This window comes from Juglans regia, chromosome 9 (assembly GCF_001411555.2).
Source record: "Juglans regia cultivar Chandler chromosome 9, Walnut 2.0, whole genome shotgun sequence".
Taxonomy (NCBI): domain Eukaryota; kingdom Viridiplantae; phylum Streptophyta; class Magnoliopsida; order Fagales; family Juglandaceae; genus Juglans; species Juglans regia.
In genome coordinates, this window is record NC_049909.1 from 12126677 (window position 1) to 12198765 (window position 72089).

At 35.1% G+C, this 72089-nt stretch overlaps 4 protein-coding genes across 6 annotated transcripts; 2 read left to right on the top strand and 2 right to left on the bottom strand.

The window, feature by feature from the left end:
- Nucleotides 1-24053: 24053 nt before the first annotated feature.
- LOC108991446 (carbonic anhydrase 2-like) lies at nucleotides 24054-27728 on the top strand. Of its 2 annotated transcripts, none has more exons than XM_018965688.2 (9): nucleotides 24054-24114; nucleotides 24666-24738; nucleotides 25042-25182; nucleotides 25542-25590; nucleotides 25778-25894; nucleotides 26042-26095; nucleotides 26224-26309; nucleotides 26455-26560; nucleotides 27263-27728. In XM_018965688.2, the coding sequence occupies exons 2-9, from the start codon at nucleotides 24680-24682 to the stop codon at nucleotides 27428-27430; spliced, it is 780 nt and encodes a 259-aa protein (XP_018821233.1). In that variant the 5' UTR covers nucleotides 24054-24114; nucleotides 24666-24679; the 3' UTR covers nucleotides 27431-27728. The 2 variants fall into 2 exon arrangements, with proteins under 2 accessions (XP_018821233.1, XP_018821234.1); XM_018965689.2 differs by having other exon boundaries at nucleotides 24666-24723.
- A 15316-nt stretch (nucleotides 27729-43044) lies between these two features.
- LOC108991448 (peroxisomal membrane protein PEX14-like) lies at nucleotides 43045-48545 on the top strand. 2 transcript variants are annotated; one of them, XM_018965692.2, is made up of 13 exons: nucleotides 43045-43150; nucleotides 43265-43341; nucleotides 43897-44141; nucleotides 44288-44327; nucleotides 44428-44612; nucleotides 44821-45010; nucleotides 45173-45262; nucleotides 46671-46744; nucleotides 46865-46907; nucleotides 46997-47064; nucleotides 47270-47314; nucleotides 47397-47462; nucleotides 47865-48545. In XM_018965692.2, exons 2-13 carry the CDS (start codon nucleotides 43284-43286, stop codon nucleotides 48351-48353), a joined length of 1593 nt encoding a protein of 530 aa, XP_018821237.1. In that variant the 5' UTR covers nucleotides 43045-43150; nucleotides 43265-43283; the 3' UTR covers nucleotides 48354-48545. The 2 variants fall into 2 exon arrangements, with proteins under 2 accessions (XP_018821237.1, XP_035550025.1); XM_035694132.1 differs by having other exon boundaries at nucleotides 43130-43341.
- Nucleotides 48546-59562: 11017 nt separating this feature from the next.
- LOC108991447 lies at nucleotides 59563-60471 on the bottom strand. The gene has a single exon (XM_018965690.1). It carries the CDS (start codon nucleotides 60469-60471, stop codon nucleotides 59563-59565), a length of 909 nt encoding a protein of 302 aa, XP_018821235.1.
- A 6545-nt stretch (nucleotides 60472-67016) lies between these two features.
- On the bottom strand, nucleotides 67017-70809 carry LOC108991445 (probable inactive poly [ADP-ribose] polymerase SRO5). Its single transcript, XM_018965686.2, has 6 exons — nucleotides 70764-70809; nucleotides 69653-70258; nucleotides 69274-69515; nucleotides 69020-69156; nucleotides 68815-68910; nucleotides 67017-67392 (listed from the first exon to the last, which is right to left on the bottom strand). The coding sequence occupies exons 2-6, from the start codon at nucleotides 70252-70254 to the stop codon at nucleotides 67363-67365; spliced, it is 1107 nt and encodes a 368-aa protein (XP_018821231.1). The 5' UTR covers nucleotides 70255-70258; nucleotides 70764-70809; the 3' UTR covers nucleotides 67017-67362.
- Between the last annotated feature and the right edge of the window lie 1280 nt (nucleotides 70810-72089).

Below are 72089 nucleotides of genomic sequence, written 5' to 3' on the forward strand. Positions count from 1 at the left end.
GACATGTATAGTTTATCAAATCTTGGTTTTTAGTTTGTGACACAAGTGCCTTCACTCAAAGGTTGCATGAACCTATTAGGTTGATAAAGTAGAAATTCTAGTGTGAGTGCTCTTTGAAGATTTGGCTCTTTTTAGCTCTAAGTTTTGGTTTGGTGAGTAAATCCTCTAAACCCTTTCTAATTGGAGTTAGATATAAGTGATAAGTTTTGTTTTGAACCATGAAACAAGAGTTTAAGTTGAGTTTTTTTATGAATACTTATGGATGCATGATTTTGGTGCAAGCTTTGAAATTCTTAGCTATAGTCTTGAAGCTTGGTTATGACATGGTTACAATGGTACTAAAACCTAGCTAAAACTTGACTATGATGATCATGGGTGGGTTATTTCAAGAAAATTAGCATGTTACATAAATATTTAGTCAATTATCCAAGAGTAAAGGACTTGCATATTTTGGTTTTAGGGATTATGGTATGATCCAAATTCCATTGCTTTGATATCATGACTTTGTTCCATAGAGTTGTGTAATACCAGCTAGAAATGAGTACTTAGCATGCTAGAAGTTAAGATATATGATTCATTGAAGTTCTTAGTGTTCATTTGCAAAAGAAAAGCTAAGAACACCATGTACTAAGCTTCAGGTTGTGATGTTAGCATTGTGTTTGTGTTTGTGTTTGTTAATTCACGTGATGAAAATTTGGCCATGAAGGATATGATCCTAGTGAAGCAACATGTTACTAAGCTCTAGAGTTTGATTAAGTGCATATTCCGGTTAAGTCACCATGGGTATGCAATTAGGCTTAAATTACACTTGGTGAAATTTAGTGTGCTATTTATGTTTCGGCCATAGTGGATTTCTTATAGGATATGCATGGTTCATTAATTTCTAAGTTAACAAATAGACTGAGAATAGAAAATAAATGGGGTTTGTGAAGTTTGGAGCCGGATAGCAATTATTGAACATTTAGGAGCTTATTTACAATTTTTAAAGAGTTAAGGGGTGAATTTGCAAATAGTGCTCTAATGGTGTGGATTATGAAGTTTTCCTTGTTAATGAGATTTCCTAACCTTAGTATATCTCTCGTTTTAGCCCACGTTGATTTTATTTAATACAAGGATGTTGTAATTTAGCTTTTAACTAACTTTCGATATATGCTAGTATGCTAGTTTATAAATGACATGCAAATTATGTTTTATTTAAATTCCTGTTAATACTCAAGATAATTATTTTATATCATGATTTCATTGCCATAAGCATGAATACCTATGACATATCATAAGCATCTGTAATGACGTGTGTGAGTCTCTCACAAATTTCAAGTCAAGCATGAAAATTAAGCTTTTATCATGATTCCAAATGCTAGAATGGGGGACTATCCAATTGGAACTCCCCTATCTTTTCTTAAGTGAATAAAATGAAGTAGAATCCCCTAGGTTGACAAAAAATCGTCAACGGGCTTCAAAATCGGTCAAAAAGATTTCTGGAGCAAAGTCAAAGCTCTCCTAACGCTGGTGGGTGCCCCTCGTACCAGCTTGGGCTTTGATCGTGCTTGAGCTGAGGCCAAAAATTAGGAGGCTGACAAGCTAAAGGCTTTCTTCTCTTCGGTAAAGATTTTCATTGCTCTTTCTTTTTAATTTTTCTTTTGTTCTGTTAACATTCTCTTGCTTTGCCAAGGAGTTGACCAATTGGCCGCCATGATCATGGAGGAGAGAGGGGATCTGGAGGATGGGCGCTATGGTCCCTTGCCAGGCTAGCCCGCATAATGGTCTGACAGGCCAACAAGGAACGGGATGAGGCTGAGGAGGCATTTTCCTAGAGGTATGCTAGCAAGAATAAGGAGAAGAAGAAAATTGCCAAGTTGCGTTAGGAGATGGCCGGCCGAGTCTCACGAGAAGTCTGGCGAATGCCTCCTTGAAGCCAAGCTCTTGGAGGAAGAGCATGACAATTTGCGGGAGGCGATGGAATAGCTGGAGGTGGAGTAGGAAGAACTCCTGGACATGTGCCATCGCCTCCAGGCTTAGAAGGATAGGCTAACCAAGCAACATGACTTAGACGCAAGGTCATACAAATGGCTAGAGATGAACTACACAAACCTCTCGGAAAGGTCGAAGTGCAAGTCCTCCTAGCTTGAGTCCTGAGTTAAGGAGGTACGAAATCTTGAGGCAGAGTTGGCTGTGGTCGGTGTGGGCCTGCAGGTGTCTGACCAGTGGGTCGCAACTTTAGAGTCCGAGCTAGCTGCTCGGGACACAGAGATTGAGACCTTGCTGTCCGTGTTAACTAATGCTCAGGGGGGTTGCTGCTCGCCTTTCCACTCAACTGCTTGAGGTGAAGAAGATTCGCGATTAGGCTTGGGCTTGTGGCTAAAAGGAATGCCTGGACATCCTGAGGGATCACATGTTGGTGAACCCTCAAACCGACCTAAGGACCTTGGACTTGCAATCGCTTCATCCCGACGATGTGATCATTCGCTATGCCATCACCATAGGAAGGAAGCAGATGCCCGAGGCTTTCTCGGAGCCCTGACAGTAGCCCGACTCCTTTTATATTTTTTCATTGTTGCTGTATACATATTCTTACTTGTACCCATTTTTTAGTTTTTTATATGAAGAAAAATAGACGTAAAGATATTTTTTTCACATTATGTATAAATGGAATCATTCTTACCCAGCTTATATCCTTGTCTTTTTTTGTTTTTTTTCATTATTTCCTTTGTAATCAATCTATTCTGGTACGCGTGGGTGAGGTGTTGTAGTTCAAGGGCTCATCCCGCCTGTGGACTCGTCTCTAGGGAGGTTAGGTAGTTTGATGACTTGTCCGCCCTTTCGATTCTCGGCAAGGTTTGATCAGTGTTGGGCAGTCTGAAGACTTGTTCCACCTATGGACTCGTCTTGAGGGAGGTTGAGTAGCCTGAGGCTTGTCCCGCCTTTTGTTTCTCGATGAAGTTTGAGAAAGGTCAGGCAATCTGAAGACTTGTCCCATTTGTGGACTCATCTCGATGGAGGTTGGGCACTCTGATGATTTGTCCCACCTCTCATTTCTCAGCGAGGTTTGAGTAAGGTCGGGCGGTCCAAGACCTTTTTCGCCTATGGACTAGTCTTGAGGGAGGTCGGTTAGTCTGATGACTTGTCCCACCTCTCATTTCTCAGAGAGGTTTGAGTAAGGTCGAGCTGTTTAAAGACTTATCTCACCTTTGGACTCGTCTCGAGGGAGATCATGTAGCTTGATGACTTGTCCTGCCTCTCATTTCTTGGTGAAGTTTTAGTAAGATCGGATAGTCTGAAGACTTGTCCCGCTTGTGGACTCATCTCGAGGGTGGTCGGGCAGTCTGATGACTTGTGCCCCTCTCATTTATTACCTGTGGTCTTTATTTTATGAAATACCCTACAAGGCTAAACACACACATTCCTAACATATTTAACTAAAATATTTCCGTAAGTGCTCCATGTTCCAAGGGTGTGGTAGATTGTTTCCTTGAGGGTCTTGAAGTCGATAGGAGCTTGGTCTGTTGTCAGCTATAAGGACGTATAGGCCTTTCCATTACAGTCCCAACTTTCCTTCTTTCTAGGTGGTCTTTCCGGTTTGCCTCAGCACCAAATCACCCACTTTGAAGGATCTTAGTCAGACTCGCATGTTGAAGTAGTGCTCAACCTTCCCCTTGTTAATCACTGTTCTCATCTCAGATTTTTGTCTTTTCTCTTCTAGTAGATCTAGTTGTTCTTCTAGCTTTTCAATGTTGGAGTTCTGGTCAAAAGGTTGGACCATGTAGATCAGCACTCCTACTTCCATGGGTACTACTGTGTCGCTTCCGTAGGTGAGGGGGAAAGGGGCCTCCCCGGAAGTTCCTTTGCCTAATTCCCTTTATTGTCCATGAGCTTTTTCTTCAGTATCCCAATCAGCGTCTTGCTTGTCGCTTCAACTTGTCTGTTAGCCTGGTGATGACCTGGGGAGGAGTATTTGAACTTGATCCCCACCTCTTTACACCAGTCTTGATAATGGTTTGAGTCAAACTGCCACCTATTGTCTGAGATTATGCTGCGGGGAATCCCAAACCTTCAAACTACAATCTTCCATATGAATCGAGTAATGTTGTTTATAATGATCGTTGCCAATGCTTTTGCCTCTATCCACTTGGTGAAATAATCTATGATGACCACTACGAACCTCACACCCCTTATTTGGAGGCAGAGGTTCAACCAGGTCAATCCCTCATTGAGCAAACAGCAAGGAGACACGATCGAGGTGAGCTCTTCTGGCAGGCAGTGCGGTATCGGGGCATATAGCTGGCATTTTGGGCACTTTCAAACAAATTCTTCCACGTTCTTAAGGGCATGGGGCTAGTAGTACCCTATCCTTACCACCTTCCCGACTAGCGCTCTCCCACCAAAATGGTTATCATATTTTCCTTCATGTATCTCGGCCAGTATGTACTGTGCTTCTTCCAACGAGACACATCTCAAGAGGGGCATCGAATTGTCTCGCTGGTATAATATCCCTTCCACCATCGTGTATCGAGCTGCTGGATTCTTGACCTTTTGTGCTTCCAGTTGTTTGTTGGGGAGTTCATTCACATCTAGGTATTCTATTACCTCTAATACCCATTCTAGTGCTCCCAATCTCACTTTCGAGACTTCAATTCCCATAGTAAGCATATCCACTGTTCTAACTATTGTCCATTCTGGGAGGGAGGAGTCTCCCTACCCCAAGGCTACTCGTGCTAGTCTGTTAGCTATTTGATTTTTCCTTTCTGTATCCATTGAATACAAAAGTATAAAAAATGGTTGTGCTTTTTCCATATTGACTCTAGGTATTTCTTCAGTTTCTCACTCTTTGTTGCGAAGTCTCGCTGCACTTGGTTCGCAACCACTTGGGAGTCCGCCCTTACCTTAACTTTGGTGGCTCCTAGCATCTCGACAACTTCCAGCCCGACTAGCAACGCATCATATCCTGCTTCGTTGTTGGTGGTCTTGAAGGCTAGCTTAATCGTGTAGTGGTGTTCTTCGCTAGTATCTGCAATAATATGCGCCCCTACTCCCCCACTAGCACGGCAAGATGAGCCAGCGATGAAGACCTGCTAGGGTTTTCTTGTGGGTGAAACTTGGACCTCTTCAGGGGAGCCATTGAATTCTAAGAGAAATCGGCCAGCACCTATCCTTTTATTGTTGTTCGAGGGAGGTAGTTGATGTCGAACTCGCTCAATTTGATTGCCCAATTCATCAAGTAGCCTGAGACATCTGGCCACTGCAAGACTTTCATCAAAAGTGCCTTTGTCAGAACTTTGATCGGGTGGGCTTGGAAGTATGGCCTTAGCTACCAAGTTGTTGCCACGAGCATGAAAGCTAGCATATCCATCTGGGGGTATCTCGCCTCTACTCCTTGAAGGCTCTGCTAGTGTAATAGATCAGTCTCTGGGACCCCTTCACTTCCCTTACCAATGCGGAGGATGAGACAACGCGTGGGCAGATGGATAAATACACATTCAGAGCATGTCTTGGCTTGGCTTGACTGAGGAGTGGTGGGTTGGTTAGATATTCTTTGAGTTTCTCAAATGCCCGGTCGCACTCATTCTCCTAGATCTATGCCTTCCGCAACACTCTGAAGAATGATAGGCATTTTTCGGTTGACCAAGAGACAAACCGATTGAGGGCCGCTACTCACCCGGCCTGTCTCTGTACTTCGTTCATATTTCGAGGAGGGGACATGTCCATGATGGCCTTTACTTTCTTAGGGTTTGCTTCTATTCCCCTTTTTGACACCATGAAGCCCAAGAACTTCTCGGTTCGACGCCAAAGGCTCACTTGGCTAGATTGAGTTTCATCCAATACTGTCGGAGTACTATGAAAGCTTCATGTAGGTCTACCAAATGTTGTTCAGGCGTTTTACTATTAACGAGCAAGTCATCCAGGTATACCTCCATTTGGTTCTTGAACATTCGGTTGACCAACCGTTGGTAAGTGGCCCCCGCATTCTTGAGCCCAAAGGGCATGGCCCCCGTTCCGTGATGAACGACCTTTTTTTTCTTGTCGTCTAGGTTCATGTGAATCCGATTGTACCTTGAGTAGGCATCCATGAAGCTCAGCATCTTGTGCTCAGCTGTTAAATCCACAATTAGGCCAATCCTCGGCAGGGGGAAACTGTCCTTAGGGAATGTTTTATTTAAATTGGTGAAGTCGACACATATCCTCAATTTCCCACTTGAATTCTTTACCAACATGGCATTGAACAACCACTTTGGATAATGCGCCTCTAGGTTGAACCCCTTGGTCAGCAATCGATCAACTTTGTTGGCTATAGCAGTGCATTTCTCTACGCTAAAACTTTGGTGCTTCTGCCTCACCTTCCTCGTCCTAGGATCCTCATAGAGCTGGTGCTTGATTATTGTGTTGTCTATCCAGGGCATGTCCTCATGGCTCCATGCAAACACATCCCAATGTTCAGCCAAGTGCTATTTCAGTTCCTACCTCATGTCGAGCTCCACGTTAGTCCCCATTTTACCAGTTCCTGCAAATTGTTCAACTCTGCATTGTTGATAGTCTACTCGTCTCTCACTTCTTTGTCATCGCCCAAGAACTCTGAAGGGGGGGTGGTCCCACTTTTCTGGCTGGGCTTTCAACCATACGAACCTCCCCCACCCTAGTCTTTAAATCCTGTACATAACATTCCCGCGTGAGCACTTGCTCACCACGGACTTCCTTAATGTTAGTCGTCGTTGAGAACTTCAACTTTAGATGAAGGTGACCACCTTTAGGTTGTTCAGGGTTGGTTGCCCCAATATGGCATTATAGATTGACGATGCCTTCACCACCAAGAAGTTGGCCATCGTTGTGGCCATGTTAGGGGTCTTTCTGGCCAAGGCTGATAAGGTAATGGTTCCCACATGTTGAACCATGTCTCTTAGAAAACCTTTGAGCGGCATGGGTGCTGGCCGCAGTCGGTTGGAGTCAATTCCCCTATTAGTGAAAGCATCCCAAAAGAGGATGTCTGCTGAACTGCCATTGTCAATCAGGATCCTTTTGGTTGTGAAGTTAGCGACAAGCATAGTTACCACCAATGCATCGTCATGAGGGTACTAGACTCCTTCTTTGTAGTCATCGCTAAAGGAGATGACTGCCATCGTTGGGCCTTTCCTCTGCTTGATGGCAGGTCACTCCACCGAATATACTTTTTCTTAGCGTGCCCTTCGAGCATGTGCCTTTTTGCTGGACAGGGTGGGGTCGCCCTCGGAAAATCCCCTGCTTATAGTTTGAATCTCGTTGAAGGGACTGTTTTTGTAGCTCGGGTTCATCGAGGGGGATTTTGCAGGGGTTCTCGCTCAACCCATTGTCTTCTGAGGCTCTCACTTCTTCGCGGTCTCAGGAACCTCCCCCGATCTTGCCCCATCTCCCTGCTCATGTCCATCGGGTATTAGTTGGCAAGGCGCTCTAGCTCCTCTCTCTTCCTTCTAAGGGTGACACAATCCTTGGTGTTGTGGGTCTCGTTTCCATGATAGGTGCAAAATTGGCAATTGGCACATTCACGGTTGTTGGCCCCCCTAGTTGTCTATCCTACCTTCCTCCTACACGCTCAAGTTGGATCGTGCATGTCGTGGGCCCTATCCCCTGGAGGTGCTGGCTTCATACAACCTCCTCTCTTGCTGACCTCATTTGACTTTTTTTTAGGCCTTCTTTTGTCCTAACTTATTGGAATTCTCGTCGACCTGCTCCATCTAAGTTTTTCTCGAGGCGGCGAATGCCCGAAGAATGTCCTTGGTGTTAAGGAAGCCATCTACTTTGTCCATAAATTCTTTTAATTTCATGGGAGTCTTTCTCACTAGCTCCATCATGAATGGATTTCTGGGCCACCTGCCTCTAAAAAGTGTCGGCTGATTGATCTTCTCATCCTTGTCATTTGTCGTCATGCATTCCTTGGTGAACCTGGCCGGGTAGGCCTTCAGGCTCTCATCCTCCCATTGTTAGACGGTCAAGATGTAGGCCACCAAGCGTCTCCTCCTTCTACTTGCCATGAACTGTGTCAGAAATAGCCTGGCCAAATCGCCGAAACTATAGATAGAGCCAAGTTGCAGTGACCTAAACTAGACTCTCGCAGCTCCCTTCAAGGTCAGCGGGAAAGCTCTACAAACTATCTCCCTGGGAAACTCATGCAGGGTCATGTTGGCCTTGAAGGTCTCTAAGTGTTCAAGGGGGCCTTTAGACCGTCATACATCTCCATCTATGGTACTTGGAACTTTGGAGGCAGTAGGGTGACCATCACTTCTGCATTCTAGGGCAAGTTCATGCTAGTGAGCAGCTGGTCAACCGATGACGAGGCTTCCATCCTTTTCACCATCTTCTCATACTTATTTATGAAGCCATGTAACTCGTGGTTAATCTTTTTTCTTTCTTTTTAGCTTGCGTCTACCCCGCCAACGCTTTGGGACTTTTCATGCTCGTTTCATCTTGAACCCCTCGTCTTGTACCTCAACATTCTTCCTCTTTAAGGGCTCATTTTCTCGGCGAAGATTCTCCACTTCTTCTGCCATTTTCCTCATGCGCTCTTTCATTTCTGAAAACCTTCCTTCTATGTTTGTCAATGTAGCTTGTTGTCCCTGTGTTGTTTGTGAAAGCATTGTAGCTGACGTACGAAAGACACGCTATTTTAAATCAAGGATCCCACAGATGACGACATTGCTGACGATATGTTTTGCACACCGATTACTGAGCTTAACAACCTGCAACACAAGTAAGTTGGTGGCTTGGGTTTATGAGTGACCTTTAATGCCTGACTCAGTGTTCCTCTTTCTTTTGGAATAATTTCAGTAAACAAGAGAGCACGAGAGTAGTCTTGACCTGAAGGCTGGTTTTTATACTGCTAGGGGAGGTGGTCCCCCATATCCCATGTCAGAGGTACCCATATTTCATATGGGACATTACTATGCTGCTCTTGACGAGGCATTGCCCTCTTGGGTCATGTCCTTGCGGCAAGTTGGTAGGTGCAGACACTCCCAGCAAGCTCCTATCAATGGCATGGGGTCGTGTTGCGCACACTGTCGGGGACAGGTTGCCTTATTGTGACCTTCGCCAATGTGTGCATTAGTCTTTCGATTGCTTGGTCTTATCATTATGTGCGTGTGAAAGGCAGTGTCAGGAATGTCAGCACCCTGTGACTCTAGATTTGTCTCTTCTTAAACCTAGGCCTTGTGTTGCATCTCACCTGGGCCAAGGCTTCTCATTCTTCATGCAACACACGTGTCAAGTCTGTTACTCAACGTCTTGGGCTTTGGCATAAGCTCGGCCCAGCTCAGGGGATCTTATTTCCCCCCCATGTACCATCAAGGCTTCCCCAGGCTTGTGTACCAAAAACTATACCGTAGTATTAAGATCTTAAGTTTCTTTTTTTAAAAAAGATACACACAATTTTCAGTTTATTTATGTACATTTTGAATCACAACATATAATATCTAGATATTAAGATTATTAGAATATCTAACGGCCGTCTGGTAATTATGAGACTAGTAATTAAGAAATAAAGTAATCGGTGCAAGAGAGTTGATATTTATGTACAAGCTGCCTCAATGTGTATTAAAGTTGATCCCACAATAATGAAAAAAGTGTCTGTATTCTAACTTTTTCATAGCTTAAAATCAGTTGTATCATGAGTTGGCTTCTATGTACCATGCATGCATTGCTAAGTTTGGACCGAGAAATCTAAGCCTAGTTTGGTTTGAGAAGAAAGTAAGAGTTCATGCAATATTGGTGTGCATGTCATAATTCTGAACTTTTGTGAAAAGGTGTACATGTTTCTTAACAGTGGCCTTAAACTCTGCATATATAACAATGTCGACACTAATTATGATTTTCTTAAGTATCATGATCACCTAATTTTCTGATCTGTTCAATTTCTTAGGAGTTTAGGTTTACATTAAATATTCTACTGTTTCTTAATTTACACTCTTAAAATTTATATTAGTTAGTAATACTAGGTCCTTGATCGATTGGTACTGGAAATTTCTAAAATTTTCTTGTATGTAATTGATTAATGAAGCTCGAGATGCGAATATTAATGTAGGAATTAGCATAAATGAAATCTGATGAACCTCTTGATCATCATGAGTCCTTCAACTTAGGTTTCCTGCAATGTAAGACTAGCCATGCATGTACTTTGACCTGCAAATCTACTTGCAAATTTGAAGTAGATTTGGAGCAAGGTGAACTAGAATGGGGGTTTGTGTACATATGGATGTATCGAAACCTCTAAATAGGAAGAAGAAGATTAATGTGGAATTTGATTATCCATGTTGGATTCGATTTACGTACAAGAGACTTCCAGATTTTTGTTACTACTGTGGATGCTTGGGCCATGGCACTCATCAGTGTGTGACATGGCAGAGTTCCCAATCTGTATATGAATCTGAAGGCTTCCTGTATGGTCCTTGGCTTCATAGGGGATTTTCTAGAAGTCCTGGACTAGACCAATGACCGATGAAGAAGGCCGAGCATGAAACTCCGGCTACAAACACTATGCTAGCATCCCATGAAAGGAAATATTTATTTGAGGTGGGAAATTCGGAAGTAACATAAAATATGACAGCTACGAACGTGAATCACAGAGCAACTCAACAAACAGATATGACTCAAATGAAGGGTGATAAAGATCGAATGGAAATGAAGAACATGAATCAAAGATTGAATATTTGTGATCATGATGAGCTGGGCCTGAGGAAGGCTTTTCCTATTATAGACGATAGCCCACCTGTTGATTTGAGCCCAATAAATATTTCGATTAAAAATCGAAAATGGAAGAAAACAACTCGTAGAGTTGATACCACAAGTCCAGAGAAGAAGTTTTCTTTGAAAAATATTGGAAGGAAGTGAATAGAAGTCCCAGAGGTTGAAGTTGACAATAAGAGGCATCAGAAACGGATGGTTCATGTTTCGAAATAGACTTGTGTCGTGGCAACACAAAATGAGTTATCGGTGGTGACTGTTTCATAGCCCCGTCGGCAAAAATAAAAACACTAAGTTGGAATTCCCATGGGCTTGGTAACCCACGTGGAATTTGTGCCCTTTGTGATTTAGTTACGTAGGAAGATCCCGACGTTTTATTCATTCAGGAAACTAGATTGAAAGCTTCAGTGATGACCAACTGTAAGCATCAGTTAGTATTTTTGAATTGTTTATCTATTGATTGTGATGGTCATAGTAGAGGGTTACCTCTGTCTTGGAAAAAGGAGATAAATTTGTCTGTGTTGAGCTATTATGAATACCATGTTGATTCTTTAATTGTGAGTAATGAATCCAATAGAATTGAGTGGTATCTTATAGGTGTCTATGGACATCCTGAAACTGCCTATAGAATGCAAACATGGAATTTAATTCGTTCTTTGAGTCGTTCTGATCGCAAAGCTTGGTTGTTGTTGGGTGATTTTAATGAGATCTTAGACCAATCTGAAAAATGGGGTGGTTGAGACAAACCTGAAAAATAAATGGTAGAATTTAGAGCTACGTTGAGTTAGTATGAGTTAAAAGACCTGGGGTATGTTGGTATACTATATACTTGGAGTAAGAGAAGAGAGGGATCCTCTTCCATTAGTGAAAGGTTAGACAAATTTTTGGCTAACTCTCAGTGGTGTAATCAGTTTCCTTTGGCTACTGTCACCCATGGTATTGTGGCATATTCTGATCTTATCCCTTTGTGGGTAGATGCTGCTGCAGCTTGTGAAGGGTGGAAGGGAAATAAACATTTTAGGTTTGAAGCTATGTGGGTGGGGGAGGAAGGGTGCAAACGTATTATTGAAGAGACTTGGACAGGGTCTAGTGGGAGTAAGAGGCATGATGTTATGAGAATGATTTTGGGCTGTGGAATGAAATTGGCTAGTTGGAACAAGCAGACTTTTGGAAATGTCAAAACCAACCTCAATGTAGAAAGGAGGAGACTTTCATTGCTACAGGAAAAAGATCCTACCTGTTCTGATATGAGTGCTAATATATAGTTAAGGGAGTAGGTTCACAAATGGCTAGAAAGAGAATAACTAATGTGGCACCAAAGATAAAAGGCTTTGTGGATGCAGGTAGGGGATTAGAATTCGAAATATTTTCATACAAAGGCATCACATAGAAGGAAAAAGAATCATGTAAAAAAACTACAAGATGATTATGAAAATTGGAAAGAAGGGGAGCAACTTGATAATTTGATTGTAGGGTATTTCCAACGGTTGTTTTTAGCTTCAAATCAAAGGGGTTGCTTGGATTCAATTACAAATATCGGCACCAAGGTTACTGAGTGATGAGTGTACGAAAGTGCATTGTAAATACCCTATTATTGGACTAAAATCCTAGAATGTGAATAGAAATCATAGAAATTAATTCATATTTTTGAACTTGGGTTCTATTTATTTTAGATATTTCTATGCACATTTTTATGTTCAATTTCAGAATTCATAAAAGATAGAGCTAAAGCCCAGTAAAATTTGAAGTAATTTTTGAATTGAAATAATTCCCAAGAGTTTTCAACAAAACATGACTTTTGAATTAAGTAAGACTTTCAAGTAATAATTAGGACTCTTCATTTTCAACGTGGGTTGACTTTCAATGTGGATAGATGTATAGACTTTCAGCAAAGCAAAGATGCTTCAACATGAAAAGACTTTTACGTTGGGATAAATTTCCAAAATATCAAATAAATGATAACTTCAAATAAGGCGGATTTGAGAGTAATTCAGATCAAGAAAAAAAAAGAAACCACAAAAGGAAACTGCAAGAAGTCCAAGTTCGAAACGTGCTTGGAGACAACCTGGACATACCTCAGTGTTTTTATCATAACTTTCCACATTCGATCGATGTGATTCTTGATGTGTTGGAAAGCTATCTTAAAGGGCTACAAATTCGTATTTGATAAGGTTGTCTAAATTCTGACTCTTGAAGCGCGTACGCAGCTACCAATCAGAGTCATAAAAATTAGGCGATTTTTTATGCGGAAACCAAGAAAACGTTAGTGTTTCTTTTATACCTGAGAGAAGCATATCATTAAGGAAGTTTTGAAGGGAGGACGTACAAGGCTAGAGCATAAAAAAAAAAAGGAATATATGTTTTTGGTACTCCCATGGAGAACTAAAGCTTAGGTAAAGCCTAGGGCATAAATTGATTGGTGAAAATGCTTTAACTATATTTCAACTCACAGATTAAACTTTATTGTTTAAGATTCTAGAATTGAATTCTCTATTTGTTTTGAATATTCTAAGTTTGACACAATTATATTAAATCTTGTTATGATTTGATTTTGATGAACTATCGGATTATGAATATATGATTGTGACTTAAACAGATGTGGTCTTTTGTTGCATTATTGTTTGTGAACATAATGTCGTTTCTAGATCTGATATTCCTTTTTATACATGAAAACTGTGGTTTGTAAAGGTGGAATAGATTCTAGAGTTAAATTTGTGAAATTAGATGAGCATATTGCTATGCTTCATGGTCTTCAATTCTGTCTTCAGTCAAGTATCTCTAGACTAATTCTAGAATCTGATTGTTTGGTGTTGATTAATTATGAGCTACAAAGACCAATTGCAATTTCTCTTTCAAAGGTGGGGAATCTGCTAAAAGAAATCCAAGCTTTGATGACATGTTTTATTGTGTGTAATTTGTCAACATGTAAACAAGTTGGATAATGAGACAGCACATAAGTTGCTCGATCGCTTAGCATGGAATATTGATGATATTGTTATGTGGGGGACCATGTACCCACAATTTGTTACCAAAGCTGTTTGGGTTGACAAGAATTCTTTATAATTATGTTATTTGATCATGAAACGGATGATGTTTTGATATATATTAAAAAAATAAAAAAGGATTTGACGTATTATTTTAAATCACGTAAATTTGTAATTTTCTTTTTGTATGTAAGAATATTTGAGAGTAGATAAAACATTTCTAATATATCAGGGACAAAGACTTTGAACGTCCTTGTCGGGAAAATGAAGAAACTTGTCTAAAATTTACTTAACATGCATGCAGTGTAAGAGATCATAAAAAGATATATAGGAGCTAGGTGGTTGGACCAGACATGTTTGAACTTCGTACTGTTACTAATTAGGAATCGTGTGAACAGACCATTCGTGTTACTAATTAGTAGAAGACGTACGTAGCTGCCTAAAATAATATGTCAAACTAGACTTACATCGTGCGTACATGATCAACGTGCTTCTATATTTTACAAGCCAATTAGTCTACGCTTCTAGTACTTCTAACCCGTTTTGCTTCCTCAAAAACATTTTTCATGAGAAAAGAACTACAATGATCATCTCTTAAGTGGATGTTTGAAAATGAATAGACGAGATAAGATGAGAATTTTGTAAATAGTAATAATTAAGATGACTTGTAAATAGTAGTAAGATAGTTTGAATTAAGTATTTATTAGGTTTTGGGAAGTGAGAGAAAAAATTGAATAAAAAATATTACAAAGTTAAAATATTCTTAGAATATAATTTTTATTTTTAAATTTGAAAAAATTATAATAATTAGTTTGAAAGTATTTGTATTTGAATGATATTTGGGTTAGAAATGAGATGAGATGGGATGTGATAAAATTTAATATTTCCAAACATTCCCTATTTGTTGTGTCTGCAGAAAAAATAAAAAATTTTAAAAATAAAAATACTCTTAATGTGTGTTGATTTTGAAGATAATTTTTAAAATTTAAATATTATAAATTAAATATTATTATTTAAATAATATAAATTATATATTTTACATAACGATTTGATAATAGAGAAACGTTTAAAACATTTACATGATTTATTACAATTGTCCGATTATTACCTAACTTTGTTTGTGCATGGGGGCGGCCATGATCTCTACACGTTGTCTGGTCGACGTCAATAGATCAGAATAGAGATAGAAAAAGAAAAAATAACAAAAATCATCATCAAAGGCGTGGAAATATTCCTATTTCCTGCCAAATTATTGCCTGTCATGATAAGGATAATTTTCTTAATTTCAACCTAATCCAGACTAACATATTATTTGCGTTAATGAATGTGATCTCTTGTCGTACTACTCATGTATGAAGTTTTGTTAGTATTAGCTATGAGTGGGGTCCAGCTTATATGAATTATTCTATTCGTATGTAAAACACGTCATCTATATCACTTAAATGATAATATTTAATTTATAAAATTTAAATTTTAAATTTTATCTTTTAAATTAAATTATATCATACAATAAATTCTTTATTCAATATATATAATGTTCTACATACCAACTTGAAAATAAAAATCACAAAAAGAAATCAAGTCACCACGTCATCATCGTGGCCATACGGAATAACTTGGCCCCTCTTTTACTGCTTGTTAATTTTTACTTTTCTCAATTTTTTTATTTTTTTATTTCTTTAATTTTAATTTTTCTTATTAGGCATTAATATCACAGGATCCAAATAATTAAACGTACCGATCGATGTAGTTTTTAACAATTTGATAAAAACTTTAACTATAAAATCATTATATAAAAATAAATCACAAAATAACGTGACTTAGTATAATATATTAAATTAAAAATTTATTTTGAATCGAAACATAGTCGTTAAGTGGACCACATTATACGGGAATTACACAGTACCATATCATGTCGATTTCATTGAAGATCATAACTGACCACTACTATTTGCTAGTTCTTGATATTTCTGCTAATGTTTGCACCTAGCTAAATGCACAGATGATATTTATTTTCATTCATTATTTCTTTCGTTTTTTATTCATCACTATTACATTTTTTATATTTATATCCAGCACATGTGCATGAGTTAAATAAATTAAGATAAAATAATTTATATAGTCGTAAGGTATATATGCAAATCCCCTTGAAAAAAGTGGGTAATTGAGTTGATGAGACTCACGTGGAAAAACATATCATTTTTTTTAGAGTACTGCCACATCCACAAACGAATTATATAAAAGTAATTTTATAAATTGATGTGATTTCATCTGATCCATTAGATCTACTTATAATAAAAGTAATTTTATAATTTGACCAACCACATTAAACCACATCTGTTTGTGGGATTTTTTTTTTTTGTATAATCTTTTTGTAACTAAAACATTTTTTTTTAACGATAGATCCTATTTTTGTTTAAAAAAAAACAAAAAATAGTATACGTGGCTTATATACTCTACACTACAACAGAAATGGTCTTTTGGGACGAAAATTTTCGTCCCAAAAGACAGTCGTTTCGTCCCAAAAAATGTTTTGGGACGAAAAAAAATCGTCCTAAGCTCGTGCTAACAACACTGTGTCAAAAGGTATATTGGAACGAAAATCACCATTTTGTCTCAAAAAATATTTTTTGGGACAAAATTGAAGGAAACCGTTCGAACACGTTCGAACGAGAATTTCTTTTGTCACGGTTAAAATTCATCCCATAATATCGTTTGAACGTAAACAATTTTAAGTTTGAACAGTAGTAACGTGTTTGAACGATTACAAAATATATTCGAACAAACATGAATTCGTTCGAACGACATGAACGTAGCTTTGCGTTCGAACGGTAAAGGGTCAGATCGAACGGTATAAGTTATGTTTGAACACTTCAGAGATAAATGACATTCGAACATTATGTGATCGTTTGAACTCAACGGAAATAAATTGCGTTCAAACATTATGTTACCGTTCGAACGTTATTTATGTTACTGTTCGAACGTTATTTGTTCGTTCGAACGATAACTATTTTATTTAAAGTCAATAATAGAAAACCAAATAGACATTCATAATATTTTAAAAAAATACATTAAAAAATGTTTAACACTCACAAAAATTTTATAATAAGTGCAAACTAAATAAATAACCGTGAGACGGGCATTGTTCGTACATAAATAGATAATTCCAAAATCTGTACGTAAAAAACAATCAGTTGCTTGGAGGCCTGTATTGTTGCATAAGCTGTTGCATTTGGAGTTGCATCTGTCTTCTAGACTCTTCTTGTTGTTCTTCATGTTGTTTGAGGCACATCTCCATATCTGCTTATTTTGCCAGTTGAGCCTCTAACTCATGCTGCCTTGCAGTCAATTCTTCGATTCTGGAATTCGCATTCTCTAGCGATATAGAAGTCATAGATGCATTCCCAGAAGAAGAGGATGAGGGAGAAGGCTTTACACAGCGACCCAAACCCTTCAAATATCCTAAACGTTGACCCAGGACTTGTGTAAAAATATCAATATCACTTGTTGAAGAATTTTGATCTGATATAGATTCAGCATATAGGGCAACCATTTTATCCTAGACATATATAAGTTAAAGAATTAACATCGTCATAAATACTCTAATATATTTAATGAAAATAGGTTATAATACTTACATAATTTTTACGGGCATCAGGATGAGACCACTCTCCATTACAATTAGTGTGCGATGCAACATATAATTTTGTCAGATCATAATTGGTATCTGAATCCTCTACAATAAATGTGTTAAGATATAAAGTCATTATGATTCATCCAAATAATTAACTATATCCAATAAAAAAAAAAAGCAATATCAATTTCTTAGAGAGACGACGGAAAGATCTTGAGCCTGCATGATGATTAATTTTCAATTTTGATCTATTTGTTTTGTTTATAGAACTTCGCTCCTGAAAAGAAATTGAAAATATTATGAAGTGAAATGACAAATAGGACAGGAAAAATAATTAAATTTAATTATACCTGATATGATGGATCCTCAAACATGTCACAAAGTTTTTCCCACTCAGAAGGTCAGACATTCTGAAAAGGATGTTGGCGTGCATCTTCATTCTTCTCAAACTTATTATAATGCTCATGACATTTCGCCTTATATTTGCGGAATGCATTACTCATAAGCTCTTCCATAGTCTTACGCTCCTTTCTCTGACCAAAATTTAATTCGAAATCATCATTGAAAAAAATAGTCACAAACACATTATCATTTATAATATTCTAAATTTAAGTAAAATATAGAAATTTATTATACTAAATCAATGTTTTAAACATTACCAAACAACGCTTCTTGATAAGCTCCTTAACAACTTGGGGGACTTTCTTCCATGAAGTCTTTGCCAAATGTGCGTAAGTTCGTGTAAGAGCACCCACATGCGATGCAAGCCAAGCTGCTGGTTGTCCTTCGCCCCCAGTATGTTCGTCAGGAATATTAACCTTGATCTTACCCACCTTCCGATATTTTTCCAATGTCACCCCTCTAGTGGTGCCTCGACCTTGACAAGATTGTACTGTAGACTCTATAAAATATAACATTATAATCAATTTTATTTATATGTATATTATAGGACCTTAATTAATAACTTTTATGAGTATTAGATTTTTACCTTATTCTGTAGAGTCAATATCTAATGGTGAGTCTGAAGGATAGCTAGGAATAGGTGGAGATGGATTGCGAACTTCCTTCCTCTTTGGCGACATAATTTCAAACTACTGATATATTCAATAAGTAAAATATTTATTATCAAGTGTAATGTTAACACATAATTGGTCAATCATAATCTGTATTAGTTTCATTTGACGATTCGCTCTCATCATCTGTAGATATTTCAGATGATTCAACATTTTCCTCAGCTGTCGCATCAACAATTTCAGCCTCAATATCTTCTCTATTTAATGGAATCATCTCATATTGGCTCAAATCCACAAACAAATTTAAGGCTGGTTGACTCTCTTGGTATGCTTCTTGAGTAGAGGAGTCATCTTCTTCTTCATCTTGTCCTTCCGCCTGATGGATAACATCATATATATTTCTTGGAGAATATTTTTGTACTACTCACCTTTGATTTCCTAACTTCGGGTCATCTAAGTAGAATACTTGAGATGTTTGAGAAGCCAAAATAAAAATATCATCTTCATACTATTTTTTTGATGTATTAACACTCAAAAAATATTCATCATCACGGACTCCAGTATGAGGATTGTTTAAATCCCACCAATCACACTTAAACAGATACACCGCAAGCTCTCCCAAATATTTCACTCCAATTATATCGACAATAACCCCATAGAAATCAATATTTTCTTCATCATGATTTCCTTTGACTAGGACACCACTATTTTAGATTTTCCTATAACAATCTCGATCCATTGTGTAATACCTACTTCCCCTAGAAATACATGCAGAATATCGAGCAGCGCGTCTCGATGGGCCACGGGCCAATGCATACAGTTCATCTGATATATCATTTAGATTATTCATATGCATTTGTACAACCTACATATTGAGTAAAACATATATTATATCAAAATTTAAATCAATATTTTTTCATTGGTTATTGAGTAAAGCATATGTAATGTCATTACCCGTTCTTCAAACCATCTCGGGAACTCCACTTCATGTTTCTGGTTTATATCATTTACTCATAGTTTCTTGAGCACGTTAATATAATCACTGAAATTGATGATTACCACAAATCTTTTATATTCTTAGGCTTTTTTTAAAGTAAATGAACATACCATTTATAGTTATTAAATCTTAACTATTTTATTTTAATTTAAAGATTTAATAGTATTTTAATTTAAATATTAATTTTATTAATTTAGAATTAAGTATTTAGGGTTATTAAATCTTAATTATTGTATTTTAATTTAAAGATTTAGTGGTACATATAATTTACAACTATCTTTATATATTTGTATTATAATCATAAATATATTGATGTATAGTTTACGTTCGAACGGTGCTACACTATGTTTGAACATAACATACACATTCGAACGGTAATCCTAACTCGTTCGAACTTGTTCATTCCAGATTTCAGTCGTCTTCAACAACCGAAAACCCCATTAATCCGAGAATACAAATTTCTCACAACAACACAAACAACAATATCAATAGCATACAAATTTCTAACATTGCAAAATATTATATTCAAACCAAAATGAGAATATAAAAGGCATACCTGAATTTTTAGAGATGAAAATGTAAGGAGATTAGATTATATGCCGTGCGAAGGAGCAACCCAACAAGTAGTAATCCGAGAATAATTGAGTGAGATGTTAATATTTTGAGTTTGGGGGCTAGTTTGAGGAAGAATGGCTTTGGTTCGCGAAGGGGCTGATCTGTTTCGTAAGAGTGGCGCACGGGAGTAGAGCGAGATTGTGAGGTTCTGTCGTGTATTTGCAGAAGATTTCCTGTTTGAGCTGTTATTTACTAACCGTTTGAACGTGAAAATATTTAGCGGGATAAATTTCCTCCTTATTTTTCACGTTCGAACGTTATTTTTTAACAGTTCGAACGGTTTGTTAAATGTTTATTAATATTTTTTTTAACACTATACCTTCAAATAAAATAACAACATTAATATATATATAAACATATTAGATGATACTATAGTTTAGTAACATAGTAATATCATATTATAATATATAATCGATAGTGTCATGTAATTAAACTATAACACAAATATATTATGTTAATATATTAGACAATATATATAAGGTTTATTTAAGTCTCTTTCAATTTGTTTGTTGAAAAATTAATGGAATCGAAGGATTCCATGGATTTCAATAGCTGAGTCGACTCAACGAAGGTGTTGAGTTAAATTCGGATACCGTTCGAATCCTGGTTAGTGCATTCGAACGATACGATACAAACAAGTAGTAGACCGTTCGAACATTGTTTTATACGTTTGAAGGGTATACCAGCCAAACAGGTTTGCATACCGTTTGAATACTATTTTAAGCGTTCGAACGGAATAATTAATTTTAGTAATATTAGTGAATCGATGTTCTTATTCCATATTGTAATTAAATCTTTACGAGAATAGATATTATATTATAATTAAATTAATATAGAAATTTATCACATTTTATTAAATATTTAATTTCTATTAAATATTAATCTAATTAATTTTAAATAATGTGATATTATTTTTATAAAATTCTGATGTTCACAATGTCTCACTTTATTAAATTACTATTCGTATGTAATTTAGTGATTAGTTATTTATTATATTTTTATCGTTAATGTATTGATAAACTCTTTAATTGTAAATTTTAGGTTGATTAAAATGTCTTCTTCTAGGGCGAGACGTAAGCGACGCAATCTAGCTGAGACTAGTATCCGTCCAAGCAGGGAGATGACTGTTTCAGTGGAGCGACAAGTGAAGCTTTCTGACTTCTAGAGTCTTGTTTGGGAGGGTCATTCCCTACCATCAGTCTTCAGCGAACGTGGTTGGGCACCTATTTTAGAGGAGCGGGAGTCGTCATGGGGGACCGTCTCCTATATTGACATTGTTTCTGAGTTCTATAGAGAGCTCGGTGGTGCCAGCCCAGATGACGGAGGGGCATACAGGATCTCTGTTCGAGGAGTTTCAGTTGTATTTTCATGGGACAGACTCGCTGAGCATCTCGATATTCCTAAGCTGTCAGATGCATATCCAAACGTGGTGCTTAGAGAGTTTGATCCTTGAGCTGAGGCAGAGACAGTTGAGGAGGGAGCACCAGTTTATACAGATGAGGTCGATACCCTTGCTGATCATGAAATGAGGGATTTGGTTGTTGGTCCAGATGCTCCCCTGTATGACGGGACAAAAAGCATCAAGTAGGCAGATCTATCTTCTTTCTTCAAGATCCTGAATTTGATAATCGCCAGTAATATTGACCCTCGGCAGCACAAGACAGAGGTTGGCATTGACCGGACAAAATTTATGATACGGGTCGCTCGTGCTATTCCTATCGATCTGGTGGGGTATATATTCGATAGGATTCGATCAGAGTCTCGGTACATTTCGACGGATATACTGCCATTCGGGATCATGATCACCCGATTTCTGCTATTTGCTAGTGTCGTGCCTGATGTTGCCGAGCGTAAACGGGGGCCGATGGGACCGATCAACAGCACCACCCTTTCACGCAGCACAGGACACTCGAGACTACGTCTTCATGGACATGTTCCAGACCCGATTGATCCTCAAAGAGATGCACAGCCAGGAGATCACGGAGTATCGGCCGCTGGAACATCCAGACAGATCGAGGCATCAGTACATAGGGCTACTCGTGAGGACATGGCCGAAGTCGTGCATGCAGCGATCAGCGAACAGACATTAGTGTTGATCGATGCAGTGCGTATGAAGGTCCGTTCTGCTGTGTCTGAGTTTCATACAGAGATTACTGGTACCATCTCTGAGTTATGTACGAAGCTTGATGCCATGTCTGTGACTCAAGTCACCATCAGTACTCGATTGACATAGATAGAGGAACGCTTAGCTGCAGTCGAGGAAGAGTGCAAAGATTTGGTGTCTTAGTACTTTCTATAATTTATTTATTTATTTATTTATTTTGTTTCTAGAATGGACAATATTTAGTGTTTTGTAAATTTAGTATTTAATTATGAATTAGTATTAGTTTATATTTTCTTAACTAATTATTGATTGATATTATTCCTATAATTAAATTGATCAATTTTTTATAATTACTAGTTAATATAAATATAATTCTAAAAAAAAAAAAAACATATGATCACCGTTCGAACCATGAAAATAACGTTTGAACAGTATTGATTCATTATTCGAACGATGAATATTGTAAGTTCGAATGGTATATCAATTTCCCACTATATTAATGTTACTTAACGCGCCAAATTGCACGTTCGAACCATGCTGATTTCTCATTCGAACGGTAAAATTGTACGTTCGAACGTAATGCAGTTTCCCTCTATAATAATTATACTTAATACGTCAAAATGTACATTCGAACAGTGCTGATTAATCATTTGAATGGTTAAAATTGCACGTTTGAACGGTGGAATAATTTTCCGCTATCATAATATTACTTAATGCGCCAAAATGTACATTCAAACGGTTAAATTTAACCGTTCGAACATTAAAACATTACATTCAAAAGGTTTCATTATTAGGGACAAAATATTTCATCCTTAATTATACCGTTCGAACATCATTTTTTTGGGACGAAATCTAAAATTCGTCCCAAAATCTCACTTTTTGAGAAGGATTTTCATTTCTTTCCATTAGAAAATAATCCCAAAAAGTCTTTTTTATTGTAGTTCTTGTTAGAATTGTATCTATCATTATCCAAACTTTTCTTTGCGTGCACTCAGAATTTCAAATTTTGATTGAGTAAAAGAAGAAGTAAAAGAAAAAAGGGGAAAAAGGTGGGGTTTAAAAGTCAGAAGTAAAAATCAACTAATACTTGTTAAGTTGGATGTATCCATTTATACTTGTTTCCTCAATATGACTGCAATATATATATATATATATATATATAATCACCCATATTTTAACTTGTATGCATGCATGCTTGTTAATTGACATCTTCGACAAACATTAGATCCACATTGTCATAATTGAAAGGAATATCCGAGATTCCATGCAGCATCAAAACAAAATTAAAATACAGAAGATATGGAAGATATGCAGAAAAATAAGCTTAACCATCAATTTTTCATATCTTCTGCATTTGGTTTTGGTGCTAGAATATTCTTGGATATTACTTTCGATAGTTACACCTCCATCTAATCTTCTTTATTATATATATATATATATATTTCATATTGCGAATGAGAGATGAAAACGATCGAAGGAGCAAACCCTAGCTATGATCACTAATATGAAGACTTGATGAAGTTACTGATCATCATCATCATCATCGACTAGGAATATTAATAATAGGGTATCGATCTATACAAATTAAAATTAACCCATGTATCGAAGAAATTAATATTATTTTTCTAATAATTTGTTTTTGTTTTCATCTGTATATATACGACGTTGATCACGTGAAACAGCAGGAGCTAGCTAGCAGCTTGCCAGCTAGAGATTCTCTCCACAAAGAGGTTAGGTGAGAGACGTATGAGTTTGTTCATAGATATATATGGTCGATGACTCTTTCTGGCAGTACTGACATCAAGAAGATAATTAACACAAGAAATACTTGTTTATTTTATAATTTATTTTTATTTTTTTTCTATAGATCACACGAAAAGTTATTTAAACGTGTTAATAATTAAGGTACGTACTTTTTCTCTTGAAAAATATTTCTGGGGCAGGTAGGAAACTAGAAGCATGCATAGACTAATTTGCTTATATAAATAGAGGCATTCAGTCACTGCAGAAAATGCATAATATCACAGATTCACAGTAGTACTACAAGCTTTTTCTACCAAAAGTTTCAAGTAAGAATCCTTTTGGTCTTAGCTAGCTAGCTAGCTAGAGAATAGCTAGCTTCTCTGCATGTGTATATATTTTCTGTAAAATTTTATCTTTGATTGCCATATATATTTAGCTAGGCAAGTTAATTTCTTCATTTTCCTTAAGTTTGAAGTGATCCTGCATGTCTTGGATATATATATATATATGTATATATATGTATACACTACAAGAAAAATAGATTTTTGTGATCATTTAATTGTAGCGAAAAGACTATTTATAATCAAAACAAACTTATTTTAGCTATAAATAGTCATTTCGCTGGAATTAACTGGCCACAAATAAACAGTTTTCTTGTAGTGATATATAGTTCTTTTTTTTTTTTTTTAACTTCGACGAGCGGATTTTTTCTTTTGATGCTCAATCCTGGCAAGTTTTATATTTGTGGAAAGAGTAGTGCTATTTGAAGGTCTTTCTTTACATCACACATCATCTACGTGACAAAAAGTACTGATTCCTTGAAGTGATCCATTTTTTAGCGTAAAAATAGTAATGTTTGTTTCTGATCAACTTGCAGAAGAATCATCAAATATGGCTAGTCTTTCTTTGGAGGAAACAGTTGAAGGAGGGAAGAGGTTGATTAACACTAGGTTTGATTAATTATGCTAATTCCTTAAGTCTCATATATATCGGGCTTAATTAATTATAAGCAAATTTTAGAACTTCCCATACAAAACACAGAAAAATCGTGATTAATGTCATCCAAATTAAGTTCGGAACGGCCACCGTAAAGAAACACTACGTTCTCTATCCTCTCTATTTACTTGGAACGTCCTTTTCCACACACACACACACAGAGAGAGAGAGAGAGAGAGAGGAGGGAGGGGGGAAAGAGTGCCATTGTTTTTGCATGGGATGATTAACTTTTGCGTATATTACTTGGCTGCATGCAGTGAGAACGAAGATAACTCTGCAAAACTTGAGAAACCGACAGCGGAATTACCATTGGCAGATCTGATTCCTTCCAGTTCCAGCTTTGACCCAGTTCAAGCCATTATAGAAGGGTTTAAAGACTTCAAGCTGAATGAATTTGAGTATGCAGATATAACAGTAGTACCTTGCCAATACTTGTCATTAATTTATAACATGCTTTTATTTCTTTCTTCTAAAACCAAACTTGGCTTAGATTTTTCTGTTCAAAATTAGAAAAGCAGTTTGCATGCAGCTACCTCGTGTCACCAGTACTACAAGAAATGCGATTATTTCTAATAAGAAATAATCGTTTTCGTAAACAAATATAATTGCAGCAAGAAACGTTTTTCTTTGTCATGCTACCTATCTGCATTTCTTGTATATGAATTCTTTTGATCCTCAAACTCCAACTTGGAAACCTACCATTTCAAGTATATATTTTCATCTTTATGGTTTTCTTTGGCTGGATTTTAATTTGCAGCCCGAACAGACCTTGTTACGACGAACTTGCCAAAGGCCAGGAACCCAAGGTACTATATATATATATATATATATGTATGTATGTATGTATGTATATAATCTAGGCTTCTTTGATCTATGAGCTAGGTTACCTAATTCCTGCTATATATATTCTCATAAACAAGCTTAAAAATATTACAATATTTAAGATTTAAGCAGCAAACTCAAGGATCTGAATTAATTTTATTTCTGGTGTAGTTTTTGGTATTCGCATGTTCAGACTCTCGAGTGTCCCCCTCTACTATCTTGAACTTCAAGCCTGGGGAAGCCTTCACTGTCCGCAACATTGCTAACATGGTTCCTGTGTTTGATCAGGTTTCTCATTTATCTCCAATCATCATCTCTCTCTCTCTCTCTCTCTCTCTCTCTCTCTATATATATATATATATATATCCAACATATCTTAATTAATTTTATTATTCGTGTTAACATTAATTAATCTACCTTTTTTTGTTTGCACAGCTAAAACACTCTGGAACTGGCGCTGCCATTGAATATGCGATATCGGTTCTTGAGGTGAAATATATATAGTCTATTTATCCGAATTTTCTACTTGTGTTTCTGCAAATTTTCCCTTTTTCTTTTCAACTTTTTTTCTAGGAATAATATTTCAGTTTCTGACAAGAAAATAAATTCCAATACAGATACCAAATATCCTTGTCATTGGGCATAGTAGATGCGGTGGGATAGAAAGGCTTATGTCCTATCCCGAGGATCGTTCTGCTCCTTTGTAAGGCTTTCGATCGATTCCCCCCGGAGTACTTAATTTCTTGTTCGAATCTGAAGTACTTTCTCGAGAAAATCAATCTAATGAAAGTGGATAAGATTATAACCAACTTACTGAATTCATCCATCCGATCGATTAATATGTGCAGTGATTTCATCGACGACTGGGTCAAAATTGGTTTACCTGCCAAGCTGAAGGTCAAGGCAATTTGGGGCAATTGTTCTTTTGACGAACAACTTAAACAGTGTGAAAAGGTCTGCTTATCTTCATCATCCTAATTTTTTATATCTAATCATTGCTCAAAAACTCAATCAATGTATCAACAACGCCGACGTCAGAAAACAAAAACCAAAAGAAATGCTTATTTCAATTGTAATGTTAGATATAATTATAGGACGATGTGTAAGTTCCATCCACACAGAACTCCTTTTAAAAAAATAGGATTCACAAATAAAAAATAATTTTTTTATATGAATTTCAGATTTATCTATTTTTTTTAAAGGAAATACGCATGCAGAATTTGCACAATATCCTAAATGGTTGTTTGGAAACAATAACATAAACAGTTTCAAACTAATTATCACTAAAGTTTTTTTAAACTAATCATTATAACTTTTTAAATTTTTAAACAAAACATAATTCAACTTTTTCAAATTTCAAAATAAAAATTATATTAAAAAATTATATTCTAACAATATTTTAACTTTATAATATTTTTTATTCAACATTTTCTCTAGAAAATCTCCTTTCCCAAAATCTAATTAATAAATATTTAACTCAAACTATCTCAAATCACTACTATTCACTAATTATCTTGTTATTATTTACAAAATTCTCATCTCCGAGCATCCCCTAAGACTTGAAATATCTTTTTCCATTTTAATTATACAGCTAAAAAAGTCATGATATTTAATTCCTAATCTATTCATGTTTCAATTATATATGTATAAATGCAGGAGTCAGTGAAGTTGTCCCTGACTAACTTATTGACATACCCATATGTCCGAAAGGCGATTGCAAAGAATGCACTCAAGTTGATGGGTGGATACTATGATTTTGTTGATGGAAAATTTGAGGTTGTGCTGTTCGAGACTCACTTTTCACCTCCCATCCCAGCCATCTGAGTGATCTCCAAGTTCTTAGTCGACATGTTACCTCTTATTGGCGCAATATTATCCACTAAATAGTTAGTTAATTAGCAGAGGCGCAGGACCCCTTTGCAAACAATAAACTGCATGCATTTTGTTTCTGTAAGCTTTAAGATGTTGATGATGATGATGATCTGGTTGTTTCAGACATATTGCTTTTCAAATTCCATCATGTTCTCCCATTATCTTTTATGTATTCAGCAGTACTGGCGCTGCATTTGTCTTTATGTACAATTTAATCCACCAAATAAGGCAGACTAGCTAGTTCTCTTCAATGCACCTAATAACACTTCAATATATAATTATTTCTCTGCTAGAAATTACATATATAGAAAAAGGTGTACAAAGATCATTCCAAATCTTATGGCTTAGTTTAATCTAAGAGTAATGATACATGTACAACCATTTTTACAACCATGTTTTAAATTGAGATTACATTTTGATCGATAAAACGATGCTGTTTTTATAAGTTATTTTACAAAAATGTTCTTCATTTAAAATAGAGTTGTGTAAAGGGTTGTAAGAATAAATGTAACACTCCGATTCTGAGGGTTCAGAGAGTTTACTCATATAACCTGATAATCAACTCCAACAAAACTAATGTACTTCCAAATTCAAGAATATATATTTCCAAAACTTCAAATCAAACATAAATACTTCAAATTAATAAACCATATAAACTCATTTATCCAATTTTCAATCCAACAACCCAAATAAAATATCAACTCTTCTTCATGTCTCAAATAACAAACTAGAATAAGATAACATTGACATAAGTCTCCATAAACCGTCTAAATCCATTGAAGCCAACTTAAAAAAAATAAATAACATCCAACATCAATACTAATACCACGAGATACCCAACAACAATTCACTGTTAATCTTCTCTATAAACTCTAATACTGATCCTCAGTTGAACCATCAATGTCATCTGAAATATTATGAAGATTAAATGGGTGAGTTATCAACAACTCAGCAAGCAGATAGCATATACTAACATGTAAACATGAGCATTTATAACATTTGATAAGCAGAACAAAAACATTTTCTTCAGACTATAGAAACAACATATTTTACTTTCGAAATGCAATAACAAAACTTGGTACAAAAACATTAGAGCGAAATTTCCAGAAAGATAAACTTATTCTTAAAAAGAAAATTCATTGGCATATCCAAACTGAAAACATTATAACCATATCATCTCATAGCATCACATCGGGACAAATACCATGTTTAACCCCCGTGGTAGGGTTATAAACCACCATTATACCCGTGGCTGGGCCGTATACCATGTTTCACCCCGTGGTAGGGTTATAAACCACCATTATACCCGTGGCTGGGCCGTATACTATGTTTCACCCCGTGGTAGGGTTATAAACCACCATTATACCCATGGCTGGGTCTTAATAGAAAACAAAATAGATATCATCGGAACCAGATCACATTCATATACAGAATTAGAACTTCATGCCAAGGTTTTAGATGACACATCATATCAAAACAGAAATACTGAATAGCTTTAGATCACTTCACATGTTCGAAATCAACAGAATCAAAATATTTTTATTTATTCATAACAAAACTTTTAGATTTTCATATTCGCTCTTTTGCATAGTTCAGAAACAAAATGCATAAAATTAGCTCATGTCTACACCAGTCATGACAAAAAAATACTTTCTCTTATATAGAATTTATGCATATGCAGAATAAATATCTGAGGTCGTTTTCAGATTTCTTTTAAAAAATAAACGTGTTTATTTTAAAGACAACCTCATTTCATTTCTTTTATGCAAAACTAGTATATGAACCCCGCTTACCTGACTTCCTCGTATTATCAACACCTTGAGTCGGAACTCTAGTAGTAACACCACCTAAACAAAACATATACCCAACATTTAATAACTAATCTAGTAAGCTACTATTTATTGAGTAATAAATCTAAACAGTCTCTTCTTAACTCAATAACTATCAGAACAATTAAACCCGAATAACTCTCTCATCAAACCATTCGCATTTAAAATCCAAAACAACCACCTTTTATTAACACCAAACCAACCATAATTATTTCCAAAACCAATAACAGCAACTCCAATGATTAAAACATAACCCAAACCAACCTTCACCTCCAACCTTCAAATAAAATTTTCAGTGCCAACATCAATATTTTAGTCATTCAACAATTCAAGACTTGCATAAAAATATCCAATACCACTAGCTTAAAACACCCATAAATTTACACCAAATAGTCTCAATTCATCACTTAAATGGTAAGATTTAATTTATAAGGTTTAGAATTTTAAATTTATCTTTTAAATCAATTTATATCATATAAATACTTTACTAAGTGTGCTTTATAGGTCATGGTATATTGGGTATGATCAGGACTGTTCATTCAATCAAGGTGTGAGACACTTTCATTATTATTTTTAACTAAACTACTATATATTCAAAGTTTCTTTATATATTGTTTCTTGTTTGAGATCTAAATCAATTATTGAACTAACCCAAGTTATAATATTATTTATATTTTATCTAAATTAGAGTCAATATATATATATATATATATATATATCTAAATTACGGATGATCTATTTCATCCGTAATTTTCATTTATCTACAATGCTACCGCTACATCTAGCGGTAAGTATTCATAGTAGTAAATCTATTTTTAATTATTTCTCTCATATATGTACTTTTCCCTTCCCTACCGTGTTTTAGTTTATTTCATTTCAGCCACTTTTCCCACTCTATTCGTTTATTTCGCGCATTCCCTTCCTCATAGCTGCCTTCTACTCGTCTTCCATCGATCACAAGAGTTGCCTTCTGCTTGTCTTCAAATCTGCTTCCTTTCCAGTGCAAGCATCATTCCACAATTGCCTTCTGATAATCTTCCGCTGCATTTTTGCAGCGGAAGTATCCCCGTCGCAACTCCTATTCCGAGTGGGTTTTGGGTATGGTTCAACCTCTTCTCTCTCAATCTCTCTATTATCTTTCGAATAAGTTATGTGATAATTTTTAGTAGATGAAATCTTGGATTTTCAAGCATGTTTGTATTTTTAGGAGTTTTTTCTTCTTTAGATTTTGGAATGGCCGCATATTTAGGATTTTTTGTTAGATTCTGGGAGGGACGAGGATGGTCGCATATTTTTCTTCTTTAAAATATGCTCTGTTGAGGATGCATTCTTATAACTAGAAAAAGCTTCAGATTATGGTGGAAGATGATTGGAAGTAGGCCTATCAGCATTCTGCAAAGGATTTTTTTTTTTTTAATATTATATATATATATAAGTAAAACATAATAATTCCATAAAACTGCAAAGGAAATTATAATCTCTATGACTGAAAATCTTCCCATCCAAAACTTAAAACACAACCAAAAAGCCTATTATCTCAATTAAGTTGGTGATACCTCTTGTCTACTTTGTTGATTGGCGTCCTTCTTTGAAACTCTCACCTTTTTCTTCTTCACAATTATCCATCTATATTATATATATATATATATATATATATATATATATATATATATATATATGAATTGGATGGGGTTGGTGGAGGGTGTATAGATGTGAATGAAGTGGTACTGGGCTGAATGTTCAGCCTTTTCGATAGTTGAAAACCAACTCTAGTTTTCATTAATTATGTATTACTTTTGAGTCTTTTACTCGGTTGTATGCTATTTAAGAGAAATTGAAAGAATATAGATGAGGCAGCAAAATGTCTTAACAAAAATGTTGGCTTAGTGAAATTTATTGAAGTTAAATGGTTGTCTTAACAAAAATGGTTGGCTTACTAAATAGAATCTTTTATTATTTGTTGAATCAATTTATATGTTGTAAATGCTGACCATTTGTATGCTGTAAAAGCTCTAAAAGTGTCATCCATTGAAGGGTCCCTGCATTTTCTTGTTTGGGGTGAATTTCTGAAACTTGGTGTTTTTTTTTGCTTCATTTATTTTTTGAAACTTGGTGTACTGGGCTGAATGTTTAGCCTTTTCGATGGTATGGATAGCTGGGAGCAAAATGTATTAAAAAAAATGGTTGGCTTCGTGTAATCAACTTCCTTTTTTTTTTTTTTTTGTCCACCACTAACCTGCCCTGTTATCCCCATTTAATAAGATCAGTAAAAATTTTAATTGAGTTTAATCAACAAGTGGTACTTATTAAAATTTAATTTGACAAACTTTTCAATTGATAGAATTATTGAGTTCCACGATCCCATTTTTTTTCTTGTTTTATTTCATTTGAATGATGATTCACAATTTCATCGAGTTCATTCTTTCACTATCCTCTTACAGGAGGGGGAAGAAAGCTACAATGATTACCTCCTCATATCTTTGAATGAATTAGAATCTCAAGTAACTCATTCCAACCCAAAACAAGCTACTGCTAGAAAATTAAAATCTAAATAAGGAAACTTTAGTGTTGAGGAGGATAATTTATTAGTGTCAGCTTGGCTTAATACGAGTTTAGACCCGATCAATGGGGTTGATCAATCCAAAGATTCATTTTGGGCTTGAGTACATGAATATTATGAGAAAAACAAGAAACCAACATCTTGTGAACATAATTTTTTTTTGATAAGTACATCTTGTGAACATAATTCAATCTCTCTCACAAATAAATGGTCAACCATCCAACATGCTACAAATAAGTTTTGTGGGACTTTAGTTCAAATCGAAAGAAGGTCTCCAAGTGGGGTTACTGAGCAAGATAATGTGCACAAACAATATCTTTTAATTTCATTGTGTAAATGACATTGTATTATATATAATTCACATCTCATTTAATGATTTTTTAGATTGAGCAATCAAAGGAGCTCTATCGAAGTAACCAGTCTGCAACATTCAACTTCATTCATTGTTGGACTATTCTAAGGCACCATCCAAAATGAAAACAAACTGTGGCTAAGGGCACTGTGAAAACTAAGAGAAAATCAATAACCCTAGATGCTGATGTGCCAGAGTTTATATCTATAGATGAAGACACCATATTTCCATCTATAGATGTGAATCTGGAGAGATCCAATGGAAAGAAAGCGGAAAAGAAGCGAAATAGGCAAAGATAGTACCTCTTCCAGTCTTGCTGATTTGGTGATTGAAATGAAAGAGGAGAAGAAGAGAGCAAATGCTAAGAAGGGAGAAGATAGAAAAGAGCTTATCCGCCTTACAAAAGAGAGGCTTGATTTGGATCAACAGATAGAAGATAAGGAAATTATGAGGATGACCATCTCAAGTTTGCCTCCAATGCAGTAAGAGGATTTCCGTAACCTCCAATTAGAAATAGTTGAGAAGCAAAGGTCTACAAGGCTACAAATGAACATTTTTTGAAAGGTAATAATGCAGCCACTTTTGGGAATTCTCCTTTGATAGTTTTTTGTATAGAACATAGCACAAACCTGAAGCCACAAATTCAGCCATATTTGGAAGTTATTTTGATAGTTTTTTGTAGAGAACTATGCACAAACCTGAAGTCAATATAGTCAGTGGATAGTCTAGATTTTATTTTGTATAAAACACAACACAATTCACACACTAAACCAATAGTCTAATGTTTTTTTTGTTAGGGAAATTATGATGGTGGGACACTAAAGTGTAGTTGTGAATGATTTAAGAGTATTATGTGAATGAATGAGTATGAATGATTATTATATGAATGGATGAGTTAGAATCTAAACTTATTGTATTATGGAGTTTGCTTTAATCACCATGTTTAGGATATGACAATCTGAACTTATTGATGAAAATTCTTACATTCAACTTTCTTCCACGTTGGATATTATCTTCGTGAGAATCTATACATGTTTGTGAGAATGTATTTTTATGGAATATAATCTCTTGGTGTTCTTGGTCCCATTTTATTATTTCTCTTCATTTTTCTACCCTGAGCAGTATTTATCCTTAGTGTAGTGTTCTTGGTCTCATTTTATTATTTCTCTCAATTTTTCTTTACCTGGGCAGTATTTAAACTTAGTGTTCTTGGTCCCATTGTATTCAGCATTTGGATTTATTCTATCTTTAGTGCAAAGCCCCACTTACCTTTGGAGGAATGAGTAAAGGAAAAACTACCAAAAGAACTATAAGAGAGCTAGAACTAGAGGAACTGGCAAAAAGGGAAGGGAATTGAGTGCAAGCGTGTATCAAGTCTTCTATTTGATATAGACAACTCATTGTTAAGGAACAATGCCTTATTGAATTTCTATCTATATATTTACTTTAGTTACCTAGCCCCTAAAATCTGAACTTCGAAGTCTTGAGAATTCTGAACAACACATTCCCTAGCTATATCCTTAATTTGCGTATACATTTGATGGAGGCATTTTGGAATGTAGGGACCAAGCAAAGAGAAATGTTGGTGGCTAGATTTGTGACCAATTTTTTTATTTTATAAAATGAACATTATATATATATATAACTAATGATTAAGCAAATAGCTATTGAAAATAGTTTGCAAAGATTATAAACATTATTGATGATAGAACATACCTACATCTTAAATTACCCTTGGCATTAAACAAGAATATAACATTAGGCTAAACATAGTGAAATATAAAATACAAGTACTTAAGATTGACTATATATTTGTCATAAATGTTCAATAAGATTCGATTGAAGTTGAGAATGAAGTTCTCGATCTCGAATGTGATGATGGCGTTGAATGAAGTTTACAAATTCGTTGCTCATGGAACACTGGCTCTTGAGATATTTCATCGTTTTGTTAATAAACGAAGTCTTCTACCCGAAGATAAGAATGCCGCTCATCTTCTACGATCATATTATGCAAAATTATGCATGCCATCATAATCTCCTTTAGCATGTGTCTATCATTAAACCGTGCAGGTCTGCGTACAATTGCAAATCGAGCTTGAAGCACTCCAATGCCCGTTCTACATCTTTTCTTGCTGATTCTTGAGTTGCATCAAAATGTTTTTTTTTTTTTTTTATGGCCATATGGAGCATGAATTGTTTTGACAAATGTTGACCACGAAGGATATATACCATCAGCAAGATAATATTCTATTGAGTAATCATTTATATTTATTGAGTAGTTGACCTTTGGAGCATGCCAACTCTATAAAAATATAACAATGTTCTTTAACATTAATATCATTATGAGAGCCTGGTAATCCAAAAAATGAATGTTATATCCAAATGTTGTATGACGCTACGGCTTCTAAAATTATCGTTGGCTTATGAATGTGACACAATACATTCATTTCCATGCAATCAATACTCCTTAACATCCCAGGAAACCCACGACTTTCTCCAACAGCGAGCAATCTAGCAATATCGATGTCATTTGGTGATCTTAAGTACTCGTTGGAGAAGATGCTAATGACAACCTTAACAAATTTCTTCAAACACTCGGTTGCTTTTATGCAATTCTTAAGTATTCATCCACAAAATCACTAGATACTCCATAAACTAATATTCTCATCGCAACAGTTATTATTTGAAGGGAGGAATGCCCAAATCTACTAGCAGCATCTCTTCTTTGGATGAAGTATGGTTCATATGCTTCGACTACAGCTTGAATACGTAAGAAAAGATGACGTTGCATTCGAAACCTCATATGGAATAAATTCAGATGATATATGGGTGATTCAGCAAAATAATCTTGAAAATGGCATTGGTGGCCTTCAAACGAATTTCTTCAAATGAATATACGATGTGGAATAGAATTATGATGCGATGCCGAGCTTCTTTCATTACCCAAACGTTTTGCTTCTATAGCAAGAGTTAAATTTAATTCGAACTCCTCGTTATATGACGAAAAGTCAAATACCTCAAAGACGGAATCTATAAGAACTATATAGAAAGAAGAACAAGAAAATTTGTGTAAAGAAATGTAAATGAAGATGTTGATGAAACTTTATGAAGAAATTGTGTTATTTATAGTTGAAGTTTTGAGAAATTCAAAGCAATATTCTTAGTATATACTAGAGAATATACTAAGAATATTCTTTTACAATTATCGAAATGGATATTCACAGAATATATCGAAGAATATCTTAAGAATATTCTTTAACAATTATAAAAAATAAATATTCACGAAATATACTAAAGAATATCTTAGGAATATTCTTTTACAATTATCGAGAATGAATATTCTCATAATATATTTTGAGAATATTTTTATTATATAATCTCTTATTTTTATTTTTTGAATTAATTTAAATTTTGGTTTAGCTTGTAAATTTGAATTAATTTAAAATAGAACATAATTATATGACATTGTATATGGATAAATATTACAAATATCAAAAGATATGAGGATATTATTGATAGTTAGAGAAAATATTTGAAATGAATAAAAAATATTAAAAAATATAATATTTAAATGATATGAAGAAAAAATAGATAAACTGATGTATGGTATATTGTAAAAGTCAGTATGTAAAATAGAAAAAGTGAATTTTGATAATGTATTTTAAATAATAGGATGAAGAAGCCATTGAGAGTACTCTTAGGCTCCTTATGTGATAACATTGTCACGATGGTAATCTTGGGATAAATGTTTGTTTAAGTTTGCGTCAGGCACTTGAGTTGAGAATAAAATGATTAACTTGAAGTGTTGTGTTCAAAATACAACTTATGTCAAATCAAGTTCGAATTATATATAAGGTCAATTTAAATTAGATTTATTTAAATAGTGAAATATTTGGTTTTTCGTTTTCGGTTTTTTTTTTTTTTTTAACAAAGAATGCATTTTGGAATTTAAGCAAGGTTTTGGCTATCAACCAATATAAGGGATGAAATACAATGAGCAATACAATTAATATCTATAAATTTAGTGTCATCAAGTATAGCTTCTCTAGCTAGCTGATGAGCAACTCCATTGATCTCCCTCTTAACGTGCTGGATTTTTCAAATTGAATCTAAATGTCGAAAATCTGTTGGTAGACAACTAAGTTTCCCAGCGTTGTTATACAATAATGAAACAACATAAACAACTTGACTAGAATCACCTTCAAACAATAAAAAGCTTAAGCCTAGTTCCTTGCAGAAGAAGCAGCAGCAAGCATCAAACGTCAGCAAGTGAAGGACATTGGCTTCATCAAACTTGCAAGAACAACACCAGTAGAATCTCTAAGAATTACCTCAATACCAATCTTGTTAGAATTTGCCTTGATAGCCACATTCCAGTTAACTTTGATCTAATTAGGAGGTGAGATTGTCCAGTGTAAAGTTGCAGGTTGTGCAATTGGTCTAGATACACTTGAATGATGCATGAAATTCTCTTGTGCCTGAATTGCTTTTTGATAGACTAAGGATGGGGATAGAAAGCTACCCTCATGAATGAGAGAGTTCCTTCTAAACTAAAGCAACAAAGCTAAGATAGCAAAAAATACTAAGTCTTGTTGCACCAATTTGTCACACAGCTGCTCAAATACATGACCAAACTTAGTTGTTATGATTGTAGATTTCTGGAGTGATTTGAGCCTAATGACCATACATCCCTAGCTGAGGAGCATGTCCATAAAATGTGATCTAGGGTTTATTCCTCAAGCAAGCAGATTGGACATAAGGAATTCGTAACAACATGTCTTTTAAACAAATTCAACTTAGTGGGTAATGCATCAGTACATATTTGCCAAAGAAAAACCTTCACTGCATTAGTGGTGGGCAGTGACCAAAGTTTCTTCCAAAGTCCCTCCTACTAATCTTGCTTCAAAGACTCTCCAATTGACCAAGCTAAAATTTTTCTTTGTAGGTGATATGCATTTCTAATTGAAAAATGGCTAGTAGTAGTACCTCTTGATCTTCAAATTAGCTTATCTGCACAAGATATCAAGCTAACATGAGGTTTTACAATAAACTTAATGTCTGCCTCAATAAATATCGTATGAAGTAAGTCTAAACTTTAGGGAAGTAAAAAGAACTAGAAAATCGGTTGAACTGAATCGGACCGGATCGAACGGTCCGATGCGGTACTGGTTTTCATATTTTGAAAAATCGTTTCAAACCAAACCGGACTGGTATATATATTATAATTTTTTATATTATATTATATGCTAAATTCTAATTTAATATAACATAGAATTCTAATCTTATAATATAAACTTAATATAATATAAAATTTTAATCTTAAATATAAACATTAATATTAAGTTATTAATATAAATTTACTTTTGATATATATATATAATGTATTTATACTATAATATAAATAGACTAATGGCTTAGTGTATGTAAACATCATATTATTACTAATATAGATAATCCTTAAAATTGGAAAAGCCAGACCAAACTGGGCCGAAACCAAAAGTTTCGGTATACCAAAATGTACAAAACCAGACCGAACCAAACTTGACCGATTACACCCCTACTAAACTCCACCACCCTTGTTGTTTGTCAATAAGGTCATTAACAACAACATCTACATCTAACACAAATATAGGAGATTGAACTTTACAAGAGTTGTCTCTAGGCAAGTACTTATCTTTCTAAATACTAATGTGAGTCCCATTACCAACTTTCCATAAGAGGTTATCCTTTAGTAGAGAGATAGATTGGTAGATACTCATCTATATGTAAGAAGGCCTAGAGCCCAATTTAGCATGCAAGAATTGTGTATTAGGAAAATATTTAGCCTTAGTATTCTACTTGGGAGTGAAGCAAGAAATACAAGAAACCTCCATGCTTGCTTAGCCAGAAGAATAAGGTTAAAACAATGTAAATCCCTAAATCCAAGTCCTCCAACCACAACATAACAATTCTAGCTTTTCACCAAGTTTTGGTTTGGTTATCCTGATGACCCCACAAAAAATTAGCAAAAAGAGAGTTCAATTTTTTGCATAAAGATATGGGTAATAAAAACACACATATACTATAGGTTGGAATAGATTGAAGGACAACTTTGATAAGAATTTATTTTTCAGCATGTGAAAGAAATTTAATTCTTCCAAGTGTCAAGTTTCTTGCCAACCCTATCCACATTCCCTTTAAGAGTAGCCAATCTGGATCGACCAATAAGGGAGGGAAAGCCTAAGTATTTGTCAAAGTTGGCAGTAGCTTTCAAACCTGCCACTTCCATAAGTTATTCTTTAGTTGCTGGGTTTGTATTTTTGCTTAAAAATAAAGAGGTCTCATATCTATTGAGTTGCTAGCCATATGCATTATCATACACACCAAGGATCTGATTTAAGGATGCCCATTCCTGCATTGTAGCTTTGCAAAACAAAAGGCTCTCATCTGTTAAAAAAAAAATAGATGATTCATATTGATATGATCTTTGGCTATTGGCACACCAGAAATTAGATCTTAGTGTTCTGCAGCATGTAATTGAGAACTCAATACTTCAACACAGAGAATGAAGAGATAGTGTGACAAAGGGCAACCTTGTCTCAACCCTCTATGTGGTTTAAACTTCTCATGAGGGACCCCATTCACCAAAAAAAAAAACAAAAGAGGTGGTGATGCATCTTAGGATCATATATGTCCATTTGGAATCAAAATCCAATTTAAGCACCACAACTTGAATAAAGCTCTATTTCACCTTATCATAGGCTTTACTCATGTCCAATTTCAAAGTCATATACCCATTTATTGTCATGAAGCTGAGTATGTATGGTATGAAGGGTTTCATAGGCACCCAAAATATTGCTTGTAATCAATTGACCAGGGACAAAGACACCCTAGTTTGGTGAGATAAGTGAGGGTAAAATCAGTTTTAATTTGTTAGTAAGCATCTTTGTTATGATCTTATATATAATATTACAAAGATTGAATGGTCGATATTCAGTAACCTACTTTGGATTGCTAGTTTTTGGGATTAGTACCAAATAAGTGAAATTAATCTCCTCAAAATCAGCATTTGAATTTAGAAAAGAAAGCACTGCATTACAAACCTCTTGTCCAACCACAGACTAGTGATCTTGAAAGAAGCATGCACCATAGCCATCTAGCCAGGTGCTTTATAAGGTCCCATTTGGAATACAACAGTGGCCACTTCTTCCTCAGTGAAAGGTTGAAGGAAAACAACATTCATATCTGAAGAGACTTTTAGGGACAAAGCATGTAAGCATGCATCAAACCATGAAGGGTTAGTGGAAGAGAACAAAGTTTGATAGAACTGTGTAACTGATTTTCATATTCCAGTAGTGTTAGTGTAGGAAACCCTAAAAGCATCAACAACGTGCAAAATCTTATTCCTCCTTCTTGACTAGCACACAAGTGATAGAATTTGGTGTTTCTATCATCCTGTTGAAATCAATGTATTTTAGATCTTTGCTTCCACTTCAAATGTAGCTTCTCATATATACAACTGATGTCCCATTTAAGTTGTTTTGCTTCCTCAATAGTTGAAGTTGTCAGATTGATTTGAATGGCATCCAATCTATGAAGTTTGGACTGTAACAAGTGATTAAAAATTGGAGTTTTTGGCCTACTCCACCTTTTCAAAGGCTTCATATAACAACCAATTTTTTTTGCAAGAGATGAGAAGTCACCATGAGTGGAATCTGCTTAGCACTAGATATCTTGAACAATTGTTGCTAAATCCTCATAATTAGACTAACTAGCTTCTTATGCATTTAACTTATGAGGAGGAGGAGAGGACAAGTGCCTTTGCCCCACAGTGAGTAAAAGTGGACAATGGTCAGATGTTACTGAAGGAAGCACCTAGACTTCCCCCATCACCATATTCATTACACTAGGAGGTAGATGCAACTGCTCAATCAAGTCTCTCTTAAGTGAAAGTACAATCTATCCTATTATTAGACCAAGTAAATCAACTCTTGTGAAATTCCAAGTCATTATGTTGACAATCACGTAAAACATTATGGAACATGACAGTTTGTTTATCACTCATTCGAGCACCACCATACTTCTCACTATGAAATAAAACTTCATTGAAATCACCAATACAAAGCCACATATGAGGATGTAAATTATTCAGATACCTCAATATATTATAACCTTAAAGTCGTTTATCAGTTTTAGGATGTCCATAGAAATAAGTTAACATCCATAGGAGATTAGAGTCAAGATAGGTAATCCAAGAATTGATATGCTAGTGTAAAAATCTGTGTATCTCTAGTGGAATTTCGTATTTCCATAATGAAGCAAGACCTCCCCAAGACCAACACCATCAACAATAAGAAGACCTTGAAAGTTTAACAAGTGCTTCAATCTATCCAATTTAGTTTTATGTATCTTAGTTTCCATTAAGCATAAGATATTAGGTTTTTTTTATCCTTAACCAAAAGGTTACGGTCATGAACTATCCGATGGCTACCAAGCTATCGACAGTTCTAACTTAAAAGCCTTTTATCTCCCGACAGGGCCCACTTCCAACCGTTGTCTATATATTCAAATTCAAGTTAACATATTTCTGTTTTCTAGTCAATCACAGAGTGTTGGGATCAAGAGGGACACATGCTCTTTAGAGATTCCTCTTATGAGTAGAAATATGTGAGATAGAAGAGGATAAGACCTTAGGAGAAATAACACTTCTAAGTTTGCATTTCCACTTGTGAAGGGACATGGGTGAAGCATTTGCAGAATCATCAGTTATGACAGGTAAATGACTATTCTCTTTCCCAACAATATCCAAGGAGTCAACACATGGATGTGAATGTATGGGATGTTGGCCAAAGATGAAGGAGATGAATCATCAAGGACAGATATATCGTTAATGTTAGAATACAACACATGATGTGAACCAGAAGCAGTTTGAGCAGTTGAGACATTTTCAGTTGGAATGGTTACCTTATCTGGTGGACTGCCAATCATAGTGACATGAGGAGGAGTGGCTTCATGCCGCATGGTAATGTCCTTGACAGGAGCCAATGAGGTTTGAGGAAGGACAGAATTACTGTCAACACCCTCATAACTATCATGACAGTTTTCTAAAGGGCAGGAGGGCAATAACTGACCATCAAAAGGAATAGGAAAAGGTAGTTCCAATCAACCACCAATGAGTTTATCAATACCAGAAAGTGGAGAAGAAGTAGAAGCTCGCAATTAGGAACCATATTGCAAATTGGAAGTATAACCAGAAGATGAGGAGGCAACTCTATGCATACAACCAAAAGCACCATGCATAATAACTCCATGCGAGAAACAGAACCTTGGTAAACACTCATATTGGAAAGGCACAAATACATGTTGGCATTTTAGAAACAATATTGTCCCTCTTATCAGTGGTTTCAACTTATCAATCTCAACCAAAACCTGTAGAAATTTACTCCATCAATTTTCACGGGCATCCACATCAACATTGGGAAATCTTGCCAATCATAACACCAATCCTGGAACCAGTAGTGGAATTCATACATCCAAAAGGAATATTGTGTAATTGTACCCATAAATGAGTGTGATGAAATGAAAGAGCACGAGGAGGGGTAAACAAATCCTGATTGAATAACTAGGGTTGGCCCTCCCTCACACGATGAAGATCGTGATCAAAAGAGAATTCAAATATGAACAAATTGTCACCCACTTCAATAATTTCACCCACTTCGATAATTTAACTTCCAGCACAAACTTCCAAACTTTGTGCATTGTAAGTTTGAAAGCCTCCTGATTAATCATCCTTTCTGCTACAACCTTTCTTACTAGACAGAACTAGCCCTTAGACTAAGTATTTGAACATCATCATCAGCAATCACAACACCACCCTTCTCAGTTTTAGTGAGACAAAGTTTATGTCACAACTTTGTTATGTTGTCAACCATTAATCCAACAAAGAATACTGCAATATAATAAATTAACACAAAAGATAAAGAGACAAAGGGAGAGGAAAGAATATTCAAGAACAAACTTGCCTACAGCAAGAAAAATGCCTTCCACTCATAAGTGAATGAAAGAAAATTCCTCCTCAGGAAACTGTTAGGGAACTATGAGAGGAAACCAAGTATGTGAATTGTTTGGTCTACACACAAATTTTGTACAAAAAATATTTACATATCATATAATTCAATGTGATCGATCAAATTGTAAAATTTATTTTATTATGAAATAAATTTAATATATCACGTTAAGTCAAGTTAATATATAAATTTTATTGTGTAAAATTTATAAATAAACCCAACACATATCGTTTGATTAAAATGGATCAAATTTCCTGTATCCTAAAATTCTGTACTTAGGGTGCGTTTGGAACTTAAACCACTTTCAACTCATCTCAACTCATCATTACAACTTTTTCAAATCCCAATACAAAATATAATAAATAATTCAACTTTTTCAAATTCCAAAATAATAATAATATTAAAAAATAATATTCTAATAATATTTTATCATCTCAACTCAACTCACTTCAACATCCAAACACAACCTTAGTTGAATTTGGTAGAGTATATTTGTGGTCAGGTGGATAAAGTAAAAAAAATGGCCAGCGCCTGCAGTGCAATCTGTGCACCTATTTGTCGTCTTCGCGAACTGCCAGCGATTCCATAATTATTTTGCACTTCGAGATGAGCAAAGCCCACCCTGAACCTCAGCTACCTATTTTTTTGACGAGCATTTGCTGCGGGTTTTGTATTCGGGAATCAAAATTTGTGCCGAATAATATAATATTTTTTATTTTATTTTTATTTTATATATATTTTTTAATTATTATAAATATTTTTAAAAAAAATAAAACATTATTAAAAAATATGTTTTTAATCATTCGATTAAAAAAAAAAAAAAATTCCATTCGGGATAAATCTTGGGACCCGAAGCATTTCTCTTTCTTGACTGAATCTCCTTCGGTCAGTAACTCTATCATCAGTTTTTGCTCTTTGCTGTTTATTTTTGTTCGGTTCGAAACTTCAGCACTAATTCCTCTCATTTGGGTGGTGGTTTCTTTTTGTTGGTTCTGTCAGAGAAGGTCGTTAATCGGCTATGGCGACTCAATCAGGCGCTCCACCAAATTCAATGGTCGGGAATCCGCAGAACCCGGGTATTTTTTTGCCATTCGTTTCTCTAGTTTTGCATATTTTGTTGTTGATTTGGTTTGGTTTGTTCTCTTTTTCTTTTTCTTGTTGTTTGATTTATTTTTGGTTGTTGACGCTGTAGTATTTCGTAATGGTTATTAGAGGCTCTCTCTTGTTTTATTTCTGAATTTTAGTTTTGCAACCTCTACAGAAAGGGAAGCTTCAGAAATTGTTGTTACTAGGAAAATGAAATGCCGCATATGGGAATTTTTTGTTGTGTTTATGTTTATGAGTTTGTCGGCGTTTGTATCACGAGTTGACTGCAATCCTAGCTTGTCAATCCCTACTCTGTTCCCAGGCTGAAAGGAATCCTTTCAAATCGTCTTTTTGGAAGTCCTTATCGTGCTAAAAGCATCATATATTGATGTTCTCCATAAATTTTATGAACAAGAAAATATACTTCTTCAGTGCTTGTAATTACTTATACTTTCACTGTTCAGGCACATGCTTAAAATTTCATAAATTTAGAAAATCCATGCGTTCAACCTTTAAATAAGAACCGGTTTTTTTTGTAAATTCAGCTGCAGAACTTGCACAACAAACGAATCAGGATCAGCAAGAGTCCAGAGTAGAGGCTCCCAAACAAAGTTCTACACCGTCAGTGTTTGTGAACTCCGAGCCAATGCGAGAGGAACAAGTGCAAAATGCAGTCAAATTTCTTTCTCACCCAAAAGTTAGGGGCTCTCCAGTCATCTATAGAAGATCTTTTCTTGAGAAGAAGGGCCTCACAAAGGAGGAGATTGATGAAGCCTTTAGGCGTGTGCCTGTAAGTTTAGTATCGAATCTTTTTATTTTGTGTTTGTTTTTGACATATATACTGCCTTTGAATTGTATTCTAGAGGATTCATTTATATGGTACTTACCCATTGTCTGTTCCTTATTTTGTGCCTGACTTTGTTTTTAAAATTGCAGGACCCACCCCAAAGTGCGCATGCAGGCAGTGATAGACAAGGTAATAATTATTAGTGTTGAAGTGGGATTTTTATGTGATTAGTGTTTGGCTAGTCCTTTTATGGCTGATGTTATTGTGGAATTCATCATAATTCTAACAGATGAGAAGGTAAAATCATCATCAAACAATCAGCCACAAGCCCCAATACAAACTCTGCAGCCTGCAGTAGCTGCTTCCACTGGTACCCTGGGTACTTTAATGCAGTACCGATTTAAATGGTCTCATGCTGTTTTTGCTGTCGGATTACTGGCTGTTTCAGGTGCTGGAACAGCTGTACTAGTCAAGGTATCAACATTTAACTCCTCTATTATCATTCCATCCAAAAGTCAGACATGTTAATAGCTGCCCTTTATTTTCTTATGCTGTCTTTGATATTGATTTCATTTGGTTCTTACTCCAAATACTTGTGACTAACTGGTTATGTGTAACAGAATTTTACTACTTCATATCTCTCGCTTGCTCACGTTAAATGATTACATATTCCCTATTCTAGAATGCTATTATTCCCAGGTTGAAGTCTTGGATACGTAAGGTTGTATCGGATGAAGAAAATGACCTAGCGCAAAAGCCTGATCCAAAACCAAGTTTGGAAGAAGAAGCAGCTGCTGCTGCAAAAGCAGCTGCAGCTGCAGCTGCTGATGTCGCAAAAGCAAGCCAAGAAATGGCACAATCAAGAAATGAAGGTGGGTTGATAGTGGGTGTTTCTCCTGCTTTTTTCTGTAGAGATCCATTTCTTAGTTTCATTGTTCTGCTCTCTATCTCTCTCCCACCATTTGTTTGCTTTGAAATGTTCATTTCTCAGTAATATCTCTTTTGATTGCTTCACCTTGTCCTACATTGGCCAGAGAGGAGATATTTTGAAGGATTTACGAACCTTTTAGATGTGCAACTACAGGAAATGAAGTCAATGACTGATGCCATAAGGAAATTGGAAGGTACCAAGAAGTTTCTTTCTGATTAAGCAAGCAGATATATGCAACTTGTGTGCCTAGAAAACATTTTGCATCAATTTTATCATTCTGTTGAGTCAGTTCTTGACTTGCTTCCCTTAGCTATTCACATTACACTTCCTATGTCTTAAGGATGAGTCTGCACATCTCATTGGTACTTGGTAATAAACGGATTTAAGTTTTATGACACCGTGTGTGCAGAAAGGCTTCTAAGTTTCTGTGTATACGTGTCTCTACATTTGGTTTTTGATAAGTGTATATGTGTCTCTACATTAAACACCCAGAACTTTATTAGTGGATACACATAAAGTTGTGGCCCATTTTATTGGTGATTTTACTGAGTAACGTGCCCAAAAGAAAAACAAAGACGAAGGATCCTGTAGGGGATATATATCTAGGTAGGATTAAGCCAAGTAAATCTAAAACTATGTTTTTTACAACAACTTTAGGAGATCTCTAAATGTTTTAGACATTTCCCTCTTCTAAAAATAAAATATCCCTTTGATGCGTAACTGAGAGTGAGAGAGAGAGAGAGAGAGAGAGTGAGAGAGAGCGCTTACCCGATCTTGTGATTGTCTAGATATATATGTTTGATTGGCAACCATCTTGTTTAACGACTCAATAGAAGACCCAAATCACATGGCCTATACTCCAAAAGGACTAGTCAATGATACAATTGGAGTCTCATTGGAACCCTTATAAAGAGCAATAATTTTTCCTTCCTAAGCAATGTGGGATCTCATTCACTACCTACCCTTATCCTTATCATATAGGGCATCACAATCTCCCCCCCTTGTATTCCCAACTTCCTCGTCAGGCCTGTCCTTTATAGGTGGCACGACTCAAGTCTTAGATTTCTGTTTGGGATAGGCTTTGATACCATTTGTAACGTCCCAATGGAAGGTCCAAACCAAATGGTCTATACTCCAAAAGGACTAGTCAATGATGATATAATTGGAGCTCCATTGGAACCTTATAAAGAGCAAGAAATTTTCCTTCCAAAGTAATGTGGGATCCCATGTACCACCTACCCTTATCCTTATCATATAGGGTATCACATCTTGTTACAATGTCGCATATATTATGAATCCATGTGGCACTACCTAGTTAGTTCCTGAGCAATCTGTCTAGTCATTGTCAGGTGCGTATATTGTTGTCTTGGTTGTCTATTCTATTGCATAAATTTCCTTTAGTATTCTGATCTGCTGCTGAAGAGTGTCATAGTTTCATTGTTGGTGGTAACATTGTTTCCTGGAATACCTAACATCCTAATAACCAGTTTTCTTTGTCAGAAATTCAAGGGCGTATCTTCATATCATTTGTCACCAATTATTGGCATATGGTAATCTGCTAACCTTCTTTGTGCATATCCTTTCTTTCTGCCTAACATCAGGACAAACAAATGCCCAAGGGAGAGCCTCTTTTGTTGATCAAGAAGATAATCGAATCTCTAAATCAAGTTCAAAGGTGAGCTGAACAAAGGCATAAATTGAGAATGTTTAGTGCTCTAAAAGAAGATTTGGAACATACAGTTCTCTCACCCATGTTTGGCATCTATCTATTTACTAAATTCAAAATGTGCTGCAGCAACCATATCTAAATGGCAAGATGGACTACGACTCGCGATCAGGTTGTTATCTAGGGATCAAGAGCCAGTACTTTATTGTCTAACCTTTTCAATGGTTTAAATTCCAATTATAATTAGGATTTTTGGTACAGTGAGATCTTCCTCACCTTCCACAACTGTAGAACCATCAATTGCGCCTCACCCTAAGTCGTATATGGATGTAAGTAATTTACCCAATCTTTCCACTAGTAATGCTAAATGTAGTTCCTTGATAGTATTGCATATAATGGCACTCACCTTTTAATCAAGTGTTGGATCTTTATTGTTCCAACTCACAACCATTTACTGATATGCATTGTTAATGTATTGCTTACGATCTTAAATGAATTAATTATGTTTATTTGATTTCCATAACGGTGATGCAGATTGTGGCCATGATCCAAAGTGGGGAGACACCTCCAAATATCAAAGTAAACTTTGTAAATTTTATGTTGCCTTCGTCTTGTTTGTGAGGTCAATGCTAATACTTTGTCATTCTAAATTCATATGCAGGACATAAATGATTTACTCTCAAATCAATATCAGCAACCATCAAATCCTCATTTAGCACAAACTAAGGTTTGCTTTTGAGCATTTTTCCTTCTCAACTAGCTCCTTTTTTCTGTTCTTTTCAAGAATAGTTTGTGGGCACTACTTGGTCTAGGGGCCAGTTATTAACATTACCAATTTCAAATTCCAGCATTATGAGTTGATGTGCTCTTGGCATTTAACATATTTGTTGGGCTCTTTAAAAATAAAAATTTGATCTAATAGAAAATGGCTGTTGTCTTTCTTTTGGATAATCAGAAATGGACTAGACTTTCTGCAAGGTTTATGAAGTTTTAAATCATAGATACAGAGTCCTTTTTCAAATTTTTACTTTAATCCCTGTTGAAAAAATGTGGAAAAGGAATACAAATCTGAAAGTTATCGCATTCAAACCACATAAAGCTGATTATTGCTCGATGTCCTCCTGATTAGCCATGGGAAGTTGGTCAGGCCCAGAACATCTCAGGCCAAGCATTTCAGTCCCAAGTGAATGACGAAGGCTTGAAGTCCAAGGTACAATACAGTGGAATAAACTCTCAGTTAAATGGTGACAATTCAGTACCTTGGTGGCAGCAGAAAAATGTCAAGATTACAAACATTGAAAATGACAACAAACTCAAGTCGGGGTCATATGGTTTGAGAACCAGTGAGCAACCAGTTCAGCGTTCATGGGTCCCTCCTCAGCCACCCCCAGTGGCAATGCTAGAAGCAGCTGAAGCCATCCGACAGCCAAAACCATCAGTTCAGATAGCGCAGTTGGTTGATGATCCTTCAGTAGCACATCCTTCAGATCAAACTGATGAGCTGCAGAGGATCACAAAAATATCTGAATCTGGAGGTCCTGTGGAGATTAATGGTGGGAGCTCAGCGCTTAACTCAAGTGAGATACAAGAAGATGGCAACGGGTTTGAACAGAGCTAAAGCGGGATAGAATATGTTTAATCCACTTAAGCTAAGGTACCCATATAGATACCTTTAAGTTTATTGTAATGGCCCCTTGCAACGAATAGTTAATCCAACTGCTATTCTATATTTGAAGAGAATTCAGATACAAGTTATGACGACTTATTTTAATAAGAAAATAAAGAGGCAATGGTATTTCTTTGTGCATGACTTACTTTATTCTCACTACTGATGGTGTGCAAGCATTTCTAGCCCCCTCCCCCTTTTTCTTGTATGAGGTTGTTATGCTTATGGTGGTCGATTTGCAAAATGTTCATTGTTAATTGAGAGTTGCAGGTCTGTTTCTGTATCTTCCACTCTTCTCTCTAGCTGAAGTTAAGTATGGCTATTGCAGCTATTCACTCTTGTCAAGCTTGCCTCGAGTACTATCGTTTGGATACTAAAAATATCTCAAATTAGTAGTGAAATAATTTGTAAATATTAATTAATTATTTGTGAATAATAGTAAAATAGTACGAGAATATCTTAGAATAATTGTGTTCTCAAATAGATCTAAGCCTGAGATTTTGGGCCATTATTTCTGAGGAAGAGTTGCAAATAATTAATATGAAGGCTCTTTTGTAAGAAGCTGATCTGTACGTCAATAAATTATTTTGTGCGTTTCCAGGTTATTTCCACTGCTTGATCCGATAATTGTAGATTCATCTGCTGCTCCATATTAAAGGAGAGCTGGGCAGATTGAATAATGCACACCTAAATAAATAAGAAAAATTATATTCATTATCTTCACACTACATATTACATATAGTTTTTTTTTTTTTTTTTTAAACTAATTAAGTATATGTAGTATGTAGTGTGAGATAAAAGTATAAAACTAAAAAAAAAAAAATTTTAAAAATATTAGTATCGTAGGTAAATATGATGATCAACAAAACTCAATAAATAATGGGTGACAATACAACCAACCACTCCCCCCAAGACAAGACATGGGTGTCATATTTAGTACGGTTTGTTGTCTGAGGTTCACAACCTCTCCCATAAAATTGTGATGCTTTTAAGATTTTTTTCTCTTAGTTGTTTATAGTAGCACTAAACACATCATTGATGTAAGAATTTTTTTTTTTATCCATTATTATTCATTATTTCACATTCATCTTATAAAAAAATATCTATCACATTTTATGAAAAATACTTATATTTTATGAAAAAAAAACTATAAATATTTAGCGTGAAAGTAAATAGTAACTGATGCATAAAATTCATATTAATGTAAATATAGGCTATATCAGTTAACACAAAAAGTATTTTTATTTTAATTTTTTCTATAATTATAATCGATCTAATGATATGTTACACCGACTTATAAATAATAAAAATTTTAAAAATTTTATCCCTTTTTCTATAAAAACACACATTGAATTGAATGTACCATCTATCTAGGGTGTTTGAAAAAATTTCAAAACCGAATCAACTGATCGAACGAATACGGTCTCGTTCTTATTAAGAGTATTGGCAATGGCTAGAATCCAAATTTTGGCTAGAACTTCAAGTACTTTTGGCTATAGCATTAATTTTTGGCTAGGTGAATTCATATTGGACTAAACATCTTAAAATCAAAATAATAATATAATATTATATATTTTAATAATATTTTACAATTTTTTTTAATATTTTAATTTAACATACATTGTGTGGAACAATATCGTCAAAGTAACCAGTGCTGCCAGATAGGTCTCTTGCGTATAATTTACATGGATCCGCCTTCATTCTCTATTTAACATACATTGTGCAGTCTCCAACCGGTAGAAAATCAAAGTTTTGCCTGATCTTGAAATTGGTCCTGTCCAAAAACCATGAATACAAATTGGAATAAGAAGAGTGCAAGCAAAATATGTTAAAAATCAAAAACTATATGAGATGTATGTAACAACAACTAACAAGGCAGCTTTGATAGTGAACTAATAATAAGTAGGGGAAAAAAACACTATAAACTGGGGCTAATAATTCAACATACATCTTTGAACTAAATAGCGCTTTGATGGTGAAAAAATGTCAATGTATGGTGAAATTGCTATTTATTCTCAAGAGCAATTTTTTCTCAAGCGAGAAATACGATCGGAGAGCTCCAAGGTGTGGCGAGAATGGCCCAGACATCCTTCATCTCCTCCACATCAAAACGAGCCTTGCTCTTCTTGGTTGCCAGATGATCAACACCCACCATTTTGAAACAACACAAAATTCACATAGAAACAAAAACAAAAGTAAACCCAAAACCTAATCTTTAAGAGCAATTTCAGCTATGATGTTTTAAGTTGATCTGTATATATAAGGACCTGTTGCTATGATAGCTTTGTCGCTATAATAACTTTTAGGAAATCGCACAACCGATCGCACAACTGTGGGGCGACGGGAACCAACAAGGAAAGAGACTCAAGAATTTTTGGACCCAGGAACGTAAAGACAATCGATCGAGGAAGATTGAGATCCTTGCAAAGCAAAACACACAACGAAGAGAAAATGAGAAAAAATAGAAAGAGAAGAGGGAGAGGAAAGCCTACACAGAGAAGAGAGAGAAAGGAGCAAGCAAGAGAGATTACTGTTTGGGCTGGAAGACAACAGCAACATGGACGATCAACGGAGAGAAGGGAGCTTGCGGGTTGAAGAAGAGCCTGCGAGGTATCTTGAGCTGGGGAGCTTTCAGGATGAAGAAAGGAAAGAACAAGGGAAATGGGCAGAAAGAGAAAAGAATGAAGGAAAGAGAGGAGCAGGAGGTAGATGAAATAATAAAATACACTTATCCATCATGAACAGTAACTCGTCAAGTTTGGAGAGGACCCAATAATTACTGTAGCTCAAGTATTGAGCTTTGGACCATTGGCTAGTCCAATTTAAAGGATTTTTTTTCACATCTATCTAACGTTTGGACTTGCATTGGCATTTAGCTAGACTATTGCCAATACTCTAAGCTGGTCGGTTTCAATTTTGAATTTCATATTGTCCAACTTTTTGGTTCCAATTAACTTGAATTTTGTGAATTTCATCCAGACCTTAACCGAATTTTTTTTTTAATTTTTATATACTATATATATTATACATATTATAAAAGATACTAATATAACATAAATTTGTAATATATGCTTTTTAACACATTAATAATCTATAATCTTGGATTATCATAGTAAGAGTAAGGAATTTAATTTATATAATGTACAACATTTTGAAGAAAATAATAATAATAATAATAATAATACCAAACCAAACCGAAAACGTACAGTTCGGTTTCAATAATCATGATATTGATTAAATAAAGAAAAAAAGGCTTGTGGGAAAAAGAACAGGCAAAGGGAACAAAATAATAGTACGTGAACTAAAACCGGGCTGTATTATTCTTCAAAACAAAAGAAAGAGGAAACTCTTAATAGATAAATCCTATCCTCAAAGAAGAACATACAGAAAATCTTAATGGGGGTCTTCGTCAAGGTCAGGCGTTTACTGGCTGTTCGATGCATCTCCATCGTAATGTGTCCCACCTGTAGAAGAAAGATGCGAGTCTATCCCATTTTGACACTTTCTGTATTAAATCTCTCCTGTAAAATGAGGACACTAGGCTCTATATGTAGCTAGTTTCTTTTGTATCTATATTTCTATAGAAAGATGATTACGCCTTTTATCTTTTAAAGTTTCTGTCTGAACTTTAGGGTTTAGAGCGGGAGAAAAATGGACATATAAAATATCTATCTGCCAGTCTAAGTCCTATAAAAAATGCAAATTCATTATTTTATATGTTAACGGTGATGAATGAGACTGATTTAGAATGTAGAATGTTGAAGCATAAAATCGCATAACAGGCCTGAACGAAGGAAATAGTTATTCCTAACTCATAGAGGTGACTAGGGCCTCGATGCTGGGGTCTAAAGCCCACGATGGCAAATCGGAGTGTCGGTATAATGCCCGTACGTACATCCATGACAATAAATAAAAAAAAATACAGAAAATATACATAAAAAATGAGACAACAGATTTACGTGATTTGGCACAGAGCCTACGTCTACAGGTCGTTTGGAGGGAAAACCTATTATGATGAGAGTATTTTACAGTCTCTCGTGATCTCTCGTTTCGCTCAGTATAATGGAGGTCAGAGACCCCTTTAGCCTAGAGAAGATAATATCTCTCGAGCTTCTCATAGTGAGGTTAAAGATAATATACCCCCTCTTGATCAGATTGGATCCTCTTTTATTAAGGTTTTCGGAAATGGTGAGGAATGATAGCTTTATGTCACCTCACCTTTTGCATGTTTGACTTCTCTTCCTCTCTTAGCTTTCGCCTTGTCTTTTCCTTCTTGCTTGTTGATGGAGGTTTGGACTAGGTTTGGTGCATCTTGGGCCTGGTATATTTATACCTAACAATTGCCCAAGATTCTTAAGATCAATTTGCTTAACAAGAAGGCCTTGAGAATTTTCAAGTCTTTCCCGCAATCTACCCCTAGTTTTCTTATTTGTGCAAAGCAATGATGATCTCCGAGCGAGGAGCTTGAGAAGACTTGCGAAATTCATAGCAAGGGTCTTTGAGGATGGGCCTCTAGGAAATTTGTTTGTACGGATGTTTGCCTGATAATTAAATGTTCAGATGGTTATATGTGACCATTTGTCATAAGCGAAGAGTGTGTATTTCCATGATTATTTTTTATATTTGTTGGTAGTAGTGGATTTTTTGCTCCTTGAGGCAATTTTCTATTGGTATTGATGTTAGAGTTCATCTATTGTAACCTTCGCTAAATGGTCAGGAAGCCCATCGACCACCAAGGTCCATCTTAGGTAGTTGTCGAGTTCGTCGACTCGTTCCCGAAGGTAACCAGTGTGAGGTAGTTACGGAGCTCAATGGCTCGTTCTCAGAGATAACTCGTTGGCGACAGTTGTGACACGAGTGAAAGGGAACTCGTCTTTGTGGGCGAGGGTCAAAGCAGTCAAGAGACTGTCATCACTTGTAGTTCGTCGCTAATCAAGGGACTCGGCTTCGAGGGTGAGGGTTGAAGCAGTCAATGGACCATCAATGATCATTGTTTGCCATAGGTCAAGGGACTCGTTTTTGTGGCTGAGGATAGAAGCAATCAAGGGACTGTCATTGATTGTTGTTCATCGCAAGTCAAGGGACTCAACCTTGATGAAGGAGATGTTGGACGACACTGTTGTGGCTAGAGGTGGAGCATGAGCGCACTACTGCGGCGAGGGACAAAGCTCAACCACCCTGAGAGGTTTCCAGGAAAAGAAAAACAAAACAAAACCAAACGGGTCAATATAGATAATCCGAATTTGAAATTTGCAAACCTAAGTCATTTCGCTAGCTTGTGGTGAAGGCTTGAGGTGTGTAGGTGAGGCCCATTGACATCTATGCTTTAGAAATGTTGAAGGTCTGGGATGCCCATGATACCGAGTGGTCTACTCTGATGAAGACAGATTAAGATGCCTCGAACAATGCCCGAGAGGGGCTTTGAAGTCGGCATTTCGCACTACGTGGTTGATTTCCAGCAAAGTATGTTCCCTGGGCGTGTAGCTATTGGGATTCTTGTGGATCCTCGAAGAATTTTGTTGGGAGAACCTCCAACAATCAGATTTGCTAGTAAAAATAAAAATAGCGAGTTTGAGAGAGACAAACCAGAGCAATTTTGCAGTCGCTTTCAATCTTTCTCAATTGAGATTGTTTGCCACTGAACGATTTTTCCCTCTGAACATTTTTATAGCAATGGAGATTTTTCATTTTGAAATAATTCTCGTTCGTTCACTTTCTTGGAGGCTCATACAATTCCAAGTCAAGTAGCTCAATTTTTTAATTTTTGTCTCTAGTGTGCGATGCAGGGCCGCAGAGAGAAGCTTGTTGCCTATTTATCATCGTGTCCCATTTACTGTTTATTTTTCCTTGACTCTGAAGGTAACAACTTTTCAAGTAGCGATCTAATCTTCATAGGACAAAACTTGTTTGTTTGTTAACCATTTCCAGTGTTGTGTTTGGAGGCCATGGTGCTTATGTAACTATGAAGAGCAGGGGTTGTGCATGGGAAGGTTGCACGTAGATGGGCTGAACTCTCATGGTGAGAGAGGATCTATAGTGGTGGAGAAGTGCTTGCCAAGGGGCATTGGTCCGGTTGCTCGCCTTATCTTGACACCTAAGTGCAGTGTGCACATGCAAGCCATGCACAACGGGCACGTCCCATGACAACCTTGAGGCTCACATTGGAAAACGGTGTGGCAATGCCATTTCCTTCGCATGGTGATGGTGAAGTCTGATCACCATGGATGGACTTGTTGGTGATAGGATATTGTGGGTGGGCAGGGGAGCTTGCCCGTCGTGTAGGGGTGGCGGGCTTTGTGCCCATTGTGCATGGCTATTGGCTGAACGATGAAGTGCACCCTTGGGCCTTTGTGTGTGTTGCATAGGGCGAGACTGGGAAACATCACACAGTGGCATTGACAGAGATGCCACATGGGTGAAGGAAAACTATACAGGCCGAGGAATGGGCCATGATCGTGGAGCTCGTGGCTGAGCACCCTAGTGTGGCCCAAGAATTCGTGGCTGAGAAACAAAATGTGGCCGAGCCTAGGAATTTGTGGTGGAGAAACACCTCGCCAGCGATAGAAATCGCTGGCAATTCTAATGGTGGTTCCTGCCAACTCATGGACGTCACGGGAAGAGGCTCATTCGGGTGCACGTTGTTGCACACACTGTGCATGACCTCCAAGGTCGGGGACCACTATGGCAGCAACAAAAAGCATTGGCGGTCCATGTGGTGGCCGCCAACACCCTCACCGGTCTCACAGTTAGGCTGAGCTGGTCTCTATGGGCCTTAGGACGCCATATGACGTGATTTTAGGCAGAGCTACATCTACCGGCTCTACCCAACTACTCGGAGGAGTGGTTGGACAAAAGATGGAGCCATTGGTGACAACGGCGGTGAGATCCTGTCATTGCGAGCCTCCTAGGTGCATGGTTATGTGTACCCTTCATGTACTGTGCATGCCATGCACAATCAGGACGTTCTTTATGTGCACTTTACACTTTCAGTGCACAGTTCACACATGGCATGCACCGATCATGCAGGAGCTTGGGCATACTTTAAGTGCATAGAGCATGCTTGGGTACTGGGTTCTCACATCTTTTGTTTTTCTAGCAACAATATTAATAAAAATAAGAGATAGAAAGTTGAGAACACTTATTTAAGAGGAAATTTATCTGCTCATTTGAAGATGATTTCATAAGTCAAAAAATCATCATTCTCCCACTTCTAGTGTAGAGGATAAGATAATCTCACAGATAGAGCCAACTATTGAGGACAAAAATCTGCAACAGGTCTTAACGGAGAAAATAGTCATTCTCAGCCCATAGAGGTGACTAGGGCCTCGATGCTGTGGTCTGATGCCCACGATAGCAGTTTGGGGCATCGATACGGTGCCCGAACGTAGATCATGGTAGTAAATAGAAAAAAGAGTACAAAAAATGCAAATAGAGAAGGAAATAAATTTACATGGTTCGGCACAAAGTCTACATCCACGGGTAAGTTAGAGGGCAAATTCACTCTAATGAGAGTATTTTACATTCTCTCATGATCTCTTATTTCTTTCTATACCTTTAGCCTGAAGAAGATAATATCTCTGGAGCTTCTCGTAGTGAGGTTGAAGATAATAACCCCCTATTTGATCAGATCAGATCCCTTTTCATTGAGGTCTTTGGGATTGTTGAGATATGGCAGTTTATGTCACCTCAACATTTGCGTGTCTGACCTCTCTTCCTCTCTTAGCTTTTGCCTTGTCCTTTCCCTCTTGCTTCCTGATGGAGTTTTGTGGTACACAGAAAATAATGAAAGATTTGAGATCAAGAGAGAGATTGAAATGAGTTTTCTTTAAGAACATGGACAGCCAAGATACCAATTTTGCTTTTGGGAGCTATTCACTTGGGTGATGGTTACTGGCCTCGTGGAATTGAAAACATGATGGCGCACTTGCTAGGGAACGAGGCCTATAAAAGTTTGACTACGACCCACCCCAATATACTTTTTTTTTTTTTTTTCCATTGAGAACGAGTAAGAATATTTACCATTTTGTAATTAGTTTGTTTCTTACATGTAAATTGAATAGGGGATAAAATACAAGTAATAGAAGGGACAGAAAAATATATCCACCCTATTAGAGCAATTTATAACTCAATCGTCACTTAGAATGCGATACATCAGCTACAATGATAAGAGATGAAAAAAATCTAGAATAAAGAACAAAATTTCTTTGATAATACAACGTATCAAACTTATCTTCTTCTTAAACACTTTTGTGGTATAAAATCAACTGTGACATAAGCCATAACATGATCCCAGAAGTATATTCGAAAATAAGAGTAGAAAAAATAGAAAGAGTTAAGGAAGTTCAAAGTTGATGCAGATGTTGGTTGGCCTTGGATTGAACCACAAAAGGAGAAGGATCTGCCACAAAAAGAAAAAGAGCTTCTGCAAAGTGAGGTTGATGTGGTATTCATGGAGGGTCTGTGGGTCTGATCCCATATATGGGAATCGGATACACTCCAAAAGATCAAGAAAAAAAAAAAAATGGAGAAAATACCCCACATTCAGATCCAGATTCCAAGCAACATCTCACTATCATTCTTACTTTTCTTCTTTATGGGGATGCGTAGAAGAAGCTTGGATACAGTTGCTCACTTCATCATTCCAAATAATCTCTACTCTTTTTTTTTTTTTTTTCCTGGAAAAATGTGTTTTGATCACAAAGGACAATTGGGTGCATTTTCAATCAACAAAGTTTTATGTCACAAGCTTGTAAACCTTCTCCCCAACAGAACTTATTGTACTGAGATTTGGTAGTTTTAGATAAATTAAATAAAATATTATTAGAATATTATTATTTTAAATTTTATAAAAATTAAATTATTTATTATATTTTATATAAAAATTTGTAAAAATTATAATGATTAGATGAGATAAAGTGAGATAGTTTCTGTATCTCAATGAATCCTAAAGCTCAATTGTGACACTGGTTTTGAATATATCAGGCTTTCTTCTTTTTATACTTGTCTTGTTCATCACAAATACTGCTACTAGTAAAGGTCTTGTTTATTTTCACAATTCTTGTTAACTCTAATCATTATAATATTTTTAAATTTTAATAAGAAATAAAATAAACAATTCAGCTTTTTCAAATTTTAAAATAAAAATAATATTAAAAAAATATATTTTAACAATATTTTATTTAATTTTTTAATTTTTTAATTTTAAACTTAACTCATCTTATCTCAAAAAACAAATGAGACCTAATTTTAAATTTTAAATTTTAAATTCGTACTTCTCTCATTTGAATTAAATATTCCCCGAATCGTGCTCAATTTTTAAGGAATGGTTTACAAATATTTCTTCGAATCGAGTGATGAAATTAGAAGAGAAAAAGAAAACCCAATACTAACATTAAATATTGTAAAGGCCATAGGTTTGGCCAAGAAAGTAGTAGCATTAAATGTTATAGACTCCATATAATGCAACAATTTCACACTGCATATGGGTAGGACTGTCCTTCCCAATTTTAAATCTCTATGAGTAACTGTGCCTTCAACATAATGTAATTTTCAGCTGACTCTACGTTTTATAAGAGCTCATAGACTTTGTCAATAGCCCATTATTGAAATCAGGTTTATATTGACCAGAAAAAAAAAAAAAAAAAAAAATTTCCTATGTAATGAGCACATCCAACCTGCAGGGTAATTAAATTAAGCCTTAAATGCATTGAGAGATATGAGTTATTGAATTCCTTAATTTCAAAGTTAAAATTTTAAATCATAAAGTTATAAACCAATAGAATAACTAAAAAAAATAAAAAAATAAAAAAATTCCATGAGTGAAATGTAATTGTCTTATTTCTTGGGCACTTTCTAGAATCAAGAAAGATGTTTAACTAAGTCAAGATCAAAAATCATGTCATCCACATTGACCATAGCCAAATAATCCAAAATTCAATATATAGCCAAAGTTAAAGTCAATTTTCCATTTTTATGGAAAAATAAAGACATGGGTTGTAATTTGCAATATTTCATTTCCCTCGTTTCATGAAAGGGATTTACAATACATAAATTACTATTCACTCTCACACTCTATACATATATTTTTTTATAAGATATATGAGTATTTTTCATAAGATACGGAAGTATTTTTATAATTTTTTTAAATTTATACATAAAATATAATAAATAATTTAACTTTTTTAAATCTTAAAATAAAAATAAAATTATAATTTTATATTATAATAATATTTTATTTAATTTTTAACAAAATATATCATCTCATCTTAACTGCGTAATCAAATGATGTCTTAGAACTTATTTGTGTAAATAAATTTGTGAAAAGTGATCGTTGATTAAAATATCTTAAAATATTTAGTAAAGATTTAATACATACTAATAAATTTACACGAACAAAAATAAATATTATAAGATCATATAAAACCGGTAAAAGATACTAAAAAATTTTAGAGTTCTTGTTTTTTTAAAAGTTAAATTAAAATAAGGGAACACGTGGATTAACAAAATTAATCATAATTAAGAAGAAATATGGCAGAAATTTAGGGTCAACTTTTCTTTTCCCTTACTTTTATGAGAAGTGGTGTGGGTCTCATACGCTGGGCATGGAAGACAATAAGACAAGTATATGTAGAAAAAGATTTGGCTGTCCATTTTCGTGTAGAATTTTTTTTAAAGATATTTTAAGATATTTTAATCAACGATCACTTTTCACAAATTTATTGACACAAATAAGTTCTAATAGACCATTTGGTTACGCAGTTAAGATAAGATAAAATATTTTATTAAAAATTAAATAAAATATTATTATAATATAAAATTAAAATATTATTTTTATTTTAAGATTTAAAAAAATTGAATTATTTATTATATTTTATGTATAAATTTAAAAAAATTATAATAATGAGATAGGATAAAATGAAATGAGATGATTTGATTACATAAAATCAAACCAGCGTAATGATCAAAGAATATAAACTCAAACTCAACATTAGTATTTTAAGAAAGCATGTAAAAGCACAAACAAGAATCAGTAATAAAATGAAAAAAGAAAAAAAGAAAACATCTAAACATATCCTAATAATATTTTCTTCAGGATTCACAAAAACCAATTATCTCCATTTTAGTATTAAGTTTTTCTTTTTTCTGACCCGGATGATTCCTTTCATCTCTCAGTGGCTGCGAACTCATGCAACTTCCAACTCAGACCATCGACATGAGCGAAGAACCCAACCAAGAAAGACGATTTCCTCTTATCCCCAGCTTCCTTCACCGCCCTGTTCCTCGCATAATCGGCATCCCGCACCTTCCCCTTGTTCTCGTTCGCCGACACCGGCGCCGGCGACGCATCGGTGATCGTCTTCTTGCTAGGCGTCAATACGACGAACGTCTCATTCCCGTCGCTGTTACTCCGATAAAGAAAGTCCCGGAGCTTCCATCTCTTGGAAGAGACGGTCGAATTGCTCTTCTTGCAGTCACCGTGCGAAGAAGGCGCTGCCTCGGCTTTAGCTTGGCCTTTTTTTGGGGTCCACGCGCAGTAGGTTCCGGTTGGTACCCCATCCAGCTCGTCAGCTTCTGAGGAAGAGCAAGACGCTGGCTCGCGTGCTGCTTCCCGTTCTCTTTCCTCGGTCATAAGCTTTCTCAGAGGAGGACGACGAAGCCTCGACTTTTTTGAAGAATCGGTTCGCTTTGTAAGTGAATAGTTTGCGACTAGGCTTTGGTCGAATATGGAAATGGGTTGAATGGGTCTGATCCGGCCATTGCAGAAGATCTCGTCGGCGGAGATTGTGGACGAGTGCGGTTCTCTGCAAACAAAAGGGAACTCAAAATCATCCTCGCCATCGTTATTGTCTCTGCCTTCTTGTTGTTGCTTTTGCTGCTGCAGAGGTCCAGTGTTTGAGGTTTCTTGGAATTGGAGAGGAGAATTTTCTGGAGCGCAGGCAAAGATATGATTAGCATCTGAGTCGTGTTCATGGCGAAGTTCCTCAACGACTCTGGTGGCGATCCCATGGAGTTTGCCTGAAGAGTAGCTGTTGAAGGATGGAGAGGGCGACAGCACTGAATTCCCCTGCATTTGGAGCTCTCTGTTTTTGCTGCTCTGATACTTGACTTCAGAGAAGGAGACTGTGGTTTGAAATGGCTAAAAATGTTGTGGAACTGGCTACCTTTAAATAGATGGGGTCCGTGGCAGGACATTTTTCTACACTACATACTGATTTAATTTGTGTAAGCTCAATGTAATTTTTTTTTTAATTTAAATTAAAAAAAGTTCAAACTCATTATAAAAAAAATAATGCCAGGTGAATACTCTTATCCATCTGAAGTTAAAATAAAATTAAAATTTTGTGAATAATAGTGAGATATAGTTTGTGAATAATAGTAAAATGATTTTAGTTAAGATATTTTATTTAGATTTGATAAATGATAAATTATTTTTGATATTTTGTTTAAAAGTTTGTAAAAATTATACGATTAAGTAATAATTATATAAAAAAGTTAATAATTTGAAATTAAAAAATATTTATATTTAAATGATATTTAAGAAAAAAAATAAGATGAGATTGCTATTGAAATTGACCCTTAGTACAAATCATTTTCTTCAAATTAAATATTGTGGTATTCATGTAATGTATGAGTATTTCGACTTGAAATATCCAACTAAAAATTATACTTGTAACATCATTAATGTAATAAAATATCAAACTAATAATTTTTGTTATAATTAAAATAACAGGTATATTAATATCTATCATGTGAATGATATTACAAGATTTTTTTTATTGACATATTCAACATTACATTTTAATTATTAATATTTAACCTTTGTTTTAAAATTATTAGTAAATGTCATACTCAAGATGTTACAAACAGAGTCTCATCTTGCTTTGGATTGACGTGCGGTTTGGGGTGTCGTGTTATATCGTGAAATTTGGGGTTTCGTGTCCAGAGTCAGAGGTGGAAGAGTGGTTGTGTTCACACATTCGGAAATATATTGCATTCCAAAAAATATCTGATGAGTACAGATCTCAGACTCATTATAATTTTTTTAAATTTTAATATAAAATATAATAAATAATTTAATTTTTTTAAATTTTAAAATAATAATAATATTAAAAGATAATATTTTATCATCTTAATTCAACTTAATTCAACTCAGTTCAACATCCAAACGCAATATGAATATTTACGTTCGAGAATTTTTTTATTTCATTTTCTTTCTTCCTTTCTAATGTTAAATGCAGTCATAGATTGTATAAGTATCATATATTTTTTTAGAAAAAAAGTAGAATATATTATTAAAAAATTATGTTTTCATATAAGTTTCATCTTTACTCACTTTTTTTTTTTTCAAAAGAATATGCGGTGTTTGCGCATTTCATAACTATAAATATCATTTCTCTTTTTTTAATAATGTCATTTTTTTTGTTAGATATTTTTTAATAAAGAGTGTTAGATACAGTCATTGAATGTACAAGCGTAACGCATTGACTTTGAAAAAGAATGAGATCTATTGTTAAAAAATTAATTTTTTTCATATGAATATCATATTTACTCTTTTTTTTTCAATAGGAGTGTGCAACGCTTACCTACTCCATGACTGTAAATATTATTTATCTTTTTTTATTATAAAATAAACTTAATATTATATTTAATTAGGTTAATTTATAAATTTATTTTATAATTATATATTTTATTTATTTATTTTAATAAGCAAAGGCTGTAGATTTGATACTTAGACTCCTTCAACTTTTTGACTTGAGCTTTTTTATTTTGACCTAAGTTTGTTTCTTTGTAGATAATATAGTCTATGTTTTTCAAAATTTGATGAATATTGTAGAGTAAAAATAGCGACAGAGAACGATTCAAAGTTGATAATTTAACTTTGAACGTACTTTTAAGAATTAGGAAGGGATATACAGATAAATACATAAGCGTGACGCTTGTGATCATAACCAACTAGCAATCTTAGCTTTCGTTAATATATATTATAATTATATAATTTTATATATAGTTTTTAGGAGTCATTAATTGACTACAAAAATTTTTCCTTGAATTATTTAAAATATACTTCCAAAAAACTCATTTGTCGAGAACTTATATGTATACTCTCGAGATTAGTCGGGACTTTGTTATTGGATATCCTGTATTAATAAATAAACTATTTATAAAGTTGGAAGATATAAAATCCATCATTATATAGTATTAATTATATCTTAATTTGTCTGTAGTTGTAGAAGAGTATTTGAGGAGTTTGCAGCTGTGGAAGAAAAATGCTGGAGTTACCAACCAAAGTGGTGATGTTGACAGAAAACCTTAGTTTTTGAGAGATCTACAACCTGTACAAATGAGACAACCTTCTTATATAATTAACAGAAGTAGTATTATTACCAACCTAATTAATTATAATAGTACCAATAAAAAAAATATAATAATTAGAACTATGTAATTGATGATGAGTGATGCAGACTTAATACGTACGTTTAATGGAATAATCATAAAGTAGTTTAATTAATTTATTGTTTGATGGTAGGAGAACATTAAATTAATTATTGCTAATTAGATGAAATAGTGGGAATTGAAACCACTATAGAATAATATTATGAGTAATGCTACGTGCAATCGTGGAGTATGCAAGTATCGTGCAATCACTTTGAAAAAATGTGGGGTCTACTATTAAAAAATTAATTTTTTTTCTATGTGAGTCTTGTATTTATTTATTTTTTTCAAAGTGATTGCACACTCACGACTGTAACTATCATTTCTCTAATATTATATATATAGTTAGTAATTACCCATATGAATAAATAAAACATATATATGGATCTGTTGTGATTGTTGTTTTGTCAAAAAGCATATGAATGAATTAATGCAATCAATAATAAAACTTGGGAACCAAGATTCAATTAAAGAAAGAGTAGTACACTGAATTGGTGAGAGTCTTGGGGCTATAATGGGTTAGGTCTATCGATCGTATTGATACACCTAATTATGACACCTTGCTAGCTGCTGCATATATGATTATTATAATTTAGAGCAAGTTATGTGAATTTTATGATGAATTTGATGCATTCCTTCCTGGCTTGCCTTTCACCTTTCTTCACCTTTTACCGATCATTGCTGAGTATTTATTGTTCTTTTGTTTCTTGGTTACTAAGTATCTCTATCTTATGATTATTTTATTCATGAGCTATAAATTTTATAAAATGATATGAAAAATGTTATCCACTACTCATCTCTTGTTTCATTCTTATTCTATTAAAAAAAATATTAAGTATTTTTTTTTTTTAAAATTTGAATTTCAAGTGTTTTACATATCTTCCTTAAATTAAAACAAAGTTGTCAAAATGGTCAGAAAAAACTTGTAAGTATACCCATTGCTCTTGATTCTTTCATCCATATAAGCAAAAGCCATTGGGAGCAGCCCAATTTTTTTAAATGAACGGGCTAGCTTGTAGATATTAACCTCGATCTAACCCAATTGGGGGGCCTTAGATATAAGTGTCGAGCACCCAAAATTAGAGTTCATGGACTGCAACTGTTCTGCAATTGGAATTCGGTCCGGGCTCTCAGCAGTAAGCTAGGGATGCAAAACCTCAATGTGTGTATGTATATATGTATAAATATATATATAAAGAGCCTATTAAATAGAAATTTTTTATTTTAATGGAGATAAGTAATTTTCTATTAACTTTACTTTAAATCCGTCTAGGTCATCTAATTTTACTTATTTCATTGATTGCTGTAGAAGAATATTTATGAGAATAGAAAGTAATGCTTCCAGCACCAATCTCTTCGTATTTATTGCTCTCTATCAATTTTTCTCATTTTGGAAGACCTCTCGAGCAAAAGGCGATCTGGAAATGTCGTCAAGGCAAGCCCCTGATATCTCTCCAAGGGAAAACGACGCCATTAATGGACTCTTCTTCACCAATAGAGGGCGTCAGTGGCAGACTGCAGCATCGATTTAGGGGAGAAAATGAATTGTGGAGAGTGGATGAGAAAATCGCGATAGTTGGGTTGGCTATTTCTTTCTCGACATGGGAAGCAGGTGGTCGGTGACATTTTTTTTTCCAAAAGATTGCTTCTAAAAGGTTATTCTGCCTAGTATTTCTCATTCCTTTTAATTTTTTTTTTAGGTTTTCCGTAGTTTCAAAGTTATATTTTCTTATATTTGCCCAATAAGTTAGAGATGCAAAACCTCCATATGTGTGTGTATATATATATAAAATTCCAAGTTGCAAATAGCATAAACTAGTAAACTACCTCTGAACATGACAATTGGATATGGAACAATATGCTTTAACTGCAATTCAATCGAAATCAATAACAAAATGGCACCAAAATGCAGGCTTTGGGATTTATATCGAAATCATTGCAGCTCAGTACTAGAGCAGTGACTTCACTGTAGCCGTGTCTGTTCCTGCGCTTAACATTTTCCCATGAACATAATTGAATCATGCTTAATTACATTGTCAAATTCTTCGAGGCTCCGTTTGGATATTAAGAGTAATTTAAATTATTTATAAATAATATTAAAATTATTATTTATAAATAATATTAAAATAATTTATAAATAATAATAAATAGTTTACAAATAGTGATAAACTATTTAAAAATAATAGTGAAATTGTGAATAATAGTAAAGTGAGAACAATTATGTTTCCAAACATACGCTAAATCAGCTTTCGTTGAATTCTTAAGAAACTAATTTAGGAAGCATGGCTTTCGATGATGATCTCTGCATAGTTTAAGGGCATGCTTGGATTCTTAACGAATCTCATGATATTTTGAATAATAATGAAATAGTTTGAATGAAAACGTTTTATTGGATTTTAATAAATAAGAAAGAAAATTTGAATAAAAATATTTTTTAAAGTAAGTATTGTACTAAAGTTTGTGAAAATAAATAGATAAAATTAAAAAAATTATTTAAATATAATTTTTTTATAAATTATTTTAGTTTTGACGTTTCTAAAAGTTGTATCGAAATTCTTGAAAATTATATTAATTTTTTTGTTTGAGGAATGATTAAGTAATGATGAGATAAAAAGTTTAAAATTTAAAATAACAATTCTTCTACAGACAATCTATGTATGTAACCACCGTGCAGTCGGCTGATGTGGCTGACTGCCACATTACTTTTATTATAAAAAGAAGTAAAACAAAGGAAATAAGAAAATAGAAAAATTGGAATCTTCTGAACGGTGCTTCTATGACATTTTTGCTCTTGCTTTTTCTTCGATTCATCACAAACAAGGGAGACGACGGCATAGACAGATAGCTTTCGGAAGAAATTGAAGCATTTGAGATCAGTAGACGATATTACCTTCAACTCTATTCAACCAAAATCCATATATGATATCTATGGGTCTGTATTGATTCTATATTCTCTCGGTCTGACTACTAATTTTCACCGGACAAAATTGATGATGAAAAGTCTCCTTTCGGATTGGGCATTGCAAACAACAATGCAGATGCTAGAAACAAATTGGGGTAACCAGAAGCGTGGGTAGCTCAAACCAGAAGGCATTCATTCCAATATATATAGTATGCATAATAGTAATATGAGGTTGAAGCAAAGTTATCACCTTCTAGGTAAGAAGTTATGAACTATATATACAACAATTCCAAACAATCGGCCCAGAGAAATGCTGGTTAAGCAAACAATGAATAGGGAATTTTTTTGTAGGAAATAGATAATTTTGCATATAAAACCTAAATATAGAGATGAATATAAACACCAAGACCATAAAGAAAAATCAAACTCCATTTCTCCCATTTTCATTCATTAATCCATTCCTTTGTCTGATGTAGATAGCCATATTTCTATCTTCCACAAGTCAAGAATTTAAAATACAAAAAATAAATAAAGATAAATCTGGAAATGGGAAGAGGGATGGGGATTAAATATCACCTAGTCTAAAGATGACCAATGGACCTTTGTATACTTATTGAAACTATCGTGTAAAAAATTATTTTCTAAAGTCCTGGAAATGTTGAATCTTTTTTCTTTCTTTGCATGATAAAAAAAAAAAAAAAAAATCAATCATATGCTGCTAAAAGAGCTCAAAAACAACAGTTAGCCCTTCTGCAATAACAATTCCTACATCCCTTGCCTCTGTATCTCGAATCACCTTTGCTGTATTCTTTTCCTGAAAGTTTTTAATTATGATTTTCATCTACTGCAGGCGTAAAAGTTTTAATTTCTAAAGAAAGAGTAGTGGGTTTAGGAACAGGAGAAAGAAATGGGGAAAATTGAGGGGAACATAAGTCTGGGCTGCTCGAAACGGGGCGTCGTGTTTTGTCTATTTTGATTGAAACGGTTCATTTCATTTTTGTCTATGCGGGCACCGACTACGCAGCGGTTCCCCCAGCTGACTGCAATAAGAATTTCTCTTAAAATAAAGAGTATTTTGTGTTTGAGTTATATTTGGGAATGAAGTTACAAGAAATTTTGAGAATGTTTGGCATTATCCAAACATGCCCTAAAGCATGGATCAGCACAAATTTGCTCGTAAAATAGACATTGAGCATGTGCCAATGCGGTCACTGGGTGGAAAGTTGTGACCAAATCTCAGATTTGGAACCAAAAGAGATCAATTGCAGACTGAAATGCTCTTACGAAAAGCACAAATGAAGATTGAAGAGGACTCAAAACCTTACCAAAATTGATATTGAACCCCAGAAAATTATTGACCACAACTGACCAAATCAGATGATTACAACAGAAAAGGGTCACCATTATTTAAAAAACTAACAACTCAGATTGATACTACACCATCTAGCCCCTCCAGCATCTGCTGCATCCCTCCCCATCTGTTTCCTTTAGAAGTAGCTAGTACAGGCCAAAACCATCCGCGTTGTAGTTCTTGACAGAAATTGAAAACTAAACTTCTAATTCTCCAAACAAAAGCAAATTACCATTTGTAGTCCGCTCCATCCTCACATCATTCTGACATGCCTTTTATGTAAGGCTATTTGGTGCCCCACCTTTCTGGAGAAACAAAACATTCAAATCTCATTCTCATAACATCCCCTTATACAAGGCAAAATATTAAATGTAAACATCAAACTGAAAAACTGGAAAAGATACTAGTAACTAGAAATAGTTTGGGGTTGAATTAAAGAAACCCTTGCACCGGCGTGCACACTACATAGTTCATGGGATCTTATGAACTAACTGCAAGAATAAAGAGTAGGGAAATGCTGTGTCCCAAAGTCTCCCGACATAGTTTTATTTTTATTTTTTATTTCTTACTTAGTGATTAATAAAGTATTTTTTAGTGATGTTGTAATTTTTTTTTAAGATGTTTAAGATTATTAAAAAAATGTAGAAAAAAATGCATAAAAAAAACAAGATGAATTACACTAATCGGGACCCAAAATCGATGGCTGTAGTGCCACCTTGAAGAATAACCATGATCGAGTTCCTTATTCTCGACAATTTCTACTAGAAGATCGGCACAAGGGAAGATGGCCAACAAGAATAAAGGAGATTATAATGGAGAAAAGGTTACCCTCCACCTTCATTATTCCCCAATCAAACAGCTTTCATTCCACTGACACACCCCACTATATAGCCCAGAAAAACATCCCACTTCATCCGACCATAGAGAATTTGCTACCGACAGGTGCTTGATGAAATCTATTTTAGCAAAGATTCTATGTTCCCTTACGCTACCATCAACCATGTCAAATCAAGTTGAACACCTTGCAGTTTCGAGTAGATTCTTCTAGAGAGACGTATTATAATTCATGGAATTTATCTTTGCAGCTTTTGGGTCACCGTGTTAAAAACAGGTGCTTGATGAAATCTATTTCAGCAAAGATTCTATGTTCCCTTACGCTACCATCAACCATGTCAAATCAAGTTGAACACCTTGCAGTTTCGAGTAGATTCTTCTAGAGAGACGTATTATAATTCATGGAATTTATCTTTGCAGCTTTTGGGTCCCCGTGTTAAAAACAGGTGCTTGATGAAATCTATTTCAGCAAAGATTCTATGTTCCCTTACGCTACCATCAACCATGTCAAATCAAGTTGAACACCTTGCAGTTTCGAGTAGATTCTTCTAGAGAGACGTATTATAATTCATGGAATTTATCTTTGCAGCTTTTGGGTCCCCGTGTTAATAACAAACATGTATATCCCAAAAGTAGCAACTTATACTGCACAAGTCACAAAGATAAAAGGGATTCCTGCTGATGGATGGAGCTTATAAATAAAAGATTAAGATTTTTATTCGTGTGCCACTTCCCAGATCGCTGCATGCAGCAAACTGTTCAACAACAGAGAAATTTCTAAATTCAAAGAGAGGTAGTCACATTGTACATCATACAAGTTCAAACAATTAGATGCCCAATATTTTGACATTATTAGACCCTCAAAAAAACCAATGTAATGACAGAAGCGGTACCTCGGCTCTGTATGACTTGATGACCGAAGTCAGCAACTCATCTCCTGCTTTGTGTCTCAATATTTGTATGAATTCATTTCGTGATATCTTCTTTTCCTGGAGACGGCAAAAGTTCAAGAAAATGAACCATATGAAATTAATGGATTATTCTGATAGAGAGAAAAAAAAGGGTTGTTCGTGGCCTCTGAAGTGCAACTCCAAGTACCTTGAATTCTTCATGATACTTGCTGAGCAATGAGACGGTGTGCGGAGGTAAGAACTTGGGAAGCTCTGAAATTAGAATTGTAAATGGCATCCATGTTGAAGTAGGAATATTCGGTGGCTTCGGCATCCTTGCAAACCCTATACAGTTGACTTCGGATTAATCAGCAAAACACCCCCAGCACCGACTACTGTATTCATTAAAAAACGCCCTGAAACCTCAACACACGCATACACATACAAAGGCCAATTTCTCACCTGCCAAGCAAGATGGAGCTCTGAAACTTACAATAAACTCGGGCAAAATATGAGTGTTCATGCTGGTACTCCACACAATATACTTCCCAGGGGCGGAAAGATTGTCCACGCCTGAATCAAATTCTTCAGAACTCGGGTGACACTGCTCGGAACCGATCTGCACAAGCTCTGTCTTCCCCAATATAACACGACTCAGCAAAAGATATCGCAGACCGTCCTCGTCAACAACCGAGTTGCATGCACTGTAGGAAACGAATATAAGTATTTGTTGACAAAATCATACAATTCCTTTTATCAAACACAAAGCAATCTCTTTTTATCAATCACATCGAGGAAAAAATATACTATAAGAAACTGAGATAAACACAAGCTAGCTTACCTTTCCAGAGGTGAATCAACTGGTGAAAGACAAACGCCGCCCCCAAACGATCCTTTGTTCCGAGAAACGCCACAATGACAAAAACCATGTGAAACAATATGGGCTATCTCATCCTTGGAAGCGCCATACCAGGCATACTTGATATTCGCATTGCCAGGTCCCAACTTCTCTTCCATTGCCTGCGAGTAAATCCGAAACGAACTCGATATCGCTTGTCCCCTCACACCACCAAAACCGTTTCTATCAATGCCGACAACCGTTACATGCACGCCACGCGAAGAGAAACCCAACACGACTCTCCTCTTGATACCGTCGTAAACTCTCTCTCCTTCAACCAGCCTAACCAACCCGTCTTCGAACACCGGGGAATGCTTAGAAATGGCAGCAGAAACGCCGCTTTCGCAACTGGAGAGCGATCCTTCTTGATCACTAATGGTCTTTGAATCCGAATCTTCCATTCCCGTTTGCCCAACTTGCTCGTCCAGTTCTTGTTCAGACGATGTGTTATTAGGCTTTGAAGTCGCAGACCCAAGAGGCGAGGGATTCCCGTTTCCGATCTGAGAGGGCGATGACCGACATTGATCTCCATTAATGTTCTCCATATACCTTAGCAAAACAACAGCAACTTATAACCGTCGAGGGAAATGATAAGAGCAAATTTACAATGTAACCGCCAAGAAAACCAGCCTAAATCCTAAACACAGAAATTCACGGAAAGACACAAAAAATTCTAAACAAAAAAAATGGTCGAGAATGAGAGAGCATGCAAGAACAGCTTGGATATCGAACCCGAAAAATTCCAATTCTACTGAAAAAAGAAACAGCAAAGGAATTAATGATAGATGAATACAGAGCGCCAAACAGAAAACAAAAAGAAAACCAAGAACCGACTCAAAAAAAAAAAAATATATATATATATATATAATAATAATAATTAAAAAAGCTTATTATCAAATCCTAAATAAAGAACAACTTAAAGACTCTGATTTCAATAGAATTTGAAGAATCAGAGTTTGGAAATTATAATTTGGCCCAAACGGCAAACAAACCCAGAAAATGCATGTATTAAAGCTTTCTGGTCATAGAAAGATTGAATGGGAAGACAACATACTTGGTGAACAAGTATGTGCATAGAGAGGGAATGCCTATATGTATTATTGGCAGAATAATTGACTGGAGAAATGGTGTTTTTATAGGGCTATAAACGTTTGTGGCATGTGCAGTAGAGTTTGGCATGTCTAAGAAATTAAAGTAATAAATGATTCAACATTAATGGATAAAATTATTAGGTATTTTCGAAATACAGATTACCTAAATATATATTTGATGTTTCAATATTAACGTACATGACATAGTGATACGACCTATTATAAACGTAAGAAAAAATAGACACAACTTCTTACTATTTAAACAACCTCTACATATCATATTTTTTTTTTAATTTTTATTATTTTTTTCTTTTATCAAATATTTAATATATGAATAATGAATAAAAGAATTGAATTAGTTTAAAAATAATAAACTCAAAATTTTTTTTAAAAAATATTAAAAATTTTAAAAAATATGGTGTGTGAAGGTTGGGGAGATTGTGTAGCATTGCTCATTTCTGTCATGATTTAAAAATTAAAAAAATTAAGTTTTAAGAAGAGTTTTATAGTATAAATGAAGTATTTAATAGTATATAGTAATGAATTTATATACCCATTTTGTTTCCATTTTAAACCCTTAAATTGGACCCAAAACTCTGACCGCTAATCCGTGTGGCTCTAACTGTTTTGCGAGAGAGAGCCTGTCGTTTTTGTTTTCCATTCGGAGGCGGTTAAAGTGTTTTCCATTCGTCTTTTACGAAACCAACGAGAATTTGTTTGTTTCATGGGAAAATGTTTGAGGGAATGGATATGTACCCGCGATGTTATCCTGTTTAAAGAAAATTATAAGATGAATTATGGATTACAGTGTTACGCGGTAGTTCCATTTTATTACAAAATATCATGTTATTCAAAATTTTTATATAAATATTTTAAAACATGACATTTTTTTTTTGTAAAACCCCATATGTCATATGATAAGAATAATGGTAGGTAGTGTATAGAATCTCATATTACTGATAAAATAGAATTAAGTTATTACTCTTTATGAAGTTCTAATGAGATTCCAATTATATCATTGACTTGTCCTTCTAGAATATACATTATATAGTTTGAATTTTTTATTAGAGCGTTACATTTTGATTGAATAGAGTATCACGTGTTTTCATTCCTAATCTACGTGATAATTATATTAGAAGCTTACATTTTGATCCGAAAATATTAGCTATTGGATAGGGGTACTACCCGCCTTATATGAGCTGGCCGGAGCAACCCCTGTCGGGGCGAGGCCAGGTCACCATTTTTGGCATTGCACCCCGTCCCGCTCGGATCCGTCAAACCAGCAAGCA

Excerpts from the sequence above, each read along its gene's own strand:
- LOC108991447 (XM_018965690.1), bottom strand. The coding sequence starts at position 60,471 with ATGCAGGGGAATTCAGTGCTGTCGCCCTCTCCATCCTTCAACAGCTAC.
- LOC108991448 (XM_018965692.2), top strand. The coding sequence starts at position 43,284 with ATGGCGACTCAATCAGGCGCTCCACCAAATTCAATGGTCGGGAATCCG. Across the intron at positions 45,263-46,670 it reads TGCCATAAGGAAATTGGAAG|GACAAACAAATGCCCAAGGG; the intron begins GTACCAAGAAGT and ends GCCTAACATCAG. Across the intron at positions 46,908-46,996 it reads GGACTACGACTCGCGATCAG|TGAGATCTTCCTCACCTTCC; the intron begins GTTGTTATCTAG and ends TTTTTGGTACAG.
- LOC108991446 (XM_018965688.2), top strand. The coding sequence starts at position 24,680 with ATGGCTAGTCTTTCTTTGGAGGAAACAGTTGAAGGAGGGAAGAGGTTG. Across the intron at positions 24,739-25,041 it reads AAGAGGTTGATTAACACTAG|TGAGAACGAAGATAACTCTG; the intron begins GTTTGATTAATT and ends GGCTGCATGCAG. Across the intron at positions 26,561-27,262 it reads AACTTAAACAGTGTGAAAAG|GAGTCAGTGAAGTTGTCCCT; the intron begins GTCTGCTTATCT and ends GTATAAATGCAG.
- LOC108991445 (XM_018965686.2), bottom strand. The coding sequence starts at position 70,254 with ATGGAGAACATTAATGGAGATCAATGTCGGTCATCGCCCTCTCAGATC. Across the intron at positions 69,516-69,652 it reads GTTGATTCACCTCTGGAAAG|TGCATGCAACTCGGTTGTTG; the intron begins GTAAGCTAGCTT and ends CGTTTCCTACAG. Across the intron at positions 68,911-69,019 it reads AGTATCATGAAGAATTCAAG|GAAAAGAAGATATCACGAAA; the intron begins GTACTTGGAGTT and ends TGCCGTCTCCAG.